The 64287-nt window shown below is 41.2% G+C and overlaps 3 protein-coding genes across 3 annotated transcripts; all 3 read left to right on the forward strand.

The window, feature by feature from the left end:
- Positions 1 to 11390: 11390 nt before the first annotated feature.
- lonrf2 (LON peptidase N-terminal domain and ring finger 2) lies at positions 11391 to 29262 on the forward strand. The gene is made up of 13 exons (XM_084084635.1): positions 11391 to 12229; positions 12345 to 13165; positions 20031 to 20149; positions 21661 to 21783; positions 24248 to 24403; positions 24692 to 24932; positions 25351 to 25450; positions 25659 to 25773; positions 26735 to 26856; positions 27230 to 27416; positions 27701 to 27835; positions 28304 to 28453; positions 28862 to 29262. Exons 2-13 carry the CDS (start codon positions 12397 to 12399, stop codon positions 29018 to 29020), a joined length of 2376 nt encoding a protein of 791 aa, XP_083940761.1. The 5' UTR covers positions 11391 to 12229; positions 12345 to 12396; the 3' UTR covers positions 29021 to 29262.
- A 4450-nt stretch (positions 29263 to 33712) lies between these two features.
- Positions 33713 to 50322, forward strand: LOC311064282 (protein mono-ADP-ribosyltransferase PARP4-like; the record flags this gene model as incomplete). The annotated part of the gene is made up of 15 exons (XM_084084116.1): positions 33713 to 33842; positions 34488 to 34701; positions 36292 to 36409; positions 37055 to 37133; positions 38863 to 38958; positions 41338 to 41490; positions 43090 to 43227; positions 43759 to 43938; positions 45115 to 45266; positions 46478 to 46609; positions 47324 to 47447; positions 47925 to 48065; positions 48700 to 48886; positions 49348 to 49487; positions 50047 to 50322. Exons 1-15 carry the CDS (start codon positions 33717 to 33719, stop codon positions 50320 to 50322), a joined length of 2256 nt encoding a protein of 751 aa, XP_083940242.1. The 5' UTR covers positions 33713 to 33716.
- Positions 50323 to 53981: 3659 nt separating this feature from the next.
- LOC311064283 (large ribosomal subunit protein eL14-like) lies at positions 53982 to 54398 on the forward strand (the record flags this gene model as incomplete). Its single annotated transcript, XM_084084117.1, has 1 exon — positions 53982 to 54398. The coding sequence occupies one exon, from the start codon at positions 53982 to 53984 to the stop codon at positions 54396 to 54398; it is 417 nt and encodes a 138-aa protein (XP_083940243.1).
- Between the last annotated feature and the right edge of the window lie 9889 nt (positions 54399 to 64287).

Below are 64287 nucleotides of genomic sequence, written 5' to 3' on the forward strand. Positions count from 1 at the left end.
GTCAGTGTTAATTTCTGCTTGTGCAATGCAATCTGGGAACCCATTCATAATCTTTTAAAATAAAAATACATGTCTTGAGAGATTAATCCATTTGTAACTGAGGGTGCAATTGTGGTTACATTTGTACACTCTCAGAGTTAAATTAACACTGAGTATTTGAGGGATATTTGATCATATGCTAGCAGGTCTACACACAGCTCATAACCACTAAAGGTACAGTATACCTTTATTGATCCTGTGCGGGAAGTTTCAGCTTCACACAGCTGATGGCTGTACAGATGGTAATAAATACCATAATAAAAGAGCATAAAAGGATACATGTGTGTGATATATTTTTTTATTTATAAAACAGTAGCCTAATAAAGAGAAAAACACAAAACAAGCTAACTTATTGACAATATATATTATTTTGACTGGAGCTAGATGTATATTTTCTCTTTCGCGATGTTCTCCAATTTAAGTTATTTGTTTTTGTTATCTGGGCAGAAACTCATGACACTATATAAATCTTTGCAAATAATCCCATTTAGAATATAATCGTTTTTACAACAGACAACAAATAGTCTCATTAATATATCATATATAGCATATACAGTGTTAACAGCATATCAATAACCTCCATAACATGATAAACACAGGTATAACAAAAGCACAATGACTGAAATGCTCCATCTAGTATAAACAAAATGTTAATACTTTTTTTTAAAAACGGTATCATTTTAGATTTTTGCATTGTCTATTCAATAATAGCAGACCTATATGCTCACAGCGCATCACTTCGTGCCGTGCTGCGAGCTTGTACATTTCTTTTTTACATTTTTTGAAAACTCTTGAAAGTTGTAAGAACTACTGATTTAGAAGGCATTTGTAGAATCGGCCTCAGGTCTTGATGGGTTAAACAAATAACAATAGTATTTGTTTATGTTTACATACAGTCTATGTCAAGGGAGCACTGTGAATGTTTGATCACCTGGCCCACAGGAAGAATGAAAAGGACATTGATGGCTGCTTAGCAGCCGCTACCATGGCAACAATAACATCTTCTCTGTTCTCCATCCCCAACCCCCACAGTGTATAGTCTGAATCCCATGGTTCGGATGGTTGTGCTGTGATTGGCCAGCTGGTTGTCTGGCTAGTGGCTACACTACAGCTTATATTACTCCAGTGTAGTTTTAATACAATTAGAGTTGCAGCGAATGAGTTACACACTGACAGATGTGCGTGTGCGTGTGTGTGTGTGTGTGTGTGTGTGTGTGTGTGTGTGTGTGTGTGTGTGTGTGTGTGTGTGTGTGTCTGTGTGTCTGTGTGTGTGTGTGTGTGTGTGTGTGTGTGTGTGTGTGTGTGTGTGTGTGTGTGTGTGGGTGTGTGTGTGTGTGTGTGTGTGTGTGTGTGTGTGTGTGTGTGTGTGCGTGGCACCATGTGAGAGAGAGTAGCACTGTGTGTGTGTGTGTGTGTGTGTGTGTGTGTGTGTGTGTGTGTGTGTGTGTGTGTGTGTGTGTGTGTGTGTGTAGCCTACTTGTATTGTACTTGTTAGGGCCAAATGTCCCCACAAGTATAGTAGAAATAGACATTGCGAGGACAATTGTCCTGGTCTTCACTGGAGAAATGGTTTAAAAGATGATTAGAATATGGCTTACAATCAGGAAAAGGTTGGGGTTAGGGATAGGATTAGGCATTATTGGTTTAGGAGTTAGAGTTAGAATTGTCATGATTAAATGGTTGTTTTATGGTTACAAAAAAAACTACAGATTTTTTTAGTTAGTATGTGTTGCGACCCGTATGTATCTATTTTCGGTGTTAGGGTTAAAATGTTGATGTCCTCACAAATGTAGTAATGCAAATGTGTGTGTGTGTGTGTGTGTGTGTGTGTGTGTGTGTGTGTGTGTGTGTGTGTGTGTGTGTGTGTGTGTGTGTGTGTGTGTGTGTGTGTGTGTGTGTGTGTGTGTGCCTGTGCGTGTGTGTGTGTGTGTTGAATGGGGCTGGGGCCACGTGCTACCAGCGGTAAGAGGATGTTCTACAGGTAAAAAACATACAGCGTAGTGATGTGCTGGGAACACTGTGATAAGGACAGACGGTGAGGAAAAGAACAGAACGACAAGCGAGATGTTCGAGTTGTGGCATTATGTTAGGACCTAACATAATGCCCCTCGAACATCTCGCTTGTAGTTTTGTTCTTTTCAATATTATTATGTAAAACAGCTCTGATTGATTACCTAACAGTTAGGTAATCAATCAGAGCTGTTTCACATAATGATATTTCATTGTCACTTGGCTAAAATTGTAATTGATTCATTTGAATAAATAAATTATAGACAACTTGAAATGTAATCTTATAATATTCACGAGAGAGGAAGCATTATGTCCAAAGGGCATAAATAATCCTGGTCCAGGCACTCAGGGTGGGTTTTAAATGTAAAATCCTTTTATTAGATTTGGGCTAGAGACATTAAAACCCTGAAGAAGGCGCAAGCCGACATGTGTTTGTGTTTTTTGATGTCTCTAACTCAAATCTAATAAAGGCCTTTTACTTTTCAAACCCACCCTGAGTGCCTGGATTTGTTATTCTCTTTGGACACCAAACATGGGCGCAAATGCCTTGATCAGTGAGTCCAGGGTTCAATTCCCAGTCATTCCCGATTCCCCTACTCTCTTTCCATATTCCGTCTCTCTCTCCATCATCACTATCAAATAAAGGTCCCACCAGAACAGAATACAAATTTGAGTAGGACGGGAGGAGTAGGACGAAGGCTCTACGTCCTCCTGGTGGGGAATCCTCACTGGCAGGTGAGTCAGTAGGATACGACAGCAGTGACAACAACACAGAAATGTTTGTGGGGAGGAATCAATTGGCATGACGACTAAATTGGGGAGAAAAAGGAGTAAAAAATAATTGGCTACTCTAAATAAAATAAAATAAAAATAAAACACAAATTTGTGCATCTTGAAGAGTGAAAAACATTGCTACATTTTTAATATCGCTGACATTAGATGATGGTCATTTGCAACCATTGACATTTACAAATGTCTTGGTGACTTGTATATGTAGATACATTAGCTAAGCTTGCTGAGAAAAAAAAATCAAATAAATAGCTGCCTTGATATAGAAGGGAGTACGCAGAAAGCCCCCCTGGGGCTTGGCAGTGTTCAAAGAGAGAGAGACGTAGGGACAATAATGTGACAGAGAAATATACTAAAGAGTGACAGAGAGAGGGTTGTTAAGATAACAAGTTCATTATCTGACACGCCAATAATCATTTCCTCATTCATTCATTCATTCCTTGGAGTCCAGTTGGACAAGATTTTTGTGTCTACTTGTGTACAGCCAACTTCAACTGGTGAACAGTGAGTCCCAACCTGTGGGCTGGGGCCCACTGGGGCGCCGTGAGGATATTCCAAGTGGGCCTCCACATAAAGTGCCGAAACACTATTTTAATGAAAATATAACAATATTAAAATTATCATGTAAAAAATAATTTCATGGTATTTTTTGGTACTTTAAATCCTTGATAAATGAGTTTTCATTGTGATACAAATAAATACAAAGTTTATACTACGCTTGTTCAATGTGGGACTTACAGTAAGTGGTTAAATGTGAGAGAGAACACATTCAATACAGTCCTTCCTTTAATAATTCCATAAACCTTATTGGCATGGAAGTTGAGAGCAAGGTTGCCATAGCATCCACACAAAAAAAGGTCACAATCATTCTATCTTTCATCAGCCCCTACAGCCTCCCCCGCTTACCATGTGTCTTGACAATGAGATTCAAGATAAGGCTCTGAGTCTGCCCAGAAGAGAGGAACCTACTTCAGAGCATTAACCACTTAATAGGTCTGGGCAATTAACCGAAAATATATCGACGCTGATATTTAGAACCAATAGCTGACTTAATCTTGCTCATGTAGACTACATTGAATAATCGTGAAGCAGGGCTTTTTTCTTAAACATTTTTATCAACGGATCGACACAAAAAAAACAGATTGATTTTTTAAATAATTAACTAAATTGATTAGTCTGATTAACCACTTCACCGGGCACGTGCGAGAGATGAGCACGAATGGGCCAATTTAATGGCACAGGTTCGTGCCTGCTTGTCCCTACGCAGCCTGCGCCACCCCAACTTGAGCGCCCGCCTGTCATTGAAAATTAATTAGGCTACTAGACACCCGTGTGAAAAGCCATTAAAACTGGTGTCCCATTTTTGAGCATGTCATTATAGGCAAACATAAAAAAGAACTTGTGAAAAGCTACCTTTTAGATTGGATATTTTCACTGCACAATACAGCATAATATATTTATACAGGAAGTGTAATATATATCATCAGGGAGCCGGGGTTACGAAAGCAACTTTAGGGGTTAAGTGGTTAAGTGGTTCTGGTACTTTTTAATTAATAGCGTTTCGGCGTCAAGCCTTTCTCAGCGTGTTAAGAAAGTAGTCAGTGGTGTTGTGTGTACCGGGAGGGATTGATCGACAGACAGACATGACGAGGACTTCAGCTGCTTACAACAAAAATGTTGTACAAATCGCGTACTTATGCACCCCCCCCCCCCCCCCTCGATTGCCGTTTTTGTTGAGAAAAATGCATATAAGTGAAAATATATTGTAACATATACTGTCAAAAGGATAAAACACAAAAGGTGTGAGAGCTTATTTCCACAAAAGATTGGGGCCAAAAATGCCTGCCACATGCGGCTTTATTATGACTTTGGTCATTCTTGTTTTGTAATATACAGAAAACATTTAATAAGAATAAACACATGCATACAATTTCAAAATACTAGATAACTAAGAATAGCAGCAACAAAAAAAATATGGGTACTGTAAATGGAACCTGCTTCCACTCAACTCATTTATGGTTATAATTTGGTCCACAGTTAGTAGAATGTTGACTTGTGGACCAAGGCCATCTGTCAGTGCGCCAAGCCACCAGACCTGGCTCTCACGTGTCGCTGTTAAACGGGCGTGTCTACAGTAAGTCCCTGGGTAATCGTCTTGTCAGTTTGAAGACAGAAAACACCTACTGTACATGCATGACTTCCTCTGGGCTTTTCAGAAAGCCTTGTTTGCCTGACCCCCGCTCTCTCTCTCTCTCTCACACACACACACACACACACACACACACACACACACACACACACACACACACACACACACACACACACACACACACACACACACACACACACACACACACACACCAACAAGGCTGTAGTTGTCATTACAGTGTGTATCCTAAAGGGCCAAGGCTGCTGATTGCTTCTCCCACTGAACTCCATAGATGAGCATTTGTCTGAGTGAAAAAATAGCCATGTTTATTTGTCAGAGCGAGGCTGATTTTTAGCACAGCAGGGGGGGGGGGGGGGGGGACATGTGACTTTGTACAGTCATTTTATTTTGTATATATAAATCACTGCAAAGCGTGTGTTTACTTCCAACAGAAGGGAGGAAATTGAAAATAAGTGGTTTTCTTGTGTTCATAAGCAAACCGCTTTGCTTATTATAGAAGTGGTTTGCTTTAAGTAGCCTATTCATTATATGATGTGCAACTACCTTCAATAAAAAAACATATATTAGATGAATTATATTTTAAATTAAGGTCTTAAATTAGCTAATCATTACAATAATATGCAATTATGAAACTATTCATGCCGGAACCTGTTTTATATGACATTCTGTATGGGAGTTTTTGTATTTCGACTTTTTTCTGATATCTAATTTTTTCTGATTTCCCCCCCCAAACTCTAGCGTTGTCTAGTGTTGTCAATGAACTACGTATAGATAAATATAAATATACGTATAGATATAATATTCGATCAGAATAGATTGCTTCTCTCGAAAGCCTTTATCACAATCCATAGTTGTTCTGTAAATGTTATGAAATGTAAAGTGATTCATGGTTATGACACCCCTGTTTCATAAACCAGTTCATGCTGTCACATGTAGGATTCTTTACAGGTTAGGCCTACGTATATGGGTTTTGTGGACAAAGTAATATTATGTTATCATGATTGGTTATATGTAACCTTATTGTCAGTACATTATGTTGTTCATCTTATGCTATTCATCTTTGTGCCCTATGATACATTATATTTTACATGACGTAGAGCCAAGATGTCTCTCCTAGGCCTGATAGCTATTGTTTATGGTTCAACTTGTTCTTGTAACATGACAGTATAACCATGGTCTGATTCCTTGTGCTCTTGGCACGATGGAACGATTGTACCACAGGCCTGTGCGTACTCAAATGTACATCTCCCTTGTCCGCTAATGTATTAAAGCACCAACCCCACCACCTTCACCACCTTCTAAGTACTGACTCTGACCCCTTTATTTCCTATCACTGATTGACCGTTGAATTCCACAACAGTTTCTGAAATGACAAGCTGGGTACCGTGGGAAGTAGAACGCACCGGAATCCAATGGATTACTCTTAATTACTGGGACATCAGGTTAGCACCAGGATTACTACAGGTATTAGGTCGCTGGCTAAACATGAAGTGCAATTATCTTTGGACTCAATACTCATCTACAACAAAGTATATAGGGCTTAACCACTTAAACCCATATACTTACCCGGGGTCCCCCAGGGGTCTATTCTTGGCGCCCACCTGACCTTTTGTCCTACTACGCCAAATTTCTTTTCAGAAAATAGCTCACAATGTGAGCTTGTAGATCTACTATTTTCATTATTAAGGCATGCCCATTATTGCATCGATCCTATACTAGTTTTATATACATGGTAGAAGTTATAGATTAGCTGTCCCCATCCACCCAGTAAACTCCAGATTAGCGTTGCAGGATTCTTCCAAATCAATTCTAGAGGTAGAAAGTGTGTCAAATCTGAGACTTGACACACTTTCTGTGTACTGCTATAATCGTGTAATCATTAATCACATCTGATCTGACCAAAGTCAATCTCAGTGCATTGGAGACACGGGATCCCCTTATGCCCACAACCAGTGGCGTACCCACTGTAGAGGCAGGGCAGGCGGCCGCCTGCCCAACTAAGATCTCGCCTCCCCTAGAAAACCCAAATAACCCGAAAATGTGTCATGCGTGCTTAATGTCCTCAAAGTCACGCATCCAACAAGCTTTGAACTGAGCAGATTGGACCTTCCGTTCCAGAGATAATGGCCAAAACATATTGAAAACGGACAATTTCGCCGGGTTAGGGTTAGGTCGCCGATTTTCGATTGAGTTGATTTCTTTTTTGGGGGTAATAGAGGGCGGGGGGGGGGGGTTACAAAAAAAAATCTCGCCTGCCCTAAATGTAATTCCTGGGGACGCCACTGCCCACAACAGAAGACTGGGTAAGCATCCCAGCCTGGCGGAGATCTGCACTCTGAGGAGCACACTTTTGTAGTTATAAATATGTGTGTGTGTGTGTGTGTGTGTGTGTGTGTGTGTGTGTGTGTGTGTGTGTGTGTGTGTGTGTGTGTGTGTGTGTGTGTGTGTGTGTGTGTGTGTGTGTGTGTGTATGTATGCATTATGCATGCATGTGTGTACACATTAAATGTTATCCAACAATTTACATGTGAGAGTGTGAGAATTGCCCATGCTACAGTAATCTGTTACACATTCAATTCGGCTAAATTACGATTATAAAGTGCATGCACTTTGCAGACTTTCTTTAGCCAGGTAAACCATCCCAGTCACGTGAATTCACATTATCACATGATAATGACCGGGATGGTTTACCAGTCTAGACTTTCTTATCTAGTGTAACATTTAAAGTGCAAGATCTGCGTAAGCAGCATGAAGCCTATTCAGCAAATGACATTGTAAGCAATTGAGTAAGTAACTAGGATAACAAACAGGTGGACATAAAACCTAGCATCTGTCTAAACCAGTGGTTCTCAAATAGTTTCATGTCAATGACCCCCAAATTCAAATGGAGCTGGCCGGGGAACCCCATTTGAAAAGATCTTCTGCCAGGGGACCCCATTAGAGAAGAATTTGTGTTAAAGAAAATGTTCAAGATTTAAAAAATTGGCTATTTTCGAATATCCCATTCACAGTTTAACATTTGGCATAAAACTTTTTCATGTCAAGGACCGCCCCAAATAGATTTGGCCACGGATGCCCATCAGCAAATGTTTTGTGCCAGGGACCCCCCCAGAAGAGAAGAAATCTTGAAAGAAACTTTCAAGATTTTTCAAAAATGACCTAAGTTATACTTATACTCCACTACATCTCAGTAGAAAACAATAATATTTAATAGTACATAATCTCTCTCTATGTCTATATATATATATATATATATATATATATATATTATATATATATATATATATATATATATATATATATATATGCTGTGTGTGTGTGTGTGTGTGTGTGTGTGTGTGTGTGTGTGTGTGTGTGTGTGTGTGTCTGTCTGTCTGTCTGTCTGTCTGTCTGTCTGTCTATAAATCAATCAATCAAACGGTGGCACATCAGCAGCAGAAGCAAATCTGTGAATGATGATGAGTGATGCTGTTTGATCTTGTTTCCACTTGGGTCAAAAGGTTTTTAGGAGAGGGGACACCTACCCCTATTTGGCTGTCACTCAGTTTTGGCAGGTTCAATGCAGCCTAATGTTAGTTATCCATAATAATTATTCTGTAGACGGATTATTACAAAGATAATGATCTGATTATTATAAATTCAAGCATTTAAAAGCATATTATATCACACATAGCCTGACATAGGCCTATGAACTTTCTATATTTTCACCACAAAAACAGGTGTGGGGCAATTCTTTGGCTGCTTATATAAAGCATTACATAAAACAATGCTTTCCCTCCCTTCCAGGAGGAGTGATATAACCCGGACAAATGCTCTTAATTCAAAGACTAATTTGATAGGGGAACGTAAGGCTATGTTAATGTAACATAGCATGTAGCCTACAGTAGTGTCAACCACATGAAAACATCGTTTTAAAGCACAAGAATGGTCTTGTCGGTATAACTCTCTACATACACTGACTGTTTGTCCGTGTTGACGGTGAAAGGTTAACATTAATTTATAACCCATTGCGCAGGCGCATCGCCCTGCCAAAAATAGAACGGATCTACAAAATGACAGCGCGTCGCTTCGCTACAGTTCGCGAGCGCGCCGTCAGCTTGTAGATCTGTTATTTTTTGACAAGGGACGCCGTCGTACCGTCGAACTATAGATGCGGGGGTTATACAATGTCGTTGTCTTATATAAGTGAGCCATATAGTGGGCCAATGGAAACGTGTCTCGTGCGTCACGTGACCACGTGCGTCTAGTTCGGTGTGTAAATCATTTTTGTGCAACCCCCTCGCGTCAACAGGCTTTCCGCAGGACCGGTGGAAAGCCTGGTTCACATTCATTGCTCAGTGCTTATATCTGGTTTGAGCCCGCCTACCGTATCTGGTCATTTGTAAGCACAACATAACGCATTCACATATAGAACCGTTTCCGTATCCGGTCAAGACCGGATAAGCAAACTGCAACGTGAATTGACCCCGGTCGTTTTATATAAATGAGCCATATAGCGGGCCAATACGAACGTGTCTCTGGGCGTCATGTGACCGCGTGCGGTCTCGCTCAGTATCAGCGTTGCCATGTCCGCTTATAATAAGCGACTTTGGGCTTGTTTTTCTGGTATTAAAGTTGCTTGTAAATATTTGTAGTTGCGGGTTGCTTTTTTGGGGGCTTGTTTGTTTCCAAAGTGTTGTGGCTTATTTGGGCTTGTTCCTTGTTGTTGTTTAAACCAGTGTTTCTCAAACATTTTCAAGTCAAATTAATATGTATTTGTCTGCGGACCCCCATCTGAAAATATGTTATTATGTTATGGTTATACAAGATGTGTGTTGTTAAAATGTTTCATGATTTTTTTTGTTTTCATTTTTTTTCTTCCAAATCTATAGGCTGTAGATCGGCTATCTATTTTCAAATAGCCAATGTATACATTTAAAGCAGGGGTCTTCAACAGGGGGTCCGGGACCCCTAGGGGGTCCTCAGAGTTACTACAGGGGGTCCCCCAAATCTTTGTGTGATATGATTATTTTTTTTTTACATTAACCTTAGCATCCCTTTTCTGAGGAGAACTTTAGCCAAAAATAGCTCACAACTCCTCGCGCTGCCAGGCGTTGTGAGCTTGTAGATCGGCTATTTTTGGCAATTTTGGAGTTACAGGTGTGTAGAGGGAAAAAAGAGCAGCAAAAGTTTATCTGAAACACAATTGTATACAATATAGAGGGTTCCCCTGCTTCATCTCTCTCTCAGCTAGGGGGGTCCTTAGACCTAGACCTAGACCTAGGCTTCACGATCAAAGCGGGTGATGATATCATCAAAAGAAAAAACGAAATTACCTACCTGGGCTCTATCTTGGAGGCTGACCTCTCTGGTGACAAAAATGCTGAAAAAACGATCAAAACGGTCCACAAAAAAACACGCTATTTGCGGAGTATTGATCGTAAAGTCAGTAAGAAGACTCTGAAGACTCTTGCAGTGGCCCTCATACAAGGTCGTTACGATTATGCATGTACTTCGTGGTATCACAACACCTCCAAGGCCTTAAAAACAAGGCTCCAAACATCCCAAAACAAACTTACAAAACCCATCTAACCCCTGATCATTTTGATAGGATTGGATGGCTTAGGGTTGCGGACAGAGTACAGCAACTTGCTATGGGCCTGGTCTTCAAGATATACCACAACATTGGGATCCCCCTGTATTTGTCAAAATACTTCCAAAATGTTAATGATGTCCATGATCACAATACCAGAGGCAGCTCCACAAACCTTGTCCAACCCTTTTTTGGCTCAACAAAGGGAAGTAACTCGTTCTCATGCTATTCATCAAAAATGTGGAACGCCCTACCAAAAGGAGTAAAGGAGTGTAAAACCCTACTCTCTTTCAAAACTGCCCTAAAGATACACCTTCAGGAGGCTGCAATTGGAAAATGGCCCCTGTCTAAGTCCTAACCTAACCTACCCCCCTACCCCCCCCCCTCTCTCCTTCTTCTTTTGTACATATTTCTCACTCTTCATACCAGTAACCTGTAAACTGATTGTATGACATTCTATAGTAGTTGTGTATATCTGTCTGTCTCTTATATGTCATCATGATTTGTGTGCGTGGGGAACTCCGAACTCATTTGAAACAAGCTCAGTGCTTTTATGAGTCTTCCAGTTTAGTAGACCTTGTATTGTGAATTTGTACTTCCATGTACTGTTGTTCTCATGTCTTACTAAATAAAGTACATCAATCAATCAATCAATCCTTGGCCTGAAAAGTTGAAGACCCCTGGTTTAAAGGGCTCGCTTCTTTTGGGCTTGTTTTCATAGACCTGGTTGCTTGTTTCTCTCTAAAAACCTGGCAACACTGACACAGAATGCAAATCATTTTTTGTCACATCTTCAGTAGGGCTAGCGCTGCTAGCACCGACCATGAAGTCACAACAACAGGACGCCGTTGTCACCGTTATAACGTTCTCCTTAATTGTCGCTATTTTCACATAATTGTCAGGTAGACCATGATGCCGCTCGCAACGCCGGCGGACGGTTTGGACGGTTTGGAGGCTCATTCCAAACGCAGAACGTTGAGTTTTAACAGAAGGAAAGAAAGAGGTGGCTCGGGGGTTTAACGCTCGCTAGCTTGTCTTGTTGTGTGTCTCTTACATAAAAAAAACAAGTGACGTTCAAGGCAGCCTCCCTCTCGTGCACTTTTTTAAACATTTTATTTAAAGCGCCTCGTCGGTTCAGTGTCTTTAGGTTTTTTTCCTTGTAGCGACACTGCAAAGTGTGTTTTTGTTTTTGTTGTTGCAAAACAAAAAAAACGGACCGTTTTCTGTCGACGTCGAAGAAAAAGCTATTAGCTAACGTTATAAAACTGTGACGGAATCCTCCTGTGTCTCGTTAACAACACATTAAACAGTAGCGCCGTTTCCTCTCAACCAACCGATCGACCTCAGTTTATTTTGAGCAATATAATGATTACCTCAGTGGCACAACAAGAAGCCACACTCTGTCGTTGGTCTTGTTTTTTATTATATGACCGAGTAACGACAGACCGCCTACAATTGCTGTAAAGGAGGAGGAGGAGGAGGAGGAGGTGATTGGGGGTTTGGTTTTAAAGTACCATGTCACTTCGTCTTCTGTTGGTGATGGATGAGCACCTCTAGTCTTTAATAGATCAAACTCCATCAGACGTGAATTCATGCATGCCCGGCACCTGACATGCCGGACCCTCTTGATGTAGCCAGCAACAACAATGGTACGAGCGGTCTTGAGATCGAGAGCAAGATATTTCATGTTTGCTAGCTAACGTAAGGACATGATATTGTACAACATTTGCACAAAGTGTGAGGAGTCGGGTCTGTGTGTTTCAGACCATCTGTGAACTTTTGGGAGAGTCGCGATCTACAGGCTGGGTGGGAGAGAATGATGGAGACCGGCATCCAGCCTCATCATCACCACCACCATCACCCGGGCGAGCTGTTCGTCCACCCGCTCTCCAACCCCGGGGCTGCGGGCATATGTGCCGAGATGCTGGAGGTCGCGGAGGAAGCCAGCCGCGCGGGGGACTTTGACTTGGCCGTGGAGATCTACGGCTCTCAGCTGTCCGACCTGCAGCAGCCGGACCGGGGTCTGTGTCTGCGCAAGGCCGACTCTCTGGTGCGAGCCGGCCGGATCTCCGAAGCGCTGGACTCCTACTGCACGGCCGCCAACCTCTGCAAGCTGCGGCCGGAGGAGCTGTGCCTTCTGGTGGAGAACATTGCCCGAACTCTTCGCGAGAAAGAGCTGAATATTTCGTGGACTAACTGCTCTAATAATAAAAACGGGACGCACGGTAATAATGGCGAGGACGGGGTCGAGGCAGATGACGGGGACCTGGAGGAGGATGAGACCCTGGACATGTTCTCCTGTCACCTGTGCAGGTGTCTTCTGTACGAGCCCGCCACGCTGGAGTGCGGCCACACGTTCTGCAAACGGTGCTTGGAGGACGACGCGGTGAAAGACTGTAAACATTGCAGACACAAACTTAACAAAAGAGACGGACTCCGATTAAATGTGGTCGTGAGTGGCCTGCTGGATAAATGGTTCGAGAGCGAAAGCAAAGCCAGGAGGCATTGGGTGGAGGGAGACGTGTTGTGGAGAGAACAGAGCCACACGGATGCCTTGGAGAAGTATAACCAAGCAGTAGAACTAGGTAAGAACACACGCATAATAACAATACATGCTTTATTTCTCATCTCCCATCATAGAAACCTGTGCTATTATACCTGTGAGGTAGTGTTGTCACTGTTGTGTACGAAACTGAGAGGTGAATCTCCTTGACCTACTTTCTGTTGCACTTCCTCGTGTCAGCGATAGGGGCGCCTCTCTCACCTTTATATAAAACCCACTGGGTCAGGCGTTATATCACATCCCACTCTCATTATCTAAGCAGCACTTATTCGTATAACCTATTTATAATGATAGCTTATGACGTAGCCTGCCTTTTTAACCCATTTTACACCTATGACCAAAGGCAACAGTATATGGGTCAAACTCAATACATTTTCAGCCCAATAACCCCCCCGCCCCATTTAATTATTTATTTTATTATCATTAGCCCCCAATGAATCCAAACTTAATGTTTTTGCATGCATGAAATTTCCTTTTGAAAAATGCAGCCCATATGTAACTTGTGCACTAATGTTTATTTCTGGTAAATAATTAAATTCATGACCTGTATTCCACTGATCCCTCCCTTCCTTTCTCCTACAGTTTTATAAGGGTGTCATTTATCATGAACTTAACCAGGGCATGAAGGCTGTGCTTTTTAGGGGTGATATAACTGCTATTAACCTCTAAAAAAAAAAGTACCACTCTTTTCAAATGCGGTATTCAGGGGGACGGTAAAATGCTTTCAACTTTTAATCTCGAGGAGAGAAAATTCAACGCCACTGTTGGACATTCTTACTGTCGTAGTCTTCTAGAGATTAGAATCACAGACACCTAGATTCCTCTCTACATAGTATTGCTATGCGGTCCTTGAGACATCTTTTCACTGAGCTGCATCCGAATCGGCACTGATTCACACACCTTCTGTCTGTTGGATGGTGAAATGAACTGGCTGTGAGTGGGCTAAGTGCCGTCACATATTAACCAGTCGTGCCAGTCTATGTTTTCCCAACAAACCCAGTATGGGGCCTTCAGGCATATGAGGAAGCCCATTGCAGACCACTAGGGTGGGGGTGGTAGGTAGGATGTCAGATGCAGTATTCATTGTTATTATTTATTGTAACGTCTGTCAGGTGGAAACCTCATATTTCAAACTGTTACTTTTCAGGATTCAAATTCAAAAACAGCAAAAGTGGCTGATCTACAAGCTCAAAAAGCGTTGCTTCGCCCCGCGTTTTGAGCTTGCGGATCTGATACTTTTGTGTGATGCTCTAGTATGATCAAGTAGGGCATTCATTTACGAAAAAACACAAAGTTAAAATATGGAGATAAGAGTTTTCTGCCCAACATCAACGATAACCCATCATATCAGTTGGCCTCATCCGACCTCTTATTGCAGTGGTCTGTGCCAGTCATGTGTGATATAGGGGTTCAACAGTTAATTAAACTAATCAATTATAAAAATGTATTGATTTTCGGCAGACAGTCGTCAGTCGATAATAAAAGAAAGATCAAATAGCATTTTTTGATCGATTCGTTGCTATATAAAAAGTATTAATAATAAAAAAAAGGTGTTTCATTATTCGATTAATCAAAAAAATGAATCAATCGCTAGTGTGATCCCATAGTTCCCTAATTCATTGTTATTTATTAATACCGTCATGTCAATTGGCCTCATCCGACCTCTTACTGCAGTGGTGACTGGTCTATGCCAGTCATACCGTGGTATGTGGTGTGTAGAGAGAGGGATGCATTTAGAGGGTAAGAGGGTGGTTGATAGGTGGGGTTGCATTACAGTATGTGAAATGTGTTGCAACATGAGTGTCAATTTTTTTATTTGTCTGAGTGTGAGCATTTCAATTTAAATGTATGGCATCCAGTTCTATGTCTATGTTACAAAGGGTTATAAAATGCTTTACACAACTGAAATAAAGTAATAAACTAGTAAAAGCAGTGGTAAAACCAGCATTGAAGCATCAAATCATACAGTAGTCGGTTCTATTCAGAGAAGCCATAAAGATGTAGGTCACCCCCACCGTCCAGTTGAAACAACTGGATCTTTCATTCCATTAGAGTCAGTGAGCCTCACTCACTGAGGCCAAATGAGTTGAGCCAACACTTCCAATGCATACTACTCTCTATGGCAACAGTGACATTTTTAGATTTGAGTGGCAACACCTGTTATAGTTTACAATCTATCAAAATAATAATTTTACCTGCCACTGGGCCACGTAAGCCTGATTTATACTTAGTTGCGAGTGGGTTTCGTGCACCAAAAGGAGCCGATTTCCAAGCTCACAACACGTCACGCCGCAATGCGCTGTGAGCTTATAGATCAGCTATTTCTGGTGCGTAACTAAGGCAATGCAGCATAACTAAGTATAAATCAGATAAATCAGGCATTACTTGTTGGCTCTACATTGGGGGCAGGGGGCTGGCCACAGTAGAGTTGACCCCATTCTCCCTTGCCAGTGACCCGTTTATGTAAGGGATAGGAGAAATGGAACGTTTATAAGTGTTCTAGTTTATTACCTGAAAGAGGTTAGCCTGCGTTGAGCCACCAAGGGGCTGGACATACCCCTAGATGGAGGCATTAATCATCGACATGGTCGCTATTTCATTAGTCTCATCGGCACAATACTTAATCTCCATTGGGGTTGATTAGCTAACCATGACACCAAGTGTGGAAAAACTGTAGTACTTTGACTCACTAATGCAGTTCCCCACAATCCAGTGTAAAAGCACCTTTGTTTCTAAACTTGTTAAAAGCACTGACCGACCATATAAAGACAACTTCCCAATTTGGGTTCCTAGCTTCATGTCATCCCTCCGCTCTGCCCTAACTTTCCTGTCTCTCTCCACCATCCTGTCTGAATGATAAATAATTAAAAATACCTAAGGAGAAAAAAAGGGAAGTGGAAGTCCCCGCCCTTTCATTTAGTATTTTACTGAGCTATACAATAGGAAAGGTGAGAGGGAGACAGTGAAATGGAGGCAACATTTAAGCGAGATTTGATTCCGACTTTGTACCAAATTAGTTCATGGAGTCAGGTTGTGTGTTTAAAAAGGAGAGTGGGCAGCCACCTCCTCCCCCTGTTGCCTTTTTCTTAATCAATACAGTAGTAAAGCTGAGAGGGAGAGTCAGGGCCAGTGTAGGCCAGGGTAACATGAGGACAAGCTTCCTCACTACTGGCCAATCACACTGTGTCTTTTACGGGACTTGTCAGAATCTAGTTCTATAAAAATATCCTGTTGTATTTTTATACAACTACATTCTGCCAAGTCCCGGAAAAGACGCGCTGTGATTGGCCAGTAGTCAGGAAGCTTGCCTTCTCCAAAATGGCGCCCGAGATGCAGATGCCTCAGAGCCGGAGGAGACGTCTACCTTTTATATGTCTATGGTGCCACCACTGTGAATTATCCACTGAGCCCATCAGAATAAAAATGTTGTTTTATTATTTCTTTATTTATTATTCCTGATGGTATGCCAAGCGTATTTTCCATGCCTCCATTTCATCCTCCTACATCGGGCTGTAGCTGCTAAGTTTCTCAGCTTGACCATCGTCATTTGGAGGACCTGTGAATTTGTAGATCAGCTTTTTTCGCTACTTTCTCTTATACAAAGTATATGGTGGTTAATAAGCTTAAAGATGAGGCCAAATGCGAGGTTTTAGGCATAGCATGCATACTCCTCTAACAAGTTAGTCTAGTAGTCATTGTCAAAGAACCATGAATATCTATGGAGTGTTTTAAAATGTTCAAAGTCAACGTGTAATTGTTGTAATTGTAGCAATCATGATCTCAGCAAAATAATCATAATTAGGAGTTTTGATGCAATCAAGCAGTTTCTAACTTCTGGTGTCCAACCTTTTCTCCATCATTACAGAGTCTTTATGTTTGTTATTATCAGCACCATCTGCACCATTTCAAATGCCCATTCGGTGGGTGTTAGACTGTAGCACAATAGTTGAGTGGTGGGTGAATATTATCCAATCGCATGCTGTTACTGTTTGCACACTGTGTGTGTGTCAGGGGAGACTCAGGCCAGTCCAAGTGTCCCTGCCTCCTGTTTATACTGTAGAGTACTGTTTCCCAAACAGTGGGTCGGGACCCATGTTTGGGTCGCTGACCAATTTCTATAGGTTGCGTGTAAATCTCCCCTTTCCCCCCTGTTTTCTACATTTTTATATATATATATATATATATATATATATATATATATATATAATTTCCAAATATAAAAAAAAAATCACAATTCGAACATTTTTCAAAAGTAGTTAAATAAAATAAAATAATAAAATAATTTGAAAACAAACTTTTGAAGTAGTGAAAATCGCAGATCTAATAATCTGATCACATAAAGTATGAAATCTAGAAGCAAATGTTAGTATTCAATACATATATCAATACAAGGAAGGAGTCCGCACTCAAATGAGAATGCTTTTTATTTTATTTGTTTGAGGAAGACCCAGCTGAAAAGTCAGTGCAGTATATCTCTCCTCAGAGAATAATAAATGTGGATATGAGCAGCATTTACATTATAACTTAAGGGATAAATATCTTATTTCATAGGAATGTGATTATTTTCTTAAATTGTCAATCAGCCTTATATTAGCCTCGGAAACCCAGCCATTTTTTTTGTTACAAAAGAAAAAAGTCTGGGGGAACGATGCAGGAACGATGGTCTTTGAAGCTTGTTATCTCCTAACCATTCAGAGTGCAGAGGGGCGTCGCTCTAAATTTGGTGACGTCAGCCTGCTCCGTGCACAGACCGGGGGGGGGGGGAGGGGGGAGGGGGGGGGAGGCGGGGACATAGATTGGTGAAGCAATCGGAGGACGCGCCTGCTCCGGGCGCCTGGGTTTGGATCCGCCCTTCGAGACCATGGATTGCTCTCGTTCTCTCAGTCTAGCCTTATATAGACACTGTCATGTTATCATTTAAATGAATCACAGGTAATTGAATAATAAAACATGTTAAAAAAAACCAATAATGGATCATGAAAATAATCATTAGTTGCAGCCTTACACCCCAGGTCTTCTATGTAGCCTTTAATATGAGAGCACTCCTGCTTTTTTGGACAGGTGAATGGAGAATGCCAGGAAAGAGAGCGTAAAGAGCTGGATTCAAACTCATACTGTAACATTGTGGCTAGGCCTTAGCCTGTGTTATGTGCATAGTAACTGATAGTTTATCCACCAGAAAGTCCATTCAGGGACTGGCTACTGAATTGTGAGGTTTTCTGGACGTATTTGTGGTTATTTTAAATTCATCATGGCTCTGTAAACTAAAGGTACGGCGACTGATTCTTAATACTTGTTTAAAGACATAAAATACACATCTTTATTGGTTGGTTAGCATTTCAATCTCAGCCCTTAGTGAAGGCAAGGCAGTTTTATTTGTATAGCACATTTCAACAGCAAGGCAATTCAATGTGCTTTACACAGAACATCAAGCAAAGGAAACCCAATTATACATTAGAAATAACAGATTTCAGATTTTGTGGTCGATGCAATTTTTTGTTTGCAATGCGAAACAGATTGAGAACTACAGTACAGAATCACAGAGAGATTGCGCAGTATCTAATATTGTGATTATTGTGATCAAACCCAACTTCCCCAAAAATATTTGTTTGCTTGCTTATTAAATTGATGCAAATTTAAAATGAAAATAAAAGACAACGGCCAGAGCGACATTTTACAAGCAGTTTCCCATTGTGACAACGCCCCTCTTGTGAAACACAGACAGCTAGAGTTTCATTTTCTGCTGTAGTGTAGTGTTTCTCCTCACGTGTAAATAGAATGACGGGATTTGTATGTGTGTGTGCGCCTATTTTACTGGAGAATAATAACCTTGTATCCTGTTTACCGTATCAGCGCATAGCTCTGATTCTAATACAGTAGGCTTACTAGGCTATACATTGTGATGCCAAATAATTACTTGTTTAGCTCTCCGACACCACTGAACACAATTGTTGTGGCTGTATAGCAAGATAATGCAGTGAATCCATTTAGTTGGTGCATATAGGAAACCCATAGTGCACTAACTAGTGCAAATATGGCTCACAATAAAGTTAGTCATGCATATAATTTGCTTGAAAAGGACACTTTTGTCTGTACCATTATACAGTGACGTGTGCAGTTGGTAAACGTGGCTTATACACGTGAGATGTGTCAATGCTACTGTGTAATTCTCCCTGAAGAAATAAAGGTGAAAATTGCTGATTTGTATACGCTAATTCCTTGTACTTTATAACATTTTATTTACATTTTTAAATAAAAGGCAAAATAAAACAAAACAAATTTTATAGCTACACAGTAAATTCGTCAGTGTATATTTGTAACTCAGAGAATGTACAAATAATTTAACCAAGTTACATTTGTACACTATCTGAGTTAAAGGTCTTTAGTAATGCTCTGTGAAGTGTTCATGTTTGGCAGTGAGCAAGGCAACATTAAACTGCCAGAAATCGATTTCAGACCTGACACGAAAGCAGAAATAGACGGCACGACACGTTTTGGGGGCAAAATGTTGATATACTGTAGCTAGCTAACTAGCACGTGTAACACAAGAGAATTGAATCACAGACCTCTCTTGTCAGAGTACAGACCAGACTATGCTTCTGTTGCGCTTAAACACTTGTTTCGTGAGTATGTACTGTGTGTGTGTGCGTGTTTGTATGTATATCTATCAGAGTCTCATTTGTTGGTAACGTGACAATTGAAGGAATATTCCTCCAACACACTGTAGCAGGCATCTTCAGAGAGGAAAGTTACATTTAAAATAGGTTTGATGACGTGTTATTACAACACACATGTTATATAGTCGGCCTACTTCTGAGACCTGGAGAATGTCACTCTACACCCTGGAGCAATAGCCTGACCTGTTTGTTTCCCCCTGTGATCTCTAGCACCCTCTTCAGGCCGACTGTTGTGCCAGCGGGCTAAACTGCACATGGAAATGAGGAGCTACAGCCAAGCTGTCCAAGATGCCAGTAGCATATGCAGGATCAAACCTCTTTGGCCAAAGGTGAGAAACAAAGACAATCAATGAGGAATCAATTGTTGTAAATGTCCTATCGATTAATAAATAATAGGGGTGTGAAGATGAACCTATATGAATTGGAAATTAAATTACTTAATCGATACGCGAACACCTAGATCGGTCTAAACGTACATGCATCGGATTATGTTTTGGTTACATTTGTCAATGAGTTCACTGAAGTTTTGCAGTTAATTGTACTTTGGCATGAAGTAACTTGCTGCAAAGGACTCACTGATCTAATGTTTCCAAGTTATTATATTTTCTTCTCATTCATCTCATCTCGCATAGATTTTTTTTTAAGACAGTGCTGCGATGTAAACGAATAACACAGATACTGTTAGAGCATAGTGCGCAACATCAAATCTAAAGTTTGGAAAATATGGGGCGATGAGGAATCTGTGAATACTCACATTGACCTTTTTCTTTTTTTTTACGAGCGCTGCGAGGTAACCAAATAACACAGACAGTACAGAGCAGAGCCCGCCATCAAATCTAAGATCTAAAATTTAGAAGACAACTCGGCGAGGTCTAATGTCTGATTATACCGTGGTTGTGTGCTGTGATCGTGCAAAGAATATAGCGGTTATTTCTGCTAGGTCGCATTTCTGCTGGTATTTTAGTGCACAATACTTGCACGCCAAGTGAAAATTCTGCCATAATGTAATCACAGCATCTATAGCTTGAGTTGCTCTCGAGACATGGTAAACACGTTAGAGCAGCTGAGGCACAAGACATCGAGTAGACAGCATTTCACCGACAAATGCTTGCTAGTGTTATATAAGTAGAAAAAAGTTATACAAGGCGAGTGACCGCCATGACGCTGCGGATATTTATGCACGTTTGGCTTTTTCCTCTGCCGAACATGCAGCCCTCAGCCCAGCAACAAACTCTCATTCACTGTACACAACATAGGTTATACAGTACAGCCTCATTTTTAATACAATAATGTAAGCTAACACTGCGTAGCTCGTGTGATGGAGTACAAATTAAGCTATTAAAATGTATCGTCCCTGAATTGTATCGCAGCCATCTACATGGAGATAAGTATCGTATCATCTTATTAGGGATAGATACGCACCCCTAATAATTAAGATATCATTCAAAATTAAAAGCAGTTTCGCTGTTCTATCCTCCATCACACTACAATAGGGCCATTGTTTATTAGTTTGGGTCTTCAGCATGGCTATTCACAGTGTTCACAAGCACAGCGAAAAACCTACTGACCTTAATGTCATCTGTAACGTGAGCATTTGTGACTGTGTGTGGTTGTCAAGACTTGTGCTGGATATGGAGTCCTATTACTATTATGAATACATTACTAATTAGAATAAATGTAATAGTATACTGTGTGTCATTACATGTTTATTGACATGTTGTGAGAGAATGGTTTTGTGTAAGGGAATATCCGGGGATGGACCATGTATTGACGTACATAAGCCATTTCTGGCAGTACTACATTATGGTTACACATCCTCTCTCTTCATCTGTCTTTCCAGGCACACTACATCAAAGCCACTGCGTTGAGTAAAGCGGGCAGCAACGACGAGGCCCTGCAGGAGTATTTAATGTGTGTGGCACTCAAGCCCAACTGGACGAAAGTCAAGCTGGAAGCTCAGAAGGTACAGTAATATAAACTCTTTGCTTTGAAACCACTTTAAACCTGGCATCCCTTTTTTTTTTTAATTAAAAATAAAAAGTAAAAAAAAAACAGGTCAGGTACGTTATTCTGGCCTCCTGGTGGCGCTATAATAGGCCAATGTGAAAATGGTGCCATTTATTCTTAGGTCTTTCACAGCAACCAGACACAGCATTCATGATTTGAGGCATTTTGTTCCAAAAATGTGTTTTGCTAAATTAGACCTGCTGGTGGCGCTATAACAGGCCAATGTGAAAAGGGTGGCATTTCTTCCTCGGCCTAATGGGAATGTGCATGTGAAATTTCACGGAAATCGTAAGCCGCGTTCATGGTTTGAGGCAGTTTGTTCAAAACGGACCAATCCTTCAAACTTTGGATGGCAACCTTAACCAATGAGGATGGAATATGGGAAATTGGACAGATCAGGGTTGATCACATGACTATAGAGAGACTGTGTACCGATTTGCATGACGTTTGGTTAATAATCGGAAAAAATAGGTTTTGCACAAATCGGCCTCCTGGTGGCGCTATAACAGGCCCATGTGAAAGATTTGAGGCAGAGGTTCTGAATTGGCATCCAGGGAGTGTGTGTGCACAGTTTCGCAGCGACCAGGCCAACGGTGCCGGAGATTTGGTGGTAACACACGGACAGGATGGACACACGGACGGACACACGGACGGATGGAGGGTAAAACATACTCTCTCGCCATGCCTTCGGCCTGGCGGAGACAATAATGCGTCTTCGATGGGGCTTCGGTTCGGGGCTACGGTTAAACGGTGGGTGGTTGACCACGCTAAGTAAAGCACCTGTTTCCTATGCTTGCATCCAGTTCAGGAATTGTCACCTGTTATACCATGTGCAGTATTTAGTAGATAACCAGCCATGATTTAAATCCCAGTTCATATTTACAGAGGAAGTAGACATGCCATATCATGCCGTTTTTCTGTTTTGTAAGAGAGGAAACTTATCTCTATCATGTGTATATTTATCAGAGCAGATAACCATATCTCTCTCACTGGGTTTATCCATTGCCATGCATGTCAAGCAAGATTAGCTTCAATGCTAGACCTCAGGTCAGACAACCCCACTGCCCCCACTCCAGCTGCTCTATCCAGCAATACCAGGAAACACTCACGTGTGTGTGTGTGTGTGTGTGTGTGTGTGTGTGTGTGTGTGTGTGTGTGTGTGTGTGTGTGTGTGTGTGTGTGTGTGTGTGTGTGTGTGTGTGTGTGTGTGTGTGTGTGTGTGTGTGTGTGTGTGTGTGTGTGTGTGTGTGTGTGTGTGTGTGTGCGCGCGTGTGTGCACGCGCACACACACACACACACACACACACACACACACACACACACACACACACACACACACACACACACACACACACACACACACACAGCGTGTAATGACAGCTGTTACACAAGGCAGTGAACATATGATACTGTCAGATGCAGAGTATTTTATGAATTTAGTTAGCTGAGGCTCGTGACTTGTGTATGAAATGCAACACAGAAGTAATCTTCGATTCCTAGGAAGAGTAAGGCGCAACATGTAGCGCCAAGAAAATGTTCCGGCGCTTCCCAGAGGATTGAGTAACGGCACTTAATAACACACAACAGAGTCCAGGCCTGTCCCAGAAAGGTTGTAGGTTGGAGAGAGGCTGTCAGATTGTTGTTGGAGACAGTAACAACAACAGATTAGATTATAATGTTTTTCTCTTTCTTATTTTTATGGCATTTCTGTTTTCTTGCCATAGGACAGTGCAGAGTTGAGCTTGATATACTTTGTTGCATGCCGAAAATAGCAAATTTATAAGCACACAGCACGTGCTGCAACGCATTGTGAGCTTTCAGATCTGCTATTTTCGGACAGGAAGGTGAGAGCAGACAGATGGTGCGGACATGAAACTGAGTTCCTGAGCAGGGAATCAAACCCTCAATGTCATGGACCTAACGGAAAAAAAACAAGGCACTCTTCTGGTTATTGATGAGGCTAGTTCATAATAGAAGTTGTTAAAAACTGGGATAACCCACGCGCAGCAGTCAGCTGCGCGTGGGTTACATACATACATACAGATTGTAAACTGCAAACACCTGAGGAGGAAATCAGACACAGGTGACAAATGCAGAGTAACCACAATGTCATGGGTTTGGGGTTAATGCATAAAATGTTTTAAAACTGTGGTCCACAATGAATGAAACCAAATTCATTATACAATATAGTAACCACTTAAATCTGGCATTTGTATTTTGTCCATGTCATCATTAGATCATCAAAATCAGAGTAAAAATCATGGGGAGAAATCTGACATTTTCAAATACGGAGAAAACTAATCTTTGAAAAACCGTTGTGAGGTTGTACATAATCAATTGTCTCTGTTTTCATTGTACAATGAAGAATATACAGAGGTTTTATAAGTGTTTAACTGATGGCCGGTTACTTTTGTCTCCAGGTGCTGAGTGAGGTGTTCTCCTCCGTGTTCGAGAGGGACGACATGCCCACACCTCTACACCCGCTGCAGGGAGGCGCTGCCACTCGCCTCATCAAACCCAGCGCCTTGCTCAGCTCGCTCAGACCACTCTCACTAAGACCTGCCTCATCCTCACAGGTAGGAACACGCCAACACATGCTGTCCCACTCGACTTGGACTCTTCTGCTATGACAGTGATTTCTCAAACCCTTTTCATTTCAAGGACCCCCCCCCCCCCCCCCCCCAGTTTGATATCGCTGCTGTCGGGCAGAAACTTCTTATCTCCATATTTTAACTTTTTGTGTTTTTTCGTAAATTAATTCCCTACTACTTCATCATACTTACACACATACACACAAAAGCTTGACTTGAACTTGTCTGGAAGGTACTTAAAAACAACTCTGCTCTTGCTCCACTCCTTTCCAGGAATCGGAGTTCAGCGTGACTAAGACTCCAGTCGAGGACACCTCTTCCTCACTCACCCCCAAGCTCCCCTTCTCCCCTGGTAAATGTGACCTGGCTCTCGGAGACGAGGGCAGTAGCAGCAAGAGCCTAGCCAGTGTCCTGGCTGCCCTGCCATCGCCCCCCAGTGGCCTTAAGAGGAAGAACAGTGGAGACGGTGCCTCCTCCATAGCTTTCAGTCCTCCATTTAAACTGCACAAGGCTGGTAAGTAATAAATATTAGAATAAACAACGGCTGCAACTATCGATTATTTTCATAGTGATTATACTATCTGTTTGTTTTTAGATTCATCGATCCGTTTTTTAATTTATTTATCAACAAATAGATTGGAGAAAAAAAGTGTATGAAAATAGCAGATCTGTGACACGTTGTGAGCTTGTAGATAGGATATTTTAGCTATTTTGAAAGAATCTGGAAAGAAATAAAAATGTCCCCCCAAAATCGAAATATTTTTTTGGGTAAAATCTATTGTTGATTATTTTTTATAATGATAAAATCAATTAGTTCTATTAACTGTTACACCCCTAATACAAACATGTATTTTGTAACGTGTAATGTTTGTAAACGTGCCGGTTGCGTTATATTAACCAACAACCATTTGGCTTTGATAACCCCCCTCCAGATGAGGCGACTTCGTCTCAGAGTCGTGTCCCGTGTGGAGGGAGGACTGTGCCTGCTCAACTGCTGGACTCTGTAGATATGGAGTGTTCCCTCTGCATGAGGTAACTACATACACACACACACACACACACACACACACACACACACACACACACACACACACACACACACACACACACACACACACACACATTTTAAGTTGACAATTAATTGTCATACAAATAATTGTGATTAACTCTTTGCCAGAAATAAAACATAATTTGCCAATTTGCCATTATTGTCATTGACTGTGCGTTTGTCTTCTCCCAGGCTTTTCTATGAGCCGGTAGCGACCCCTTGTGGACACACATTCTGCCTCAAGTGTCTGGAGCGCTGTCTGGACCACAACCCCAACTGTCCACTCTGCAAGGAGAACCTGTCTGAGGTACACACACACACACACATGTTTGTATTACTCTACTTGTGAGGACATCAACATTTTAGGACAGCGATTTTATGAAAACATTTTTTTAAATCTATTTAACTCATTCAGTGCCAAACTTATTTATTCATGTTAATGGAATTTTGGTTCTGAGTGCCACAGCCAAAATTCATTGTAAAAAAAAAGTGCTTAGGAAGCGAGATACAGCCTTTTTAAGTTATAGGTTAAACAAGGAGTGGATGGAGCAGCAAATCTTCAAATCATCATATCTTGGGTTCTGAACATGTTTTTCAAAAAAAAAAAAAAAAAAAAAAAAAAAACTTTTATTTTGAAAAAAAAAAAATATTTTGAATTTTTTTTTATGACGGATTTGACGGATCGTGGCGCTCTGGGCGTCAGGCCACGTGACGGATTTGACGGATTGTGGCACTCAATGAGTTAACCATTTAAACCCCAGCATCCGTATTCTGGGAAAACTTTAGCAGAAAATAGCTCACAACTTGTGAGCTTGTCGATCGGCAATTTTCAGTGAAGATATTTAATGTAGAGCGTAAAGATACTAGTATAGAGCCCTGAGGGGCTCAACAACATATGGGGTTTAAGTTTAACCTTTTTACCCCTAAAGCAGATTGTCGATCGGCTATGTTTCTGTTCACGACACTGCCACACAACTAAGTATAAATCAGGCAGAACTCTAACCCTAACCTCTAATCCAAACCCTAGGCAGAATCTTTTCAAAATCGTAAATCTAAAAAAATCATATTAACCATAGAACAAACATTTCTCTTGTGAGGAGCAGGAGCAGGAAAATTGTCCTCAGAAGTATAGTAACACACTCTCTCTCTCTCTCTCTCTCTCGCTCTCTCTCACACACGCAAGCACGAAAAAATTAAACCACACACAGGAGGTAAATTCTTTGACATTAACATTTGACGGTGTGTTTGTGTGTGTGTTGACATTACAGTACCTGGCCACCAGGGGCTATAAAAAGACATTGCTGATGGAGGAAGTGCTGCAGCGTTACCTAGGAGATGAGCTGGCAGAGAGGAAGAAGATCCATGAGGAGGAGATGAAGGAGTTGTCCAAGTCAGTTTACACACTCACACAAACACACACACACACACACACACACACACACACACACTCGCACGTTTCTATTTCTATACTCAAACTATAACAGTAATTTCATTTTAATTGGGCAACGGTGTCACACACCCAAAATAGCCAATCGATAAGCTCACAATGTGTCGTGCTGGGACGCATTGTGAGCTTGTACATCTGCTATTTTTGGTGTGCGACAAAAGCACACAAATGAGTATAAATCGAGCCTAAATCTATTTAGTCCTCACAATGTCTATTTCTCAAATTCTGCTAGACTTGTATAATAGTAGTAATAATAATAAAGTACACACACTAACAAGCTATCATTAACCATGCCCATCCGCCTGTTATTTTGTAGTTTGAACCAGGAAGTGCCGATCTTTGTGTGCACAATGGCCTTCCCCACCATCCCCTGCCCGCTGCACGTCTTTGAGCCGCGCTATCGCCTCATGATCCGTCGCTCCATGGAAACGGGCACCAAGCAGTTTGGAATGTGCATCTCCGATGAGCTGAAAGGCTTCGCAGACTATGGCTGCATGCTGGAGGTGGGTCTGGGAGTCTCTGTGGTTAAGTGGACGGGGAGAGGGCATGTAAGGTTGACCTAACCTAATATCTAGCAGTTGATCAGTATATTGTTGTAGTGGTACAACATTTAATTCAACTAATTGATTTAATCCATTATAAAAATAATTGTTTTAAATAAATATTATCCATAAAAATAAATGGTATTATTTTGTATTGTTGTAGATTACCGACCATGCTACCAAAACAAGCAAGAATATCCCTTATTTCATTTAATAACAAAAAACTGCAACGGATTGTCCTCCAGGTACGTGATGTGAAGTTTTTCCCAGACGGCCGCTCTGTGGTGGACACCATCGGTGTGTCGCGCTTCAAGGTCCTGAGCCACGGACAGAGAGACGGATACAACACTGCCAAGATAGAATACCTGGAGGACAAGAAGGTGCGTGAATCGATGTTACAAATGGACGAGGTTGTCCCTGTTACACCAAGTTAGAGAATGTATTATTATATGATGTATAAATGACACTAAATAAACTGAAGTTTACTTAGAATATTACACCACACCGTGGAACGCAGAAAGTCCCATGACATAACTTTCTGAGAGTCTCTTATTTGAAGAGTGTGCAGCCATTTCATATCGCATGGTATTTGAGAACAATTACATGGTATTTTCATAATGTATGACGTGAAAAACATGTATAACAATATCTAGCAGTGGAAAGTAACTTTCAGACAGTGCCTTTCAACAATGTCATTCAAATTATCGTGACACGCTGTTAGCTTGCAGGTCAGCTCTTTTCGGAAAACGACACTGTCGTACTATGGAGTGTACATTAGGGTCATGTGTGTGTGTGTGTGGTCTCAGTTGGGGGCACGGGAGTTTCATGTGTGGTCTTTGTGTTATCAGGTGGAGGGGGAGGAGTTGGCAGAGCTGGTGAAGCTGCATGACTCGGTGTACGAGCAGGCTAGCAGCTGGTTCACCTCCCTACGAGATGACATGAAGAATCAGATCCTCAGCCACTTTGGACACCTGCCCAGCAAAGACCCCGACCCACAGGTACACTCCCATCTGCTCAGTCATATACAGTGCATACATAACCAGCCCAAGACCCAGACCCACATGTAGGACGTGCACACTTGCAGATGCACACATGTACAGTACATACATGTACATCTACTCAATTACACACCCAGCAAAGACCCCAGACCCACAGGTAGGTACACACACATCTACTCATACACATGCACTCATATTCATCCACACAAACACACACAACTACGTACAGATGAACATATACGTCTAAATTAATAAAATAAAGAATCATTACCTGATGACCATTAACAAAATGTATCCCTGTATATAAACTGTCTTTGTAAATACGGATATTTTGTTACGGTTGGAAAATTGTAAGAATAGTACTTAACACTCATAATACTTTAATTAATTTCCTGTCTGTCCCTGTAGGCCAGTGCCAGTGGTCCTGCCTGGTGTTGGTGGCTATTGGCGGTTCTGCCGTTGGAAAACCGTGCCCAGCTCACCATCCTGTCCATGACCTCCCTGAAAGACCGCCTCATCGCCATCCGCAGGGTCCTCATCTTTGTCACGCGCAAGAGGCCGCGATGATTCGTCCCAGCTGCTCTGAACAAACTTAAGACCATTCAGCGTTTTTATGCAGTCCATTCTTGCTTTCATGAATCCATTCGTCAGTATCGGGCCTAATTTATGCTCCATCGCCTTCGTGAGGTCAAACAAAGAACCCTGCCTTCTGACTACACATCACAGTTTCTGACTTCTCAAAACCCTCACATGTGAGGGGGGATGTTTTAGTAATGCCTGTTGGCCCAGGCATCCTTCCATTTACCGCATTCGCCCGACTATAAGGTTATAAGATGACCCCCCCCCCTTTCTTCAACAACATTTTGAAGACCAAATCTTGTTTTGTTTAATTTTACTTTTATTTATTTTGCTTTATTCCAGACAGATACAGTGAACAGAGAGACAGGAAATGTGGGGGTGAGAGAGAGAGGGTGGATGACAACTTCAACTTCAGATTCATTGTCACATTACAAGTTTGCAGGTGTAAAATAGTTTGCATACAAGCTTCCACAAATGTTCATTTTCAGAAGATAATCGTGTGAAAGGAAAATGTCAGATAACAAAACAACAATATCACTTACAATAAATATCTTAAAAATGTAATAGAAATAAGGCAGACTAAAGCCCCTTTGCAGCAAATATCAAGTACGCATGACATGCAGTAAAGTGCCTCTGGTCGCATTCGTACCAGGGTCAGCTGTGGGAAGGACTCCAGCCCCAAATCGTGTTTTTATAAAGGAAATAATTGTATTTGACAAAAGGTGTGCTACCATTGAACTGGCTCCTCATGAGCATGCGACCTATAACCTGCAAGGTTTGATGTTTGGATTTTCCCTGCACAAGCGCGGCAAGGCAAGTTCATTTCTTTAGCACATTTCAGCAACAAGGCAAAAGTGTATTACACAAACAAAAAGCACCCGATCGCACTACTGGCCATTGAACCGTTGCTGCACAAAACAGAGACTTTCATTTGAATCTTGGTATATCAATCGACTCAGTGTGGACATGTCACTCTTGTACGTGCTGCTTCCTCTTTCCAGACTGTCTGGTGTTGTAGTTGTAACTGGGGTAGGGCTGCAACAGTTAATTGAACTAATTTAATTGATAAAGGATTGTAACCGATTAAAAAAAACTAATATCAAAAATAGCCTACAAGCATATAGATCCAGAAGCTCACAGTGAGCTTGCATATCTGCTGTGTTGTGCGCAACGCAGTTGTACGACGTATAAAATAGGGCTTACGTGGTTAAATTGACTAAATATTTAGTTATATGAAAAAAAAACATTCACATTTTGTCACATTGATTTGTTGAGATATATATATATATGCATATACATATATATATGTATATATATATATATATATATATATATATATATATGTGTGTGTACATACAAGCTTTATTTATCGAAAACGTAATTGATAGAATAATCACTAAGAAGATGATCAATGGTTGCAGCCCTAGACTGTGGCTCACTCCAGGCAGAAAGAATGAGAGAATTTTAATTTTGCCAATAGCTGGCGCCATGTGCTGTTGTGAATGTGTAATGACATTTACAAGTCTGGACCTCTGATGTAAGATGACCCCACTTTTTCATATATATATTATATTCAGGCCAATACGGTACGGTCTTTTCGCTGGAACAGTTGAGCGTTTGAGACCGTTTTCTGGCCCGTACGGTATGACCTCTCATTTCTTGCACTATTAAGAGCAAGTTTAAGCATCGCTTTTTTTAGTGTCGCAGTTTTCTGTGGTTCCAGTATGTCTGCATAGTATGGAGGAGGAGAAAAAAAAGAGATGGGACGGCCCTAAGTCAGTGGTTCTCAAACATTTTATTTTCAAGGACCCCCATAACTCTTGAGAGCATACAAATGAAACCAAAAGGACCCTTATGGGTCGATTTGCTTCCATTTGTACGCTCTCAGAGTTAGACCTGTAAGGGATAATTTGGAACCCCCTCAAGGAATGCTGAGGGTCCACTTTTGAGAACCACTGCCATAAGTGACAATCAGATTGCAGAGGATCATGTTACATATAAAGACACCAGTACTTCAAATAAGCTGACCTGAAACAAAGTGGGCCTGGAACAGAACCGTGTGGCACGCCACATCCGCAACAGTGTGACAGAACTATTTTCTTCATGTATAGTTAATCAAGACAACTGAGACATACCTACCAAGATACAACGCAAAAACATTTATATGGGTGAGAACTTACACAGTACTGAATGTATTGCTTTGGCTGTATTTTGTGGGTGTCATTTTAGTTTTTTGGTGTTCTACTACAGTCTGTAGACCCCATTTTTTTCTGTGTTGTACATAAAGGTAGATTCCTGTCCATGTCACGGCAAATGGCTGCTTCTCACCTACAGGACTGAGCCAAAATACAGATGCACCCCCCCTCTCAATCTTTCTCTCTATCGTCTCACTCAGCAGTGTGTATGTGCCTCAGTAAGTCCCATAGAAATGAAACCTTGGCAGATGTATGATAAGTGGTTGGTCTTTTCAAATTAAACAGAGGGTTTAGGGGCGTCTGAGTGGCGCAGGGTTAAAGTACCTGCCCACCACTGTGTGTGTTCAATTCCTCCACAGTTCCTCCAGCTTGGCCAGGCACTCCAACAAACACGACTGGCTGTGGTTGGGCAGCCGGCAGGGGAGGGGTATTTTCTGTGTGCACTAGCGACTCCTACAAAAAAAGATTGAAATGACCATGTAATCTGTTGGAGAGGTTAACCACTTTCAACCTGGCATCCCTTATTTGGGAATGTCCTTTATAAGCAAATCCTTAAAAACAAATGGACCAAAATTGTTAAATACACGAACATAGAATTAGAAGTTGACAACACGTTGTGAACTTGAAGATCAGCCACTTTAAGTTTAAAATTGTATTGCTTTCCTTAAAACACATTTTTTGTTAAATGTTTTAGACAATGGAGCCACCTAGGTCAATCTGATTTGAATGGATTGTATATCCTCCTATTACTGTCTCTGGCTGGGTAAGATGTACTGATTTAGGCTTAGGGGTGATTGTGTTTGTTTGAATTCTCCTTTTTCTCTCTCTGCTATGCCCAGTGTATTTGTATAGTGGAATCTTAAGTTGGGTGATTTAATTGTATATCAATGTAACTCGGAGGCCTTTTCAGTGTTTTCTTTAATTCCGTTATTACACACACACACACACGCACGCCCCTCTGTCTTTTCTGTTCTATCTCTGTCCTCCATGTGTAAATCTCCACTGTAGTTCTCTGTACAGGGTGGGGATTTCAACATGCTGCATTTCCTTCCATGTATATTTGTAAAGGGAAAATCTTGTACCTATTTTTTATCGCAAATAAAGGAAAAAGAAAAAAGTCTCGAGTTCCTGTCTTGATATGTACCTTTTCTTCTCCAAGATGTTAGATGTTGAATCCCATTTCAGTCAAATCACTTCAAATTGACTAGAGGGTCATCACAAACATAACATGCGTACCTGCGAGGCACACCGTTGCTCTGATCCGCACCAACACAGGTCAGGGGTCTGCCATCAGAATAGCCACAGGGTGCCACACACGCACCGTTGCTCCGATCCGCAGCAAACTTGCTACAAACACTGTTCAGGGGTCTGCCATCACAATAGCCACACCAGTTTATAAAATAGGAAATTTCCTGCTACATTAAACTTAGATATTTCTTAGTAAAAAGTCAGAATAATGCCCCGCCCCCTCCGACTTTTGACCTGTTCTTTTGTAGCTTTATAACGTTGTAGTTGTGAATACGAGGTTGACCAGTTTGTTTTATTGTCCACCAGCCTTTTGTTGTCAGTGTCAGGAAGACGAAATTACCAAGAATCAAGAAGAAAATATCAAAAGTGTTTGGTCACTCACCTTGGTGGTACCAATTTGTGAAAATATCAGTGTTGGTCCCTGGACTGATGTGAGAGATAGTGTGTATTATTGAACAGTGGGCCAAAAAGATTCATTCTGCATTTTAATAGGTCACATGACATGTGTTAATTAACTACAAAAGTGGAATAAGTGAAAAGGTGACAGTATTGAATTGTAAACACAAATATTTGACTGTTCATGAGATGGCCTTTTTCTTTTTTTTGCAATGTAGGCCTACATTGTAACCAACACCAAATGTGCACTAGAGTGGGTTATTGTTGGTAGCCTATGTGATTGATGTAGGCACCTCATTGGCACCTTGGTGGTGGGAGTGTCGCTGGGGGTGGCCTCAGCGTCTATAAAGTAATGGCATTCACCTGCTCACTCTAAGGCTGGTTTGACCATGCAGGTAGGGCTATATTTTGTTGACCGCATTTGTGTTATTGCTCACTGTTTAACTTGTTCGAATTCTTGGCACATACTTATTACATTATTTATTTATTGTAAATTGTAATAATTGGTGACACTGAACTTGAAAGTTAAAGCATTTTAAACTTGACCATTCGTTTGGAACGGAATCTTTAACAGTTTAAATCTTCCAGGCTTAACTCCTACCGGCTGAACTTTAGTGGGACTGTTATCAGCCGCAACATACATCATAATTATGATAAATTACTCCTGTATTTCCTTCCCAGCACTATTCCCCACTTTGCATTCAATAGTGGGGAGGGTCAGGCTGCTGTGCGTGCGTGCGTGTGTGCGTGCGTGCGTGCGCACAGAATCATATGCCAGCCTTGTACTCAAGGCAAGCCCAGAGTCATAAAGCCTTCAGTCGCTGTGCTCTCCTTGCAGGTACAGTATGGCTCTATTTGACAACTGCTCCGTTGTGTTGGAGCTGAAGACCTTGCCCAATAAGGAGAAGAGGCGGCTAGCGTTGACCCTGACAGAGCATGGAGGCAGCATCTCCTATGTGGTCAACAAACAGGTGAGATGGACACACAAGTATAGGCCAGGTGTAAGTTACACCAGTGGTTCCCAAACAGTGGGTCATCAGGGCTCATTTTTGGGTTGCAGGCCCCATTCTCATGGGTTGCAACTAAATATCCCATTTTGTTTCAATCTTTTTTTTACATAAAAAAAAAAAGATTATTTGTTATTTCAAAAGATTACCAAAAAAAATGTTTTAGTGTATAGTTTCATAACAAAACAAACGTTTTCAGGTTTCGTTATGAGTGTCACGGACAAGAATCCTCTTTGTATGTGGGTGTCTAATGTAGGTTATGCACTGTTCTCAGTTCTTGGTTGCAGTCAAAGGATTCTTCCATTCTCTCATATCGTCTTTGTCTCCAGGAGTAAGAACTTTTTGCACAGCAACTACAAGCACCTTATCTATCTTAATGCTGCTGCTATTCATGATTATTCCCTTTTCAAGTTATTTTCCTTGTTTCTTTATTATACGGTATGCTGCAGCAATGTTTGACGAACCAACAAAATAATTGTACTCTTATGTACCTGTACACAAGATGTAACGATAAGGAAACCTTGTGTTTCCGCAGTTTTCTCACTCCTTTTTTTATTCATCTGTTTACTGACTCACTCACTCACTGTATCTGGCCTACACTTCCCACAGTGCTCTCTGGTGGTGGCCAGCAGCGTGTCCAGTCTGAGTTCCAACAGACTGAGGAGCATCCAGAAGCATCACACTCCAGTGGTGGCTGTAGATTATGTTTACAGCTGTGTGGAGAGGGGAGTGCTCCTCCCTGTTGACCAGTACGAGCTGGACACCTCTCCCTCTCCTCTTCTCCCTCTCTCCTCACAGAGGCCAGACCCACCCTCACAGCCAGGTATGTCACCTTTCTACCCAGTGGTGGAAAGTGGAAACCTGTCTAACATCCAAAATGCGGCAGCCAGAGTTTTAACTAAAACTAAGATGAGGGAACATATCACCCCAGTCTTAGCATCACTACACTGGCTCCCAGTTGTTTTTAGGATTGATTTTAAAATTATTTTACTTGTTTATAAAGCTCTTAATGGCCTGGCACCTTCCTACCTCAAGGACCTCCTGCCTAGATATGTTCCAAATCGCCCACTCAGGTCCTCTAGTGCTGGCCGTCTCGACGTACCTAAAATGTCATATAAAAAACACGGTGAAGCAGCATTTTGCTTCTATGGGCCGACTGCTTGGAATAAACTCCCATTATATCTAAGACAGGCCCCCTCCATGGATAGCTTTAAAGCACAGCTCAAGACTTACCTCTTCACTCTTGCTTTTAGTTGATCTTTTTCTATGACACTGTACCTTATTTTTATGCCTCCGTTAAACTGCTTTGATGTTTTCATGTATATTTTATTTTTATATATATATGTATATATATATATATACATATTCTTTTGCTTTATTGTTGGTTTGTGTGCCATTTCTGTATTTCTCCCTGTAAAGCACTTTGAGCTGCATTTATGTCATGAAAGGTGCTATATAAATAAGTTTAAATAAGTTTATTATTATTATTATTATTATCTATCATGCTTATCCACACCCTCCTCAATCCTGCAGTCAGTCCATTGTCAGAAACAGGCGATGATTCCATAAGCCTGATTTATACTTAGTTGCGCGACACTGCACGTAACAAAGTATAGCGAGCCCTTGAGCCACTGTCTGTTTGTATGTGCACATACTGTACCACACACAGGTGCAATATGTACTTTTCTCACAGCTAATTGATGTACTGCTTTGACATGTTGACAGAAATCAGTAGGCTCAACCAAACAGCCCATCAGTTGAGAGAACATGTTTTAATTTGATGAATTTGATGAATATCATTGCACATTGTTCCACAATGTTTAATGAATGTTAGACTCGCAAATGAGTATTTGAGAGTATACTTATAAATATACTTATAGTGCCCAAAATGCAACTACTTGCAGTGTTTTTAAGAACCGCTCATCCAATCAACTTCACATTTCCTTGGGTCCTACACCTGCCAAGTGTGAAGTTGATCGGACAATCGGTTCTCAAGATATAGGAAGGACAAACTGACTGACAGATAGACAGACAGAGACATTGAATTTTTAGATAGATTTGGGAGGTGGTGGGATCTCTCTCTCTATTTATACATAAACTCCCAGAAAACCGGGGGTCTGCCACAACTATGTTAAAAAAAAAGAAAAGCTAAAGACCTTTCTGTCTGCTGCTGCCTTTTACTAAGGTTTGTTTTTATATATAATCTCTTCTGCATTGTAAATGCATTATTATTTTTCTGTTTTATTATACTTTCTTTTCAAATGTATATACACGATTTCCAGCCGACAGCAATGATATTTACACACACAGCATGGGAGTCTGCTCCCTTGTGCGTTTTCAGTACTGTATGCAGATCATGTGACTTGAGGTTTTGATGTGTTTACTAATGGTTGTGCTGTTCTGTGTGTTTCAGAATCTAATGTGACAACAAGCACACGGGGCTCTGAGCAGTCCATCACTGTCAACGTGGTCAGTCAGAAGACAACGGCAGGCCGTCAGGGGGGGACTGCTAACGTTGTTGACCAGCTCAGGTGTGTATTGTTATGGTGTAGCTGTCAGTCCGTTTGTGGACTCACGACTATAGTGACACATTTAAGATTTGTGGGTCCGATGCCTATCTCGTTTTTTGGGAGTCCTAGACCCCACCCCCCGATTACCGATGTTTTGACCAATGTTTTGTCAAAAAGTGCAACTTTTTCTAATGCATTTGACAAACTTAGATTTTATTAAAGTGTCTATATTTTAGAACATTTAACTTCTGCTGACTGTGGATTTCTAAATATTTAACCAATGAAACATTAACAAGAGCTTGTGACTAAATAGTAACTACATTGGATCCATTGGAACACATTTCTAGAAAAGTAACGGTTTTGGACATAAAAGGTTTCCAACCGACTGTGATGATATACAAAATGTGCTGTGATGATATCAGATAAGCAAACCCCTTTCTCTTCCTTTTGTCTGTATGGTTTCATTGTGAAGCACGTTGACTTCCCAATGTGTAAAATGTATCAACAAATGAAGTTCAACTTGACTTCCTCGATGCAATTTGTACATTAAGCAAAAGTCGTATTATAACAAAAGGATGAGTACAAACTGCAAAGCTATACAAACTGCAAAGCTATTGATATCTGTCTGATGTTATAACCCTGTCATCTAAACGTTCCTGTTTGCAGGGTGGATACAGAAAATCTAAGTGATGTCCCAACATTCCCATCTGACTTCCAAGTGGCCAAATATTCCATATTTGAAAAGGTGAAGCATCAAGTTAACTTGCTTCAGCTTTGCTTGGCCCAATCACAGTTATTTACTGTCTGTGTATATACGTATATAATCTTTATTCCAGACCCGTGGGTCCATATAAAAAGAAAATACATCACATAATATAAAAAGAGACAGCAGTATACAATGTATACAAAACAAAACATCACTGTAAAGGACTGGCCCAATAAGCGGCTGGAATTGGCACAAAGTCAGGAGGTAGATTGCAACCAAAGGTGCTTTTATTCACCCAAAGTGCACAGACAGGATACAGGCATCAGCAGCAAAAGGTGGCATGGTGGTCGGCAGCTCCACCATGTCCTAATACTTAACTAAACTGAGTGTGTTAGGTTCTGGCAGCATTTTATACTCAGCTGAGCCAATCAAGTGTGAGTCAATCAAGTGTGGGTTCAACCATGTTGCAGGTTACCTCAAACATGCAAAACAAATCTAAACCACACATCCCATTAAACATCTGAATCAATACCCCTGGTAAATACATATAACTTATGCACCCTATTGCAAAACAAACCATATCACATTATTAACAGCTTCCAATATACAACACAAAACCCCCCTCTCTCTTCTACTGTGGTCCAGTCCAAACCCATGGTGCTCGGGCACCCTGGGGACTCTTTTGCCCCTGACATAAGCAGTATAACACAATCCAGCGCTGTCGCCTCACAGCTAGAAGGTCCTGGGTTCGATTCCCGCCGGGGACGCTGTGGGTGCGTGTCTTCTCCTCCGCGTCATCAGCGCCCATACCCTAGGTGAGGTTGGCGAAAGGGCCTACTCTGTGTGGAGTTTGCATGTTCTCCCCGTGTCTCCTAGGGTAATACCCTCACAAAAACATGTAGTAATCCTGGTCGCTATACCGCCTCCTCCTCTGATGGAGGAGAAGAGAACTGGTTGGAATAACGTGTTCCTTCCACGCGCTACGTCCTACCGGGGAAACTCCCCCTGTCGGGTGACAAGAAGGTCAGTTGGCTCTCATGCATTGAAGGAAGCATGAGCTCGGCCCTGGCCTCCCTGGCTGTGGGGGACTGGTGTAGCGCTGGTGTAGGGCTGGTGTAGCGCCCAGGATCACTTAGGAAATTGGCACCGGGTGAAAGAAATGGGTTACAAAAATCGCGGGATAAAATTTAAAAAAAAAAGAAATCACAATCCAACATCACATATATGTTGCACTAAAACATATTGCACATTCCTCTTATGGTATTGCACTGGCTATATTGCACTTGCCCATCATGATCCAATATCCTTGTGTGCAAATATACTGTGCAAAAGAGTAAAGTGCATAATGCTGTGCAAATATATATAAATCAATAAATACTGGTACAATATATATGTGCAAAATAGTGCCAAATCACACCAATTCATGAGGCGGCTGTCAAGCGGCGAGTCAAAATGTTCAATTTTAGATTTTGTAGAAGCCACTTTGGGTGCATCTGGGTGCTGGTGAACCAATTAAAATCTGGGTATTGTTGAGAAAAATTAGTTTTATTAATCTGGGTGCTGGTGAACGAATACAAAATAATAATCTAAGTAATAGACACAGCATGACCAATTCAACAATTTCAACGAGTCAAAAAGTGTGTGTGTGTGTACAGTAGCTTCCCTTTTCGATGAGAAGTGATATAGAAATACAATACAAGCATTACTATTAATGATAATGATCATGTAATATATAATATTAATAAACCTCAATATTGATTGCTGACAGGCTGACACCAGTATGTGGGGCGTAGTGGAGCTGCAGAGTGCCACAGGAGAGGAGGGGCAGCGGTATCGTGTGGTCAGGAAGGCCACGGGACCCAAGGTGAGAGGCCTGCACTGCAACATACTGTATGTCATGCCACATTCTTTTAGCTACTTCAGCCTGGTATCCCTATTTTGGTCATGTCATTATAGGTGAACATCTATCTATAAATGCATGAAACCTGTGTGTGTGGTGGTGGGGGGGGGGCATAACTGGGGCATGGTGTGCAGTATGTGTATTCCGACTTGCAAGACCCCAGAGTAGGCCGGTGCCCCAATGACATCCTCCTACTTCCCTACCGACTTCTTCTTCGACGTTCTTGTCGATGCACATGACAAGTTTGAAGTCGATCGGTCGGATGACACACACGCAGAGATTCTGTGCATTTATAGATGTACATATATGTATATGATTTTGATGGCAAACGTTATAATGGCTACATATGCATGGACTACAGTTTTACAGCATGTGTTTTAAACTTATGACATAAGTTGACACTCAACATATCAGATTACTTCCCAAGTTTTAAGTGTGAATCCACAATTCCATACACAATTTAAGCCAGTGTGTTTTATTGGAAATGCATACATAAATGGTACAGAGATTGGTGCTCTACCATACAAATTGGGGGGTGTGGGGTGAAACATACATGAGTAAGGGGTGGGGTTCAGATTGGAGTTGGGGTGTTTCACTTTCAAACACTTCTGGGGTCATTGTAAGTCTACTCTGGCTTTTGTGTACATCCCAGACATTTTTAAAGTTGCTTGATTCAATATTTAGATATTTGATGTTCATTTTACTAGACACGCACCTCCTATAATAATAATAATAATAATGCATTTTATTTATAAAGCACTTTACATTTTTTCAAATCTCAAAGTGCTACAAAATTAAAATCAAGGCATAGCGGAAAAAAAAACAATCAAGAAAAAGTGATAATAATAATAATGAAAAAAACAAGTACATTATAAAAATACAAGTACATAATGATAGTAATGACAAAAAAAAAACAAGTACAGGAGACATTTCTAGACTAAAAAAGGATCTAAAACAAACTATAACTAGGGCACTGACAAAGGTACAACGATCACAGTAAGATTAAAAAAACGCTTTGTTAAAAAGGTGCGTTTTGAGTCCGTTTTTAAAACTGTCTGTGGACTGGGGCGCTCTCAGGTGTGCAGGGAGGGCGTTCCACAGACTTGGGGCTGAGTAGCTGAAAGCCCGGTCGCCCATTGTGCGCAAGTTGGTGTCGGGGTGAGCAGAAGGTTGGTGTTGGATGAGCGGAGGTTTCGAGAGTCTGGTTTTTGATTTAGGAGTTCTTTGAGGTAGGAGGGGGCATTTCCATAGAGGCATTGGTGAGTGATGAGGGAGATCTTGTATTCAGACCTGAAGGTGATGGGGAGCCAGTGGAGTGAACGGAGGATGGGAGTGATATGGTCGTATTTGCGTATTCGCATCAGGATCCTGGCGGCGCAATTTTGAATATATTGAAGCCTATATAACCCATTAAACTTCAAACTCCATTTTAACCATGTTCGACTTACTGATAAGTAACACATGTCCCTGGTTTTGGGTCTTCTAATGTGTGAGGTGCCGTGTTTTTTTAATTAGGTTTTCTTTTTTTTTGGAAATGAAAAACAAAAATAAAACAAAAATAATACAAATAAATAAATAAAATATGCTATTGAGAAAACACTGCCCTCTCACGCTTTAGAAAGACTATCAGTCACCAGAACCAGGCATGTGTTTTTCAATGAGTCTAACGTGGTTAAAACCATTGCTAAATGCACTTTTAATGGTGTGATGTTATGTTCTCTTTCTGGATTACAACCCCCTCCCCTGCTGGGATGTATTGTATGTAGTTATGTATGTATGTATGTAGTTATGTATGTATGTAGTTATGTATGTAGTTATGTATGTATGTAGTTATGTATGTATGTAGTTATGTATGTATGTAGTTATGTAGTTATGCATGTAGTTATGTATGTATGTAGTTATGTATGTAGTTATGTATGTATGTAGTTATGGATGTAGTTATGTATGTATGTAGTTATGTATGTTTGTAGTTATGTATGTATGTAGTTATGTAGTTATGTATGTAGTTATGTATGTATGTAGTTATGTATGTAGTTATGTAGTTATGTATGTAGTTATGTATGTAGTTATGTATGTATGTAGTTATGTATGTATGTAGTTATGTATGTAGTTATGTATGTATGTATGTAGTTATGTATGTATGTATGTATGTATGTAGTTATGTATGTATTTATGTAGTTATGTATGTATGTAGTTATGTATGTATTTATGTAGTTATGTATGTATGTAGTTATGTATGTATGTAGTTATGTATGTATGTTGTTATGTATGTGTGTAGTTATGTATGTATGTAGTTATGTATGTATGTAGTAATGTATGTGTGATCTGTCCTCTTTGTGTCAGGTGTCGTTGGATAAGGTGGTGTTGGTCTCCACATCTGAGGAGGCTGTGGAGACCTACCAGAGCCTGAGGCAGGAGCTCCTGGAGGCTGGACTCATGCTGACCAACACCCTTCACCCACAGGCATCTGTTCTGGTCTCTGCTGCACTCAAACAGGTCTGATGCGCACTGTTATAGGCTGCCGTATATTTTGTTTGTTTTTTAAGTCGAGGCTAGCCGTCAAGGAGCTAGAGGGTCGAACTGTGTGTTTGTCTGTGTGTCCAGAGCCAATCTCACAAACCGCTCGGTGCCAAATGTCTTGTGCACACTCACTGCCAGTAGAGCACAGCAGTACCTCCACTAATTCCTTTCACATATGTTTTATACTTTTTGTAATATTACATTTTATCTTTAATTAACTATATGTAATAATAATAATAACTAGAAAAAGTGCTCCTCGGAGCACAACTCTCCGCCAGAAGACTTGTGTTGGGAATGTTGGGAATGTTCTATCTGTATAAGTGTCCTATCCGTCCTGTCTGTATAAGTGTCCTATCCCTCCTGTCTGTATAAGTGTCCTATCCGTCCTGTCTATGTAAGTGTCCTATCCGTCCTGTCTGTGTAAGTGTCCTATCTGTCCTGTCTGTGTAAGTGTCCTGTCTGTGTAAGTGTCCTATCCAATTGTTACAGTATCCGCCATTTCTCAACCATTTCGTGATTGTTCCTGTCTTACCTCACTTTGAAAGAGGCACAGACTCTTTCAAAGTGACACACGTATTTATAGGCCGTTATACCGAACATAAGAGAACATTAGAACATGTTCTCTTATATGTTCTAATTCTTGCAAAAAATCTGTCCTGTCTGTATAAGTGTCTTATCCGTCCTGTCTGTATAAGTGTCCTATCCGTCTTGTCTGTATAAGTGTCCTATCCCTCCTGTCTGTGTAAGTGTCCTATCTGTCCATTTCTCAGCCATGTCAACTCGAAATCATGCTCGCTGGTTTGGGCGCTTAGCTGTTAACTAAGCATTTGTAGGATCGAGGCCTTCCCATCTAGAGAGGCTTTAGCTTAATTAAAGTATCTGCTTTGCATGCAGGATTGTTGGAACTGTCTTACCTCACTTTGAAAGTGGCACAGACACTTTCAAAGTGACACATGTATTTTGCAGGCCGCTATACGTCACTAGCCAATCGGATCACACTATTTCACCGTATTGTCACGTGTCACGTGAGGCTTGACCAATGTTAGTCCCAGTTTCAGAAAGTGAAAACAAACTCTCCTGGTGGAGAGAATAATGGAAGTCAAAGGTTTGAGCTGAAACCTTGCCCAAATTTGGAGTCCTACGTCATAGATATTTGATATTTGTTTTGGTCTCCTTTTAGCTTGATTGTTTAAATGTGTTTCTTTTCTTTATTTCTTTATTGCTTGTCAGAATTAACTTGTTAACTATGTTATTCCCTTATGCCTTTTTTAAGCGTTTATGTTTTACTTATATACATTATGCTCCAACTGCTGTTCAGCACTTAACTCTTGTTTTGAAAAGTGCTATATAAATAAAGTTATTATTATTAGATGTCGTAAATGACTGACGTCACAGGCTGGTCACATGAAGTCTGAAAGTCTGAAATCTAAATACTGCACTGAACTAAACCAGACTAGACTGGGATAGACTAAACCTCATTAGATCATAATGACTATGTAGGCTAAACTAGACTAAAGTGAAATGAATGGAAGGTAAACTAAACTCACTTGACTCTCGAATCTGTGTGATTGACAGCTGCGGCTGGAAGAGCAGCTGAACACAAGGAGTGTGTCACAAGAAGTGGGTGTGTTCGTGGAGCTGCTGTGGAGAGAATCCCTGGGTTGCCTGGGCAACGTCCTGAAAGTTCCCATCTCCAGGCTCAGCCTCAATGATGTGAGATTTATTTGTCTTATATCTTCCTGTTTGCATTTTACCCATGTTAAGCCTGATTTATACTTTGTTGCACTCTGGTGTTACGTGCCGTAAATGGCAGGTATGCAAGCCACAACGTGTTGTGAGCTTGTAGATCTACCTGGGGCCTTGTTTTAAAAAAATGTTGTGCCAAATATTACCACTTTCAACCTGGCATCCCCATTCTGGTTCATCTGTCTTTCCGTCGGTCCATCCGTGTGTGGGTCTCTGTGTACAGATAATCTCGGACACCGCTGAACCCATAAAACTTTGCATGCACACTCCCAGTAGAGTAGGCCAAGGAAGAACCCCCACCCAAATCTTTTGAAATAAGCCTCATGCTGGCACTAACAGGCAGCTTTATGTTTTGGCCTACAACTCTTGAACCATACATTGTACAATCAAAAAATTAGTGGGTAGAGATGCCACAGTATCTGGGAATTGAAATGTTGCTGGTTTGGCCCTAAAGAATGTGATGTCCTCAAAAGTATAGTAATACCAACGTGTGTGTAGGTGAGCAGGGCAGAAGGTCTGCTGCTTCAGATTTGGAAGAAGGTGAAGGAGAACACTTTCAGTGACGTGTCAGAAATCCACTCTGCCACAGAGGACTTCTACACTCTTCTACCGCACAGAGAAAACGACAAACTGCTCAATAACGCCAATATCATATCGCACAAACTGGACCTGTGTCAGGTAACAAACAATATCCATTTCGAATGACCTCTGAAAACCTACTTTTATATCAAAGCTTTTTCATAGTTGTGATTGCCTCTTTATCCGTGCTTTTTTCCGTGCTACCTTTTCATGTTTGTCTTCATTCGGTTAGATAGATGTTAATTGATGCCATGTGCTTTTATTGATTATTTTATCCTAAATGTCTGACATATAGTTTTTGTCTTCCTTATGGCTCTTATTTACACTCACCGGCTACTTTATCAGTCCAACTGCTCCTTAACGTAAAATTCTAATCAGCCAATTACATGGCAACAACTAAAATTTATTTTTGTGTACATGGCCAAGATGATCTGCGAACCAAGCATCAGAATGGGAAATAAAAGTGATTTAAGTGACCTTGAACGTGACATGGTTGGTGATGCCAAACAGGCTGGTGTGAGTACTTCAGATTAACTGCTGCTCTACTGGGATTTTCACACACAACCATCTCTGGGGTTTACAGAGAATGGTCCGGAAAAGAGAAAATATTCAGTGAGCGGCAGTTCTGAGGGCGAAAATACCTCGTTGATGCAAGAGGTCAGAGGATAATGGCCAGACTGGTTTGAGCTGACAGAAAGGCAACAACAAGTAACTAAAATGACCACTCGTCAAAACCGAGGTATGCAGAAGAGCATCTGTGAAAGCACAACACTTCAAACCTTGAGGCAGAAGCACTAGCAGCAGAAGACCACACCAGGTGCCACTCCTGTCAGCTAAGAACAGGAAACTGGGACTACAACGCGCACAGGCTCACCAAAATTGGACAATTAGAAGATTGGAAAAGCGTTGCCTAAACAGATGCATTCAGTGTAAACCCTAGAGATGGTTGTGCATGAAAATCCCATTAGATCAGCAGTTTGTGACCAGCCCGTTTGGCATAACCAACCATGCCACAATTCAAAGTCACCTAAATTCATGATGCTCGGGTTGAACTGCAACGGATCGTCTTGACCATGTGTATGCGCCTAATTGCATTGAGTTAAGGCATGTATTTTAAGCTGATTAGAAATCTGTATCTTGCTATTGTAAAGCACTTTGTAACACTGTTTTGAAAAGCGCTTTATAAATATAGTTTATCATTAGTTTGTCCAAGCCCATCACAGTAATCTTCTTTCTAACATGACTATGTTGATTTATTTTTGCCTCATCCTCAAGTTGATCAGAGATGTACTGAACGTGAGTGAAGAAAACTCAAGAAGCCCCTTCCCTTCCTGTCTGGGGAAGTACCGTGCCCTGAGGTGCGGCATTGAAAACGTTCCCCTTAACAGCATTGAGTTTAAGGATGTCAGCAATCTGCTTAGACACAGGTAATGTGCCACCTATTAAAACGGCCTCATGCTTAAAGATTTGAAGTGAATTTGTTCGCTCAAAAATAGATAAAAGTTTTATATTCTTTAACTTGCATCGTTCCCGACTTGCATTGTTCCCGAATCGGCTGGTGCTACCGGTCTAGTGTTATTTAAGTTGTGTGGGTGATTGCGATAATTTGGCACAGTAAAATGTCTGTCTATTATTTATTCTTTATTAGGATCCCCATTAGCTTCCACAAGGTGGTCGCTAGTCTTCCTGGGGTCCTCACATACATAACATGTATACAATAAAAACAGACAATAGTTAAAATTGTGCAATATAACTAGAAAAAAAAACAGACAAAGTATAATTATCAGCAAAATAAGTCACTCTGCATATGAAACAGAGACAACAATAACCAATCAAGTCACAATACAGATTGTTTGCAAAATACACAGAAAACAATAATATTACTGTACAAAAATTGTGAAAAACACAAGTTACAACTATATAGGACTCAATTTATGTTTGTAAGTAACTTATTAAAAGAAAATCTACTTCTGGTTTGTTTAGCATTTATGGGGAGCATATTCCAAGCTGAAAAACCTCTATAATGAACAGTTCTTGTCATACTATTTAGGTTGTGGCTTGGCACTACCAGATGACCTGAGCTCACTTGACGAGTGTAATGTCCATGACAGAAACCTGAATATAGTACCTGTTCATGAAAGAAGTGTGGTGTGTTGTTCCAAATAACATTATGCATGAATAACAAAAGACAATATTTTAATTTAACCTCAACTGTTAACCACAATAATTGTTTATGCATCTTTCTTACATTGGCACGGAAAGAACAATGAAGAACTAATCGTGCAGCTCTATTCTGAGCTATTTGAAGTTTCTTTATATGTTTCTCAGAAGCACTTGACCAAATAACAGCAGTGATAGAATAAGAACTCACATGGTTTGAAAAGAAAAAGCGAACTGACCTATGATGAATGTTAGTAGAGATTACTGATTTATCCTGTTGTGCTTCGATTGCCAGTTTTGGCCAGGTGTGACAGCTTAAATCAGTCATCCTCCATCTCACACTCAGAGAAATGGATACGTGTTTATTGCATAAGTTGACTATAGCAGTTAGTGTATATGTTGTATAATTATTTTATATGTTGACTGTAGCTATTACAGTGCATGGTGTATAATTATGGTATATATGTCCGTCTCTTAGCAATGTGCAGGTCCAGCAGATGCTGCGCGTCAGCAGAGGGGCGGAGCTACATATGTTTAGGAAGGAGCTGGGCAACATTAGGCTCCTCCTCCATGCCTCCAGTCCCATCAGTTTTGTGGGCATCCTGTCTCGGTGAGCACGCAAGCACACACAGAGCCGGAGGCACACACATTGTTTGTATTGCAGGTCATAGAAATTTAAGAACGCCAATTTTATAAATGCCATTTTTACCATTACTTTGGCATTTTAACCCTAATCCTAAAGCCTGAGTAATTATTGATTGTGTACCTGCGTCGCGCACCACAAATAGGAAAACAATGGATCAACAGTATATAGCCGAAAATAGCCAATATGCAAGCTCACCACGCGTCGCACTGCGTAGATAGGCTATTTTCAGTGTGTGACACACTGAGGGCATGCAACTCTGCTCTGGGTGCGTTCGGAAATTACGCACCGGAGCACACTCGCCTATTAGTTGTATTGGCCAGTACGCTCAGTGTTGTATTTTCGAACGCACCCGTATCAATCCGAATAAGTGTAACCCCAACCCCGAAACATAAGCTCTAAATGCCTAATCCTAACCCCAAACTGAATCTGTAATCTTAATTGTAATCATTTCTTTCTTTCTTTCTTTTTTCCTTTTTTTTAAACCATAAAACAGGGTAATTACCCTCACAATATTTATTTCGCAAATACTACTATACTTGTGGAGACATTTGACTTTCACAATATATAGTAAATAAAAGTACGCACACACGCACGCAGGCATCGACCAATAAAAATGATTGCTTACCTTGTGATTGCAGTTATATCGTATGACTGTGATCTCTCATGTTCTCTATCCAGTGGCCTGTTGCTGCCCACTGTTGGAGTGAAGCATCATGGGATTGAGAGGACAGACATTGGGGACCTGGGCAGTGGGATCTACTTCAGTGACTCCATCAGGTCAGCAGAACAACAGGTTTCGGAAGTACGCTGCATACATACTGTTTGTACTGTATGTTATACACGTATGCACTATATAGATAAGTCGATACTGCTGTTGTATCCTACTGACTCGCCTACCAGGGAGGAGTCCCTACCGGGAGGACGTATAGCCTTCGTCCTACTCCTCCCGCCCAACACTCCCTGCTGACAGGTGCCGCCCCAGCCCCTAGGAATCCATGCCTCCCCGCCCGGCTTCCGTCCCCCGAACACGGGCCGATTGTGTTCATAGAGTCTAGCCGAGTCCGGATTCGAACCCACAACTTCCGGTGCTGGGCAGATACTTCACCACTGCGCCACCCGAGCACGCCATTTATCATTTTTTGTACGGTAATACTGTGATGTTGTGTGTTTTATGTTTGTAAAAAATCAATAAAGTATTACAAACAAAAATAAATCATGGAAAGGGGTTTCTGTAGCCAAAAAAAGTGAGTCAGTCATTCTCCATATTCTCCATCTACAGCACCAGTCTGAAGTCAGGTCCCAGCAGTCTGCTGGGACCTGCACTGTAAGGACCCCAGCCTCTGTCAGCCTCTGCCGGGAGGATACGACAGTGTCCACGGGGTCCGCCAGACCCCCGGCAATCAGTCAGAGTTCCAGCTGTGTTTGTTTTCCCCAATGAATATCTACAACATATAGTATACAGTGAAGAAGAAAGCAGAGTAAAAAGGTGTTCTTTGGTACAAATGGGTAACAAAAGTAACTGTCAAGAAAGGGAGGAGACCAAGGCACTCTTGCGGAACAATTAAAAAGCCTTTAATAGTCTGGCTAATGCATGGCAAGAATAAAGAATACACCTACGCGTTGCGGCAACAACGCCTTCATCAGGGTGAATCCACACTAGTATACAGTTGTACTGTGTGCGTGCGGTACAGGACTATGTGGATGCAACATTCAAATTAAATAATAAAATGTGTCTCTACCATAATATTATCGTCTGTTGGGTGGAAACCTCATATGTCCAAAACTGTTACTTTTCAGGCTTCAAATGAAAAGATGGCACAAGTAGCAGATCTACAAGCTCAAAACAAGTTTATAGCTCTGCTACTTTTGATGCTTTTGTGTGACGCTGTAGTGTGATCAAGAAGGCCGTTAATTTACGAAAAAACACAAAAGGTTAGAATATGGAGATGAGAAGTTTCTGCCCCGACAGCAACGGTACGTTTTATACATTCTTTAAGTGTGTGTTTTCTATGCGTTTGTATAGGTGTGTATTTGCATATACCCATACATCCCAGCCTGTGTCTTTGCACCAACAAGTGTTATGTGCGTTGCAGGATGATGAGTTTGTGGTGTACAGTACCGACCAGGTGAAGCTGAGGTTTGTGATCCAGTTCACTGTTGAAGGAGACCAGCTGCAGGAGTTCCATCCCTCCGTGGACACCTCCTCTGAGCTCCCTCCGCCCAGCACGCCATCCTCTGAAAGTAAGGCTACAATTATCCATTATTTTCTTGCGATTACTCCTTCGATTTATTTTTCAGATTAATCGGAAGTGGGTTAAATGTTTTAGGTTTTTAAATCAATGAATCGATTAACCACTTGAGCCCTATTTTATGCTTATCTACAAGCTCTTGGGAGCTTGTAGATAGGCTATTTGTAACATTTATTACATTTTTGCAATCTTCTGACATTTTGGGAGATCTTTGCGTGTAATGACATACCCTAAATAGGGACACCAGTTTGAAAGTTGTGGGTCATTTCTTTTACATTTTTGCCATGTCTTTTTATTGTTTTTTTTAGAGATACTACTGAATGAACACAATATATCACCCCCCACAAAGCTCCCACTCTGATACAGCCACACTATTATTGTACTCAATAAATGTAATAAACAATCGATTTCACAAGTACATATAGATATGTGCGTTTGTGTTCGTGCACATAGTTCTGTCTGATGAGGACAGTATCTGGAGCAGCGAAAATCCACTGGATAAGGTGACTGCAGGACTCTTGGACAGCTCTGGTCAACAACTGTCTCTACAGGCCGTTCATGTGAAGTGCAAGCTGATGGACCTGCTCTCCCAGGTACATGACAGCACATTTTACACTGAATATGTAGAAACTGAATATAATGATATACACAACAGACATCTAAATATATATAAAAATGTTTCAATACACATTTTTGTTCCCTGAAATACACTTTCACATATTTTGATAACACAAAAGATATCTTGTCCTGGTGTATTAAAAGGTGCTTTTAATGATATATTTTGGTAAAACAACTATTAAAATTCCTGGGGAGAAATTCTAAAATGCTTAAATTATTCTACAAAATTGAAGCTGGTAAATGGGATCTCTCCCCTTATTGGATAAAATTGGTACCCCGACCTGAAAATGTGTATTCTGTTTATTAAAGAGCATGAGAGACGAGGAGACCCCCGTTTCTGAACACGCTTATCGAGAACACCATTCAAAACCGAATAGAACATGGCGGTTGCGTCCATTGAGTTCAATGAAGAAGCGGCGTCATGTTATAATTGGTTCCTCAAGCTATATAGCAATGATTACTATCAGAATATAGAGGTATTTAACAAACTAAAGAAATAGAACTTGTTGCACACTTGTCCCTATTGGCTCCCAGGTCATCATCTTCCAGAAGTACACCAATCAGAGCTCTGTACCCATCGAGGCCAAGTATGTGTTCCCATTGGACGATTGTGCCGCTGTGTGTGGATTCGAGGCTTTCATCAACGGGAAACATGTGGTGGGACAGGTCAGCTGGTTTTTCTCTCTCATATGGCCAACAGCTACGCCTTCTACATCAGTGTTTCTAAAACGTTTTCGTGTCAAGGACCCCCAAATTGATTTATATTTGGCCGCGGTGCCAGGGACCCCCAGAAGAGAACATTTGTTCTAAATTATTCAAAAATAGCATATGTACAAGCTCAAAGTGACACGCTGTGAGCTTGTATATATGCTTACTTATAAATGGATAAAGGGGTTTAAAATTATTGTGATGCTGTATTAACACATTTAGCTGGGGACCCCCTGGAACCCCTTCAAGGACCCCTGGGGGTCCCGGACCCCACTTTGAGAACCAATGTTCTACATCAGTGTTTCCCAAACAATAGGTCGGGACCCATTTTTGGGTCCACACTGTTCACTTATCCATTTGTAACTCGAAGTATACAAGAGTAACCAAATGGACCCTTACAGGTCTAATTTCAATTCAAAGTGTTTAAGCTTTTGTCGCCCTTTACTGTCGACAATGGTCTGGATTCACAAGAAGTAAACGTTTCAGTGTATTAACCAAAAGACAAAGGAGAACATTGGTGTCTCAAATTGGGGACTCTAACGGACAAAAATACATTATGAATTAATCACTTAAACAAATTAAAATTTAGAAATGAAAGATTTTTTTGTGATCATCCATAATGTACGTTATACAGTACTGCATGCTTAGTGGTTCTCAACCTTCTCAGCCTGCGACCCCCAAAATAATCATATTTGAACTGGGGATTCCTCACCCTGACAAGCATTTGCAATTTTAGCAGTTGAGGCATTTCATTTAGTTTGACTGGGTTCCACAGATAAATATTGTGAAAATAACTGATCTACAAATCTATAAATCGGCAATTTTCAAAATGCTTGCCTCCGTCTCAGGTAATATTTCACAATTTAGCCAATGTTTGACCATTTCTTTATAGTGTGTGTTAACTTTTTTCGCTGTATTAAAAAGGTCTTAAATTGTCATTTTAAAGATGTGCAGATATCCTGTATAGTTTACACTTAACTATGTTAGTTTATTTACTGTTGAGTGAAAAAACAATGCTGCACATTAAGCAAATCATCTGGGGACCCTCCAAGTACATTTGGGGGGCCCCCCTGGGTCCCCAAATGTCCCACAGGTTGAGAACCACTGCTATAACACACTATTAAGACTGAGAACAGTGAATTGAAGTCAGCCGTAGTCAATACTGTACATTATGTATTGTGACTTGTTGCCCTTACAGGTGTAGGCCTGTCATGCCATGGCTACAGACACTGTAATCTCTCAAGAACAGATTCACTGAGCTACTGAATCTGTAGAGCCCCGTTCAGAACGTGTGCGTGTTAGCTTACAAGTGGGCGTGCCTTCAGATCAGGAAGCAGGCCGCGCTTTACCCAATCAAATGTAGTGGGCGGGATTTACTGTGTGCGCTCCCTTCCCACTGAAAACAAACCGAAACTCATTTAACAATAGCGTCCTTTGAGCAGACCACGGAAAGATATTCACATTTTAACTTGCTCTTTCATCATAGAAACAAGTGGGCTTATAACCAAAACGATCCATGTTCTCTGGGAGAAGTGGTGTTGGTGTTCCGTGTAGAAATATTGTTAGTGGGAATGAAAACATAAGTGCACCACCGGAAGTGGAGCGCTGAGGGCAGACCAAAAACCCTGGTTTCCTTGCGCACGGGTGCTCAGTTCAGCTCGTCCCAGAGTCAAAGTGAAAGAGTAAAAAACAGCAGAGGGCGCTGTTTTTCCTTTTTATTTGGCGATGGGTTCCCAGATTGCAGACACTATGGATGGAGGGTATTTGTCATCCTCACATAAGGAGGTGTGTAGGGATGGCATGCCACAGGAGTAGCGGACGGACGGACGGACATATACATAGAATATCTTAAATATTTTACGAATTTGAAGTCCTATACGTCATAGGGCTGGCGTCATAGATGACTGACGCGACGTCACGGGCTGGTCAAATGAAGTGGTGGTCGACGCATAACGTATTGTTTAGAGAAAATGGCTTCGGGTACTGATCAGCTGGTTGGCATCGGATTGGTTTGCTTCAGCCTCCTATTGTTTACTTACTACTCTACCTGGGTCATTGTTCTGCCGTTCGTTGACAGCGGTCATGACCTGCACAGGTATTTTCTTCCCAGGGAGTACTCGGTCATCATCCCCGGTATTGTGGCAGTAGTTGCTCTCTTCTGTATAGGGGCCTTCACTGGAATCGTCATGTGGAGGAATCTAAATCTTGAGAAGGTCGACTAGATCCACCAGGCTGTGGACTGAACTTCCTTTTTTTTTGCATTCCGACAACAACCTTCACCTAATCAAACGCTCTTAAACAACCAGAAAAGGCAGCCACAGTCGCCAGACGCCACCTGTGGCGTGCAGCGGTGGTTCTCAACCTTTTGAATTTCAACGACCCCGCAGTGTGACATGCATTAGGCCACGGACCCCCTTTTCTTTCCTTTTTTCTCTGGGACCCCACTCTCTACTATGAAACCATCAGTGCCAGTTTAACTCAGAGTGTACAAATGTTTGTACTCTCTCAGAGTTACAAACCCGCAAGCATCTATTTGGCCAGTTATGGTCACCAGCTTTGAGAACCAGTGGGCAGTGGCGTAAACTTTATGTTGTCACAGACACAGGTGTCTGTTTGTACCAGTTGTGTACCTGCACCGTTGTTACAGCCACTTACCTGCACATTAATTGCATTTCCTGAGCAAAAGTATTTCTGATTCTCATTGATCTCCATCTTACAGGCTATTAACACCTACATCAGCACACAGATTCTTACTGAGTCGTACAACCATCAACTTTAGCCTCTTTTGAACTATATAGAACCAGTTGTATTGGTGGGTAAATATATTCAGATTATATGTCGTTGCTGTCGGTGGAACTTCCCCCCCCCCAGTAAAATAGTGATAGCCGATCTACAAACTCACAACATGTCACATCGCAACACGTTGTGAGCTTGTAGATTGGCTATTTTCACTACTTTTGTGTGATGAAGTAGGGCATTTCATTTACAAAAGAACATAAAAAGTTGAAATATGGAGATACAAGGCTTCTGATATATTAAATAAATTCCACTTGTTTTATACTTTTTGAAATATCCAACATTAATCTCATAATGGAATTCAATGGGGCTCTGATAGCACTGAAACATTGTCCAAATTTGGAGTCAAACGTCATACTGTAGATACGTCGACTGACTTCACACGCTGGTAACATGAAGTCCAAGATCTACATTGGCCCTGGCCATAAGAGAGTACTTTAGTATTCTTCACGATTAGCCTAATGGCAGGACGCAGGACATTTGTCAGTTACTGGTGACGAGAACATATGGATTCCAGTGGTGGAATGTCCATTTACTTATTTACTCTTACTTTTGTACAAATGTAAACAAATTTCCTTGTTCAAAGGCAGGATAGGATAGATCAGTGATTCTCAACCCCTTTAATTTCAAGGACCCCCAGTTTGATACCCCCAGTCTCTGGGACCCCAATCTACACTGTAAAACCCTCAGTGTTAATTTAACTGAGAGTTTGTTAGTCTCAAGAGTTACAGATCCGTGACCGTGAGAGTCCATTTGGGACCCTGGTGGTCCCAGGACCCAATGTTGAGAAACAGCAGGGTAGATGATTATAATGGAAGTCGATGGGGCTTCGATCGTGCTGGCACCTTGCCCAAATGTCATAGATGACTGACGTCATAGGCATGGTCGCATAAATATCATTTCTCAAGGGGCCTGCTTTCACAAAACAAACATTTCTCCAGAGCCGGAAGAGGTTTTCAGTCATCATGGTGTTTGAGCGCTACGCTGAGATCGGCCGCGTCGCCTACATCTCTTTCGGGTCATACGCCGGCGAGCTGGTGGTCATCGTGGATGTCATTGACCAAAACAGGGCTCTGGTCGATGGCCCCTGCACGGGGGTGCCAAGACAAGCCATGGGTTTTGAGCGCCTGCAGCTCACTGACTACGTCATCAAAGTTCCACACAATGCCCGTCAGAGGTTTGTGAGGAAGGCCTGGGAGGAGGCTCAAATCGACGGAAAGTGGGCTGAAAGCAGCTGGGCAAAGAAGATCGAGGCCAGAGAGAGCAGGGCCAACATGTTGGACATTCACCGTTTGGAAGTGATGAAGGCTAAGAGGGAGATTAAGGCAGAACTAAAACATGAGTTGAGGAAACTGCAGGAGGAGGCCGGTGCAAAGAAATGATCTAATCCTGAAAATAATCAGACTTTTTAACAAAGATGTGCTCCTCAAAGCACAGATCTTCGCCAGGCCAGATAGCTTATTGTTGGCCGGCAAAGTTGAATAAAATGCAACATGGTGGAAAACCTCAGGTAGAAATGGCGTGGCTTATTTGGGGAGTTGCGTAATAATCCAAGGGATCCAAGGACAAATTATTTATGGTTCAAGAGTTATAGCTCAAGTACATCCTTTTGGGTTGAGAGATCTTATCTATTCAAATATAACTACTAATCAATGCAAAGTTCGCTTTGGGCCAATAATATCTCAGCTGGTAGCAGTGTGGAGGGCAGCAGAAAAAACGTGCAGGATTGACTTGAAATGGAATCTATTTTCCCCAGTGTTTAATAATCAAGGACTTTTGCTGGAGGGACGTCCCATTCGCTTTCCTAGATGGAGTTCAAAGGGGATTCATACGTTGGGTGATCTATTTGATGAGAATGGTTTGCGTTCGTTTCAGAATTTATGTGACTCATTTAATTTGCCAGGGAACTCATTTTTCTTTTATTTACAACTGAGAACAGTCATGAGGACTTATGGAGTTCCGTGGCAGACTTCCCTTACAATGCACCCTTTACATAGACTCATCTGTGACGTTAGTAGATCAAGAGGCCTCGTTTCCGTATTGTATGCATTTTTATCAGAATCTAATTATGGGTCCCTAGCTGTGGATACTTTGTGGAGGAACGATATAGGGAATTTGGATCCTGATTTTGATTGGGACTCAGTTTGGTCTAATATATTGCTGTCTTCTAGGAATCCAGATCATCAACAGATTCATTTAAATTTTGTTCACCGTACATATTTGACTCCCCGTAGATTATGTGCTATGAGGTTTATAAATAGCCCCAACTGCACATTTTGTGCTCCAAATGTTATTGGTACCTTTTTTCACATGGTTTGGGAATGTCCAATGGTTTCCTCTTTTTGGGTTATGGTTGCTGCTAAATTGTCATTACTTTTGGGAGCTGATATTACACCTTCTCCACTTTTGGGAGCTGATATTACACCTTCTCCATCTGTATTTATCTTAAATGATGTTCTAATGTTGCAGATGAGCTTAAAGATTTGGTTTAAGTGTTGTACACAGTGTTTTGACCTTGTATAGGCATGGTGTTTGGCCCTTACATTTCGAGAAAGTGTTGGTCCGGGGAGGGGTGGGTGGGTTTATTTTTATTATTATTTTGTTTTAAGTTGTTTGTATCTTGTTTTTGTTGAAAAATGTATTCATGTGAATATAATTGTATTGTCGATTTGATAATAAAAACAATTGATAACAAAAAAAAAAGAGTTGTAGCTCAAAACGTGAATCAGCCTGTTATAGTGCCACCATGAGGCCAATTTGAAAAATAGGTGAAAGTGGTAAAACACAATTTTCATTATCACAAATTGCAATCAACTTTGACTTTATTAAAAGATGTGTTCATACAGATCTTTTTCAAACGATTTAAAAAACAACTCCACATACAGTAGTACTGTAAATACCAAGTATGGGGATTGTGGGTGATGTTGGAAGTATCATTTACAGTTCCTTGATGTGGCTTATTACTCATTCAGTGCCAGGCTTATTTCAAGCTTGTTGATCCCTGTGCCAGGATTAGGCTATTATTTTACCTTTTCAATTGGTCACAGAGTGTTTGTCTTCAGTGTGATTGATCCCCTGATGGTTTGATTGATTGACATTTTTATTAGGCAAAATAATGTAAAACAACACAGTTACATTTATAATACTTTTGTCTAAAAGGTCCGGCCAAAAAAGTCCTTCCGGACTTGTTTCCGTTGGGGTCCTTGAATTAATTTCAGAGACATATATAGTAGCAACCAAACAGTTCAAAAATCAACATAAAAATACAGAGGAAAAAAATACCACTATGTACAAAAAATGGGGAGGGGGGTCGTCTGTCTACAGGGAAACTGGTACTAGCTCCTCTTTTGGCCTCCAGAAAGATGAGTTTTTAGGGCTGTTTTGAATGAGCCCAGCGAACTGCATTTTTTGAGGGATGGGGTTAGACTATTCCATACCTTGGTGGCTGTGCTGTAGAAGGAGAATTTGCCCATGCCTCATGTTTAAGCCTAACTGAATTATATATTTATGGACGTATATAAATTAATTGCATATTTTTGGACCACTTTTGCGTTTAATTTGTCGGCAATACTTTGCCACGCTTTCTCCCTGGATCTATATTTATTGCGGCCGTGTTTCCTCTCTTGCTTATTATACATTTTACTTTCTTGTATGATTCCATGAGCTGCTGCAGTGCTGCTGTTCAGCCACAGAGAAGAACACCGCTCTGGTTTTGGGCTCCATGATTGGTCAAGTTCAAGGATTCTGCTATCGACTTTCATGGTCTTTTATAGGAATAGGTGAACGCACATTCAGCCTGGTTTAACAATCCTGGCTCGACAAAGCCGCTCCTTCTCAGCCAGGCTTGGCGTTCGTGGAACTGAATAAACCAGGCTGAACAGCGCAGGCTTGTCAAACCTGGATTTGCCTTTTAAACCAGGATAATTTAATTCCGCTTTCGTGAAATAGACCCCAGGATTGTCAACATATTTGTAAACACAACAATTTAAAGTTCACAAGGTTTAATCCAGTGTACAGGCAAGAGTCAGGATCCAATCAGTGAAGGCAAACATAACCAGGGATCAGACAGGAAGGCCTACCAACCACTTAATAAATCATTTGATGCTGAAATGTAATGCTGAAATGAAATGTGACGAGTACAAGGAATGAAAATCACATTATGTGAGACACTTTATTATGGGATGACATTTAGGGGGCCAGGGCCAAGCCTTAATCCCAGCCAGACATATCAGACATGCCTACATACAAAGTATGAATATTAACCTATTCCAAATAATTTATTTGACAAGACATACTGACGACACCAAGTGAAGAAACCCAACACTCTGCCACCCTCCCAGTCATACAGATTATTTGTGCGCTGTCAGCAGTGATTAAATTTAATAGCCACTGGCATACCATGAAGCAAGTTCACCTCATTCACTAAATACCAAGTATGGGGATTGCGGGTAATTTTGGAAGTACTATTTACAGTTCCTTGATGTGGCTTATTAATAGATTTTAAATAGTTGTATGGCGATATAATTGCAATGTCAATTGAAACTAGAAAATACTGTTCCTGAAGAAACAAAGTGGGCTCGCTTCAAGCTAAAAATGTATAGTGTAAAAAGTACAAATTGTCAAGGCAGTGCTCTCTCTCTGTGTGTGTGTGTGTGTGTGTGTGTGTGTGTGTGTGTGTGTGTGTGTGTGTGTGTGTGTGTGTGTGTGTGTGTGTGTGTGTGTGTGTGTGTGTGTGTGTGTGTGTGTGTGTGTGTGTGTGTGTGTGTGTGTGTGTGTGTGTGTGTGTGTGTGTGTGTGTGTGTGCGCGCGCGCGCGTGCGTTTACGGGGATCAGACAGAGCAATCAGACAGAGACAGAACCAGTAGAGATAAAACAATCAGGCAGGAGTTCCGACAGGAAGGCCTACCAACCACTTAATAAATCATTTGATGCTGAAATGTAATGCTGAAATGAAATGTGACGAGTACAAGGAATGAAAATCACATTATGTGAGCCACTTTTGTATTGGATTACATTGGGGCAGGGGCCAACATGTTGTCTCAGCCAGACATGTCAGACATGCCTACATGCAAAGTATGTATAACAAGGCTATTAGCAGCGAAATGTACTCAATGTACTTTCCACCACTGAATATTAACCTATTCCAAATAATTTATTTGACAAGACATACTGACACCAAGTGAAGAAACCCAACACCCTGACACCCTCCCAGTCATACAGATCATTTGTGCGCAGTCAGCAGTGATTAAATTTGATAGCCACTGGCATACCATGAAGCAAGTTCACCTCATTCACTAAATACCAAGTATGGAGATTGCGGGTTATGTTGGAAGTATCATTTACAGTTCCTTGATGTGGCTTATTAATAGATTTTGAATAGTTGTATGGCGATATATACTATTGCAATGTCAATTGAAACTAGAAAATACTGTTCCTTAAGAAACAAAGTGGGCTCGCTTCAAGACAAAAATGTATAGTATAAAATGCATAAATTGTCAAGGCAGTGCTCTCTGTGTGTGTGTGTGTGTGTGTGTGTGTGTGTGTGTGTGTGTGTGTGTGTGTGTGTGTGTGTGTGTGTGTGTGTGTGTGTGTGTGTGTGTGTGTGTGTGTGTGTGTGTGTGTGTGTGTGTGTGTGTGTGTGTGTGTGCGTGCGCGCGCGCGTTTGTGCGTGCGTGCGTGCGTGCGTGTGTGTGTGTGTGTGTGTTTAATGTGTACTCCCTCCTGTTGTGACTGACTGATAGTTTGACTGAGTTCTTGTTGTCCTAGTCTAGTCTTCTTTGTCTTTTTTTAAAAAGACTCACATCGCGACGGCGTTGTGAGCTTGTAGATCTGCTATTTTCAAATAATTTTGTACTTTTATTTTTGGTTCTTTAAGCACCTTTTGAGGCCAATCCTTTTGTACTTTTAATCAAGTTAATTTTGAATTCCAGACTCTTACTTTTAAATGTGAGTACTTTTTCCACCACTGCAAGATCTGAAAATTGTTTCATCCTCTGTTGTATTTATAAGTGAAATGTACAAAGAACACAGAAAAGGAAACAAGTCTAAAGGTCCTTACACACCGGGCGACACCGGCGAAAATAGCGAATATACGCAAAATTCGGACTCGTTCCGAATAATTAAGACGCTTTTTCGCCTCGCTTTTTCGCTTTTTCGCTCCATGTACGGAGCCATTGACTTTATAAGGTTTAAAAAAAAAACGCATTATTCGCACGATAAAATCGCCCCGGTGTGTAACAACCTTTAGTCTGTTTAAAAACAATGGGCCTCATTCAGCAACGGTACTTAAGAGGAAATTTCTTCTTAAACCCACTTAAGAAGTTTTTAAGAAGATTTTGGTATACTCCAATGTTTTCTTAGCTGTGATCTGTTCTTAGGTAAGAACAGAATCTACACCCACTGATGAGCACTCTTAGGCTGGCCTTTGAGTTCTTAAGCGTGACATATTTGTGCCAAAATAATTAATTCTCGAAGTTTCTTCAATTCTACAGTTGTATAATATAGGATTTAAATTACAATAATATTTGTATCATATCTTTAGAGCAGTGGTTCTCAAAGTGTGGTCTGGGGACCCCCAGGGGTCCTTCAGGGAGTTTCAGGGGGTCCACAGCAAACGAAGAACAGTTTAATCACTTTAACCCTATTTTATACTTTGTTTGAAAATAGCCGATCTACAAGCTCACAACACGTCCCATTACTGGCCATTTTGAGCTTGTAGATCGGCTATTTTCGAGACATTTTGATAAATCTTGAGACATTTTCCCTGGCAGAAAATATTTTCAGGTGGGGGTCTGCAGCCAAATGCATGTCAATTTGGGGGTCCTTGACATGAAAATGTTTGAGACGGGTCTGAAATTACAATCTAACCCAAACGGACCCGGTTGAGTTGAAGACCAAGCCCCATACCTACCCCATAACCCCCCACCCAACCCACCCTCATCACCCCCCATACCCCCACCCCCATATCCCCGACATTCGCCACACCCCCATTTTCCAGTCCCCTTCCTACCTGAAAGCCCCCCTATACCCACCCGTCATCCCCATCCCCATACCCCACACACAGCCCCCTACACCCCTCCTTGCACCACCATATCACCCACCACACCCCTATTTCCACCCCATTACATACCAAGCAGCTGCTACCTTAAAGACCCTCCACATCCACCCACCAGCTTTCAGTAATAAAATGTTTTATATCCACAACTAACGCTACTCCTGAACATGAAATATGGATAACTTTTAACAGCTAATTTCAGCAAATGTACATTGAAGTCTAATGGTGATATGTTGATTAATGTGAGAGAAATAATAAAATACATTCATTAATTAAATAAAATTATTTGCTGTTCACTTCAGAAGTACCTCCACATAACTATGAATTAATACATGTTTATGTTTGGAGTCTGGTGTTCCACCATCTGTAGACTTATAGTTTAGGTATTCTTTACTTCATTCTCTCAATTTTATTTCTGTGTGTGATTTCCTGCAGTTGCTGTGTGCAACAGGTGTGACTGCAGGCAGAGCCATGCAGTCATGCCTTATATGGGGATTGATGGGGTGGCTCCCTATGGTAATTAGGATGAACTGGCACACCCCTTCAAGTTACGAGGATTGGGATTCATCATCATCAAGAACATAGTTACGAACAATTCTGCCTTTTAAGAACGTTTCATGAATCTGACTCAACTTCTCTTAGGAATTCACTTAGGAAGAAATGTAAGAGGAAACATTAGGAGCTTATTGCTGCATGAGGCCCATTGCTCCTTCATTACGGTCATTGTAGAGAGGAAGGAATAACGTCAAGTAAATTAAATTGACTGATGATAGCCATAGGCTATGATGATTTTATTTGTGCTGACGCCGATTCAACCTGGTTTCGAAAAACAGTGGTTTAAATTAATGTGAATTAACTATGAATATACATACAATATAATTTGTAGCAGATTATAATGCATTATAGCCATGGGCTTCATAGGAAGTTTTACCAGATTTTCTGAAACATCTACGAACGTACGAAGTGAATGGATGGAAAACTATAAAAAGTGCTCCTCGGAGCACAAGTCTCCGCCAGGTCAGGTAGGTTATTATGGCCTCCTGGTGGCGCTATAATAGGCCAATGTGAAAAGGGTTCCATTTCTTCTTAGGCTTTTCACAGCAATCGGACACTGCATTCAGGATTTTGTTCCAAAAATGGTGTGGTTTGCTAAATTAGACCTGCTGGTGGCGCTATAACAGGCCAATGTGAAAAGGGGGGCACACTGCGTTCATGATTTGAGGAATTTTGTTCAAAGCGGACCTATCCTGCAAACTTTGAAAGCCAATGTTAGGCAAGTAGGATGGAATATGAAATATCGGACTCATCCATCTTGATCACATGACTATAGAGATACTGTGTACCGATTTGCCTGTTTTTTGGACATAATCTGAAGGAGTAAGAAGAAAACATTTGTTTTACAAAAGTCAGCCTCCTGGTGGCGCTCTAAAAGGCAGATGTGAAAAATGCAAGGCAAAGGTTTTTGCTTGGCCTCTAGGGAGTGTGCGTGCGAAGTTTCACGCAGATCGGTGCAGTTATAGGTAAAAACATGAATCGGCCTGTTATAGCGCCACCATGAGGCTGATGTGAACGTTTTCAAGTGGCATTTCTTTCTGGGCCAAGTGGGAACATGGAAAATGTAACGGAAATCGCATGCTGCGTTCATGATTTGAGGCATTTTGTTCAAAACGAACCAATCTCTCTCTCTCTCTGTGGGTTTGTGGGGTGATGGGCGGTAGTGGGCAGTGGGTTTATGGAGTGGTGAGTGGTTTGTGGATTTGGGCAGTATAGTGTCAGTGGGCATGTGTGCAGGGTTTGTGGGGTATAGTGATCAGTGGGTTGGACGGTTGGGAAGTGAGGATTTATGTTGCTGCTTTATGGATGTTAGCGTATCATTTGTGTAATGTACTTATGTATGTAATATAGATTCTATTTGTATGGATGTTTATTTATGTTTATTTTTTATGTTGTGGACTGCTGACGTGTGTGGTAGTTTGGTGCGGATCGGCAACGGTGCGCCTCGCTGGTCCGCATGTTACGTTTGTGACGTCCACCCCACCCACTGTTCGCCCGTCCAACTGCCCGCCGGCTGTCGGTTGACCCTCTAGGTTATTTTAATACAGGATGTAGGGTGGGATTTTTTCCTTGGCCTGGTGGGAATGAGCGTGCAAAGTTTCACATCAATTGGATGCTGCGTTCATGATTTGAGGTATTTTGTTCAAAACGGGCCACTCCTGTAAACTTTGGAGGTAAATTTTAGCCAATCAGGATGGAATATGAAAAATCGGACAGATCCATCTTGATCACAAGTTATGACTATAGAGATAATGTGCACCAATTTGCGTGATGTTTGGTCAAAATATGTAGGAGCAATATCAAACTAGAAAAAGTGCTCCTCGGAGCACAAGTCTCCGCCAGGTCAGGTAGGTTATTATGGCCTCCTGGTGGCGCTATAATAGGCCAATGTGAAAAGGGTGATATATGTTCTTATAGGCCTTGCACGGCAATGGGACACTGCATTCATGATTTGAGGCATTTTTTTCAAAAAAAATGGTTTGCTAAATTAGACCTGCAGGTGGCGCTATAACAGGCCAATGTGAAAAGGGTGGCATTTCTTCCTCGGCCTAGTGGGAATGTGCGTGCAAAATTTCACGGGAATCGCACACTGCGTTCATGATTTGAGGAATTTTGTTCAAAACGGACCTGTTATGCAAACTTTGGAAGCCAATGTTAGCCAAGTAGGATGGAATATGAAATATCGGACACATCCATCTTGATCACATGACTATAGAGATACTGTGTACCGATTTGCGTGATTTTTGGACAGAATCTGAAGGAGTACGAGCAAAACTCAGCCTCCTGGTGGTGCTCTAAAAGGCATACTGCACTCTAGGGAGGGTGCGTGCAAAGTTTCACACAGATCGGTGCAGTTATAGCTAAAAACTATAGCTTTTAGCTATCGGCCTGTTATAGCGCCACCATGAAACTGATTTGAAAGTTTTCAAGTGGCATTTCTTCCTGGGCCAAGTGGGAATCTACGTGGAACATTTCACGGAAATGGCATGCTGCGTTCATGATTTGAGGCATTTTGTTCAAATCAATCCAATCCTGCAAACTTTGGAAGCCAATTTTAGCCAATCAGGATGAAATATGGACATTCGGACAGATCCGTGTTGATCACATGACTATAGAGATACTGTGTACCGATTCGCGTGTTGTTTGGACCAAATCTGTAGGAGTAATATCCAAAAATGTGTTTTGCAAAAGTCCGCCTCATGGTGGCGCTATGACAGGCTGATCTGAAAAATGTGGGGCAGAGGTTCTGCTGTGGCATCCAGGGAGTGTGTGTGTGCAGTTTCACAGAGACCGGGCCAACGGTGGTGGAGATTAGCTGGTTCACACGGACGGACAGACAGGGGGCAAAACATACTCTCTCGTCATGCCTTTCGGCCTGGCAGAGACAATAATATGTTTTGCAAAAATCGGCCTCCTAGCGCTATAATAGGCCGATGCAGAGGTTCTGTAGCCTGGGACCAGACGAATCTGCGAGTGCAAAAAAAAATTTGCACTCATAGTCTAGCTACGCCAGGCTAGAGGTTCTGCTCTGGCATCCAGGGAGTGTGCGTAAACAGTTTCACGCCTATCCAGAGAGTGAATTGCCTCACTAATCCTGCCCGCCTATGAGCACTCATCCTTGGCATAGAACCCACCGAAAAAAGCAGATCTACAAACCCACCATGTGTGGCCCTTAACTAATATATATGAACATTGGTTAAGTCGTAGTGACTTTACCATTAATTAATATGAATTAATGATTAATTAATGATAATAAACAGTGATTAACACATTGACTGCCTAGAACGACTTAACTCGTTTTTAGCTTTTCATCACTTGAATGCCTAGATCAAGTTAACTCGTTTTTAGTAAAAAAATATTTTTTCAAAAAAAAAAAACATTTTTTTTTTTTTTTTTTTTTTTTTACTTTTTTTTTTTTTATTTGACCCAAAGACCAAGGAGATATGAATTTTCGAAGATCTTTACTCTCATCCACTTCCTTGTTAACTTAAAACTTAAAAATTTTGTATCTCGGCTCCTGAGTACTTTTTTTTTTCCCATTGAAAAATCTCTGGCATGAATAACAATAGGCAGTGAAAATAATTCAGGCAGTCTTAAGAAGGAGGCACTGGAGCTTTTTTTTATTAACTCATTGACCGCCGATGACGAGATTTCTCGTCATT

The sequence above is a fragment of the Gymnoscopelus microlampas genome (genome assembly GCF_963454915.1).
Source record: "Gymnoscopelus microlampas genome assembly, chromosome: 17".
In the NCBI taxonomy this organism is placed as follows: Eukaryota; Metazoa; Chordata; class Actinopteri; order Myctophiformes; family Myctophidae; genus Gymnoscopelus; species Gymnoscopelus microlampas.

Coding starts and splice junctions, on each gene's coding strand:
- lonrf2 (XM_084084635.1), top strand. CDS start 12,397: ATGATGGAGACCGGCATCCAGCCTCATCATCACCACCACCATCACCCG. Junction 13,166..20,030: donor TAACCAAGCAGTAGAACTAG/GTAAGAACACAC, acceptor TGTGATCTCTAG/CACCCTCTTCAGGCCGACTG. Junction 20,150..21,660: donor TCAAACCTCTTTGGCCAAAG/GTGAGAAACAAA, acceptor CTGTCTTTCCAG/GCACACTACATCAAAGCCAC.